This window comes from Argiope bruennichi, chromosome 11, assembly GCF_947563725.1.
Source record: "Argiope bruennichi chromosome 11, qqArgBrue1.1, whole genome shotgun sequence".
NCBI lineage: Eukaryota > Metazoa > Arthropoda > Arachnida > Araneae > Araneidae > Argiope > Argiope bruennichi.
Window position 1 is genome coordinate 40,364,031 of NC_079161.1, and position 54,897 is coordinate 40,418,927.

The 54,897-nt window shown below is 28.2% G+C and overlaps 2 protein-coding genes across 2 annotated transcripts; one reads left to right on the top strand and one right to left on the bottom strand.

Moving 5' to 3' along the window:
* The first annotated feature begins 6,585 nt into the window (after window positions 1-6,585).
* On the top strand, window positions 6,586-19,751 carry LOC129957676 (crustacean hyperglycemic hormone-like). The gene is made up of 3 exons (XM_056070125.1): window positions 6,586-6,642; window positions 11,236-11,423; window positions 19,517-19,751. The coding sequence occupies exons 1-3, from the start codon at window positions 6,640-6,642 to the stop codon at window positions 19,629-19,631; spliced, it is 306 nt and encodes a 101-aa protein (XP_055926100.1). The 5' UTR covers window positions 6,586-6,639; the 3' UTR covers window positions 19,632-19,751.
* Window positions 19,752-27,137: 7,386 nt separating this feature from the next.
* Window positions 27,138-54,437, bottom strand: LOC129957444 (protein adenylyltransferase SelO, mitochondrial-like). Its single transcript, XM_056069762.1, has 14 exons — window positions 53,916-54,437; window positions 51,323-51,461; window positions 49,271-49,416; window positions 43,597-43,720; window positions 43,383-43,495; window positions 42,077-42,180; window positions 39,436-39,605; window positions 37,759-37,793; window positions 35,160-35,360; window positions 32,037-32,157; window positions 31,604-31,764; window positions 31,149-31,309; window positions 29,336-29,517; window positions 27,138-27,319 (listed from the first exon to the last, which is right to left on the bottom strand). The coding sequence occupies exons 1-13, from the start codon at window positions 54,326-54,328 to the stop codon at window positions 29,414-29,416; spliced, it is 1,992 nt and encodes a 663-aa protein (XP_055925737.1). The 5' UTR covers window positions 54,329-54,437; the 3' UTR covers window positions 27,138-27,319; window positions 29,336-29,413.
* Between the last annotated feature and the right edge of the window lie 460 nt (window positions 54,438-54,897).

A 54,897-nucleotide genomic window follows, 5' to 3' on the forward strand; every position in this document is an offset into this window, starting at 1 on the left:
CTTCAATACATCAAATTTGGTATGGGATTTTGTGACTACGAGTTCAGTTTTGGGTCAAATTTTGGTTTTAATCAGTTGAGAAAAACATGCATAAAACCTAAATTTGATTTTTAGATATTATTAACCGGTTGCCAGGGATTAATCGCCAAATAACTCGCCAAGGACGACACGATAGATTTAATGAAAATATTAAATTCACGCCAAAAGTTAACAAAAAAACCCAAAAGTTAAAAAAGTTAACAAAAGTTAACTATTGTACGCCAATGCCATGTAAGGCGTTCTCTGGCATGGCCTTTGTAGGCAGACTTAAAATGATTATAATTAAATTTCTTAGTTAAACCTTTGTTAAATTTCCGAGGTTTCATTTGACCAGTTTGTGTAAAACTGGGCCATCCGAAACCATCAGTGTAATGATGTTAAAGAAAAGTGAATGAATATAAATTAAGCAAATATTTATGAAAAAAGTTAACCAGTTTGAATGTCTAAGCATCCAATATGTATTTTAATGACTCATCAAATTATTATTTTGTCCTTGAGCTTTAAATCTTTATTTTTACAATGAGAAGATCTTAAAATTCTGGTATTTACCCCATTAACAAAACGCAATTTTCAGACCATTGCATGATTAAGCTGATTTGAGTTATTTCTTCTGTTGCCACTCAAACTATTATTGCGAAGAAACTAAAACATTTTAATGAAGTTTCTTATTTCTCTTTCGTTCAACAGTACAATTCCAAAAACAATTGCCAACTTAAATATTATAATGAGTGCTTAACAATTTCGTATTCCATTTCTCATAATAAACTTGGGATCACTATCATAGCTTATAATTCCATTTTAATCGCCGAATCACGAATCTTCGTGAGGATTCCATCTGCGCACAAGAAAACACAATTTTAGGCCCCAAAAATGCATTTGTATGCAAATTTTCGCGAACGAAACTCATTGACTTGTTCGTGAAACGCGCATTCTTCCGTGATAAGGTATAGAAGGCTATAGTAATTAAAAGTTTTCGGATAGCGCCACGACCTTATATGCTATGTTCAGTTAATCTTCGGTATCAAGATGTTCAAGCGTGTAAGGCTTCCTAGCGTGCGAAGAAGAGGTTTCGACATGTTAAATAAATTAAAAGGGTGTTTCCCTGCTTTTAAACATACTTGTATGTATTTATGGGTAGTCACACAATTTTGTAGTTTGTCATACTTTTGACGAAGATTAGATTGGTATTAATAAAATTTTTATACTAGGTCCAGTTCCAAGGATGCAAAGTGTTAAAAGATTCAGATTTTTAAAACCAGAGGGAGTGGTATCTCAGAAATTTTCTCATATATTCTTTAATAAATTAGCGGAAGTGGTCTCCCAAAAACTTTCTCGCATACTCTCTAATATATTTGCCATGCCATAGAACGCCTTACATGGCATCGCTTACTGGTGTACAATAGTTAAGAAATATTAACTTTTAACACGAATTTAAAAAGTTTACTGAATTTATTTGGCGATTATTACTATTTGGCGATTATTACTATTTGGCGATTAATCCTTGGCATCCCATTAATAGTAACCGAAAATCAAAACTGCACTTGAAGTCAATCTCATACCAAATTTGATATATTTAAGTCACTGAGTTTTCGCGATTATATGCTTCTGAAAGTGGAGACCGACAGACGGTCAACCCTTTGCTGGATTTGGCCGAATTTTGAAAGATGTCTACCATATAGATGTTAAAGCTATGTGCCGAATTTTATTTATCTAGCTCTCATCTTTTTAAAGTTATGTGTTAATTTATAATAAACTGACCGATTTGCTCAAAATTTGATAGGAACCTGCAAATTTGTTATAAAACCGTTTGCCAAATTTCATCTGTCTAGTACAAAGCGGTTTTGAGTTCCCTTTGTCACAGACAGACAGATGGACATTTTCCAGAAATGTGTTTTTCGAACTCAGTGAGATCTAAAACATGGAGATTCGTCAAAATCTTGAGTTCTAATTTTTTGATGATTATTAATATTTCTCTATACTACGCATACGAGAAAGTAACAAGTTTCTCCTTCCCGTTTTATAAAAAGTTGGACTTTGTGCAAGACAGTGACGTCACGAATGCTCAAATTTTTATTTTCAGAATCCTGTGGATAAAATTCACATACTTCGTAATACAGTAATGATAGTTTGGTTTAGTTACATTAACGACCCGTTGTAAAGCAACACTAGGGCTATTTTGGGACGGACCTCGTCATTTTGAACCGCGGTCAGATGACGAGGACGACACCTGAGCTGGCACCCCCCTCTCCACACCACACCAGCGGGAGGACGTTTGACATGACGGATTTAACGTGCAACAGACCCCTTTACACGACGGTTCTTCGGGGGAATCGGGTCTCGAACCTAAAACCCTACGCCTCACGAGCCGAGACTTTACCACCATGCCATCGCGGCCCTACGTAATTCAGTAAAGAAAACTGGTGCTTATGTATTATTAACTACATGTCATTTACGAAAATTAGTTACGAAATAGCCTATTATTGTGTTGTCTTTGGAGATTATTTTGTGATTAATCCCTGGGGTGCGTTTTATACACAAGCATCAAAAAATCGAATATGTATTTTAGATATCATTCTTTAAATATAAAATGTGAAACATAATAATTGTATAAAATTTGACACATGACTATAGTTGTAGTCACAAGATCACATGCAAAATTTTATTAATGTCATCGCATGTTTGAGTTTTCGTGTTTACTTACGAATGAACATACAGACCGACAGAAGATCAATCTTTTGACGTGTTTGATTCAAAATTTAATGAAGACATCATTTTAGATTATAAAACTGTGCATCAAATTTCAACTATTCAAGCTGTTGCACTGCTGATTTATTGCATTCGTGCTCGTGCAAAAATGCAGACCAATATTCAACCAATTTCTTGTTGGATTTCGTTCAAAATTTGATACGAATTTTATTCATATTGCTTTTTCCATTTGGTAATTGACATTTTAATTTATATTCGGTCAGCCGGATAGACAGAATTGCTTTGAATACATTTGGTATAAAATTTGAAAAAAATGTACACAATTGGTGCGTTGTGACTCATGGCACTTTACAAGCCCGCTGACAATTATGAGTCAATGATTTAATCCGGATGAGCGTCTCTTATTTATTCAGTAGCGCTCACTAAAGCCAAGAGTACGACTTAGCTACTTCATGCGTCACATTCGCTGGCACAACCCCTTTTTACAGGAGGCCACATTCACACACCTCATAGATAGAACACAAAAGAGGAGCAACCATGCCCGAACCGGAACGCCCAGAGAACGGGGAAGACGCGCTACCCATATACCAGAACGCCGGTACAGATTTGGTGTAAAGACCTTATATCAAATTTCATCCTTTTAATTGAAAATATTTGTGAATAATCCTGTTCGCAGACAGATATAATTCCAGATTATTTATAATTATTTTTTCTTATTCAGGGAGACCTGAAAAGTGGAGTTTCACCAGAATCTCTGGTCGAATTTTTTAACAACACCAATACTTTCTCCTTATGTGCAGAAAAAGGGGAAATGCGCAATTTTAATATAACCAAAAATTGAATACAGTATAAAAAGTAAATAATAACAATAATTAATTAATAAAAGAGATTCGCACATTCAATCTGACACATTTTAAAATTGTTGTTATGACTGATGGTACTTTATAAGCCCACTGACAGTTATCTGTCAGCAATTTAAGCCGAGTGAACGTCTCTTGTTTTTTTTTTTTTTTTTTTTTTTTTCAGTAGCGCCAACTAGGGCCAATAGTACTTAGCTACTTCATGCGTCACATACGCTTTTTACAAGGGGGCACATTCGCACAGTTAGACAACAGAAGAACAACCGTGCTCGAACCGGGACGCCCTGACCATGGAGAGGACGCGGGCACATTTTAAAATAATAATGTTTTAGGCTTGATTCGTCTATCTTCAGTTCTAAAATTTGTTATTAACTATATAGCAGTGATAACGTGTACACACACACATACACGCACGCACGCTCGCGCGCACACACACACACACGCACACACACAAACGTATTTAATATCAGCATGCATGAGGATATATCTAGTAACGAAATAATGAAAAGTTTTATTGTAAAATATAATTATAAATATTTTTTTAAAAAAATTTTAATTAAAGAAAAAAGCAAGGGAGTAAAATTGATATCATTGAAAAGCTCCTTTTGTATTATTTTAAAATGGAGCAAAATTTCTGAAAAATTAGCAAAATATTAAAATTCCGACGATCAATCTTTAAATTAAAAAATCTTATTAAAACTTTATTTGTTAGTGATCACCTAACTGGTAAAGTAACTACGTACCAAATTTGGTCCATCTGGTTTCAACACTCTGTTGATATTCTCACCTTTAAAATCGTAAACGTAAACATAATTTATTTTCTAATCGCACATTGGGCAGTAAATTCATTTTCTTATTCCCCAAATACATATCACATGTAATAACAAGAATCGTTATTCTTTAGTTTTCAATGATGGAAAAAATCACACGATTAAATATTTGATGAAATAGTGCAAACGATTAAAATATCTTCCACAATAATCTCTACTAATAATAAAGAAGAAAGTATGGAGGTTTTTTTTTTTTAAACTTTCGCAAGAATATTTTAAATTAAAAATTAAGCTGGATTTTTTAGCTTTTCCACTATAACATCTGAAAAAATTATTGCATAAATATAAATTTTACATTATTTCGAAATTTTAGAAATTGTTTTGTAATGATATCAATTAAATAATTGAACAAGTTTTTTTCTTAATTTTGACAATTTTATAAAAAGTTTTTTCCCTAATTTCCAGAAATTAATTACATTGCTGCCCTTAAATCCAAATCGTTTCCATTGATCCATCAAATATTTAACCATGTGATTTTATTCTATTGTCGTAAGCTAAAGAAGAAAGATTCTGTTTAATATCTGCGTAGTTTATAAGACAGATAAAAAGGGAAGTTACGATACAGCAAATTTTGAAGATAGTTGAATCGCATCTTTATATTTTAAACATTACTATTTAATAGTATAGAAATAGTATCCATTAGAAAGGTTCATGTGTACAATGAACAGAATATTTATATGGCAATTAAAAAATACAGCTTTAATGCCTCAGGATTTGACGGTATCATGAGTTTTGTTATGAATGTTGCAATTGTGTTATATCCAAACGATTTAACTTGAAATATACGTAACGAATGTCTTTGGTGGACTAGTTGATCTCCATTTGTGACTAATAATGAATAAAATTGTAAATTATTATTATTATTTTGAAAATTGATAAATTTTTTTTGAAAAAAATAGAGGACAACTAAATTTATATTGGCAAAATAAATAAATAAATAAAATAAAAAATAAAAATAACGTTTATTTGTATTTTTATTTTAATGATGTGATAATCATTTTTGTGTAATAATTTCCGAACTTCTCAGAGATGCACAAAATCTTGATCAATTTAAGCTAATTGAATTTGAAAGCAAAATACCACCGAGGTGCACATTCAAATCCTCCAAAGTATATTTGTGCCAAATTTTACAGTTCTGCGTCATAAGGTCTACCTTGTAGAATGGCTACAAGAGAAAAGGCACTCATACCCTCTTTTATTATTAATACATATTTTAAAAAGTTATACCGATAATTATTAAACAATTTAATTTTAATTGTTTATTATATTTAATAAAATAAACTTATAGTAAAATAATTTTTAAATAATAAAAATAATAAATTAATTTATTAATCAATTAATTTTTAAATAATAAAAATAATAAATTAATTTATTAATCAATTAATTTTTAACATGTTGTAAATAAATTAACTTATTTATTTATATTTTAAGGGAAAAAAAAAAAAACGCAAATTCTTTGGCTGTTGATGAATTAAGAAAATATCCCTTCCATTAATGTCCACAAAAGAAACGTTCCAACCTTGTGTTATTTACAGCAGTTATTGAAAGAGCTATTTTCAAAATACCACTGATTCAATTCTTTGAATGCAATTAAATGAAGGCCTTAACAAAATTTAAAATTACTGACGTCAAATAATTTACCCTCGTCTTTTCATCTTTTCTCAACCTCCATACCCCAAAATATTCCAAATTGAATGCTTCATCATTATATCTCAGTATTTTTACCACCTAAAACGCTTTCGTGTCAACAATGTTCCAGACATACCAATAAAATCACAACATTAAATAAAATCTTATCAATAAATATATTTGCGCAAATTGAATTTTAAAATGGCAACTTACATCAGCAAACTTTTGAATTCCATCTGGCTGTATGAGGACTGTCGGTTCACACGTGTGGACCAGAAACTAATAACGGATTTTTGTCGTCTATGAAGCGGAGCGTATTAGTTCTGCCCCATTAGAACTCGTTAGATCTTCTATTCAGAGTCCCCCTCTGATCGAATAAATACAAGGCCATCGAATGTTCTTGTTGAATATTTTGACAGAAATGTGATTTTTTTTTCTCTAAAACCACCCAATCACTGGCTGTACGTGGGGGGTTTCTATCATATAAAGATGGGTATCCACTAAGAATTTTCACTCTGCAGAAGATCTCCAATCTACCAGTCAAAATCACCTCTTCCTATTCTTCAAGCTAGAAGATGGTAAGAAATCTCAATTTTAAATATTATTAGTTAAGTATTAAATATTATTAGTATTACTTTTAATTTATCAAAAATTAAAAGAAAACTTAGAATTTTTCCGCGATAATTTCTGCAAATATTAGAACATTAGAAGCGATTTTTATTTTACTTTAATTATTTCACTTTAATGATATCAATTTAGTTACCCTGTTATATTTTCGCCGAATTTCAACATTTTTTAAAAATATATCGTTTGCAAAATTTTCAACAATGCATTTCATTGTTGCAATGAGATTCAAATAGTTTTCATTGTTTCTTTAAACAATTTACCGCGAGGTTTGATTGAGAAATTAAGAAATTAATTGAGAAATTAAGAAAGTGAAGTTATATTACCGCAAAAGTAATTTTTATCTCACTTTAATTATTTCACATTACTTTCCTCTTTATTGATATCAGTTTAATTGCCCTGTAATATTTTCGCTGAATTTCAACACTTTTTAAAAAAAATATATCGTTTGCAAAATTTTCAACAATGCATTTTATTGTTGCAATGAGATTCAAATAGTTTTTATTGTTTAATTAAACAATTTATCGCGAGGAAGAAGAGTTATACTACCCATTTAATTGAGAAATTTAGAAAGTGCAGTTACATTACCGCAAAAACCACTATAAATGAACCGGACAGTTCAGTATTTGATGACATCATGATGCCATGGGATTTGATTCTATTAGGAAGATTCTTTAACTTAATAAACAAAATCGATGTAAAAGTATTGATAGAACACAACTTTAAATTCTATCACAATTTGAAGTTTAAAAATATTTTCTAGAAGGAATGAACCGTGATTATCAAGTTATGCATATTCAAGTTGCTTATTAATATCATGTTGTACATTATCAAATTATGTATATAAATATTGGTGCGTTAAATTTCTATCAAATTACATATGATAGAAATATAGCACACCAATATTTTGAGATAACCAACTGCTCAGTATATTATTCTAAAAACATTAAAAATAAACTTTGAAAACCTTTCCCAAGTACTTCGAGGTAAAAAAAAAAAAAAAAAAAAAAATATCTGGGCAAATTGAGAGTACTAGTTCCTTTTTGGCGACAAAATCCGAAAACAGAAACTGAAGTTCCCTGATAATTATTTTATTCTGCGGATCTAAGCAGCATACAACTTAACAATCCAATAGCCTAATGAACGCGTACTGTTAATGAATCTCACAAATGTGCTCTTTTTCCAGTCACTCGTTTAATACTTTTTCAAAATATTTAAATATCTTTTTTTTATTATATTACTAGATGATTTTGACAAGGGCTAATTCACCGAGAATTTCGTTTGAGTTTAATTTCAATTAAATCTCGTATCCATAACTTGATATAACTAATTCACTCAACAAGGTATTTTTAAACATGAAATTATGATAGATTTTAAAGGCGCACTATTTTAATAAACTTACACTTATTCTGTTTATTGTATACATACATTTTCCCAGTAGAAGGAAGTCCATAGTATTAAAGGGCCATTAAAAATGTAAACTATCCAATTTATCTATCTTTTTAAATAGTAGTACCCAATTTAGATTTAATAAGTTCCCAAGTTATTTAAGATATAGGATCATGATAAGTCCGTTTAAATAGTAAATTTAATATACTGGATATTTTCTCATTAGAAGATCGCCTTCTTGTGGTCCTTAAGCTAAAGCTCGTGAAGTTAATATGCAAATTCGGAAATAACGTTGATTTCACTGCTTTTATTTCTCAAATAAACTGCGACTCTAAATAGAATATTATTATATAATATCTATATAATAAATAAATGGGGCATAATTCTTTTAATAATCAACAATGGAAGAAAATTGAATGATTAAATATCTGATGAAACAAGGATTTTAATTACATTGCAAAAATAAAAAGTATTGTTGAAAATTGTTCGAAACGAAAGATGGTTTTTAATTTTAATTATAAGATTATATGCTAGTTTTCCTCTATTTACGTTGAAATTACATATCGATTTTTTTTTCGTTTAAATTGTTTCGTTTTTTAGTTAACGCATTCATAGTCATATACATAGGCTAATTTCAGAAATGAGTTTTTCGGTTTCAGAAAGGTATAAAATTCATATTCATTATAAGAATAAGATTCATATTCATTCTTAGAGATACATAAAAATCTTGCGTTCGAGTTTTTTTTTTAAAGATTTCTGTACCTTATCATTGCTTAAGAGAAAGTATGAAGGGCAGAGTAATATTTAAGTACTCACCAAATAAATACTCAAAAGAACTTTTAATAATGAAACGCCGTTGATGTATCTTAATGGAACAGACTATTAACAGTAATTTATATTTTACTAGCTACTTTGGCCACCAATAACCGGAATTAATGATTGCTAAAAATTTAAATCCAGTATTTTGTAATCCAGTTTGTCTCTTAATAATTTCCATCATGAAACATTTTTAAAGTTCAAATTCTGATAGACATATAACTTATACCATTTTAGAAGGTTTATGCTGCTTAGTTCATTGGGTTATACATTTCTCCGATTTTTTTGTCTACGTCTTTATACACACAATTACATCACAGGAAAGAGCAATATTTTTTTTAAAAAAACTGGGCGCACTTTATAAAAATTTTTCGCCATTGCTTGAATCTAAAGGTAAACCATAACTGCAAGTTCAGTAAAATTTCAAAATTTTTATTAAATGTATGTTTTATACTAATACCTACTCAACAATTTGCATATATTGATTATCAAAACAGAAAAAATTCCAGAGGTGAAATATTAGTAGATAGAAAAAATTCTAGAGGAGAAATGTTAGTAGCAACAATGAAAACGATTTGAATTTTATTTCTGCGATTAAATATAATGTAGTAGAATACGTTTAAAATGTTTTTTTTAACTGATTAAAAAGAAAGAAGAAGAAAAAAAAATATATGTGGCAAAAAATGGTTTTTAAATGGTTCATTGAAATCAAGAATGTTTTCATACAAACATATCAACAATAAAGTATAAAGCTTTCAAATATGCTAAATATATATTTTTTAAATAGAAAAAAAAAATTATGAGGCAAAAAAATCAGATATCATTAGAAAGGTATTTTTTCAATATTTTAAGCTGGTGTGAAACTCATTTTTGTATTTTAATACACTCGGAAATTTATAGCAGGAATGTGCCATTACGCTTAATTTTTAATTACTTAAAATTCTAATTAAAATTTCAAAGGAAATTGATGGGAAGTGCGTATTCATGGCGCATAAATACTCCAAAGTATGTATACGCCAAATTTGGTAACTATAGATCAAACAATATGAGTTTGTAGAATGCTAAAATTTTCAGGCATACACACATACACATTCTAATTTATTAATAACTAGTTGCCTATGGCGACCAACTGATATGCCGGATATACTGGTTATATTGAATTTCAATTAAATTTTTCAGATATAACTTAATATCCATGATTCCGTCAAATTGTCAGTTCCGTCAAGAAAATCAATTGTTAACGTTAATTCCGTCGTAATTAACGTTAATTTAATTCCGTTTAGTTGTCTTGTGTACGCTCTGTTCATAGTGTTTATAAATCTTTCTAAGGGAGGTTAATCCCATGACATTATAGAGCTATTAAATATTTAAATGTCAAATTCATCTATCTTCTAGCTTTCACGATAGTGTAACTTCATTTTTTAAATTTCGTCTTATAAACTATTAATAGAATTATTATTAAATAGAATTAATTATTAATTAAATAGAAACTTTCTTCTTGAACTTTTAACAATGGAAGAAAATCACGTGATTAAATATTTGAAACAATGAAAACGGTTTGAATCGCACAGCAACAATGCCTTCTATCATTAGAAATTAGGTAAAAAAAAATATTGAAAAATAGTCAAAATTCATAAAAAAGTTACAAATATAAAATTTGTATAACTGAAAATATACACTTTTAAATTTTATCATTATGTAAAAAACATTTTTTGCTGCAGTATTTTTGGCATTTACGATGGAAAAAAAATCTCAAAATTTCGTTTAATTTTTAATTATTTAAAATTCTGATTAAAATTCCAAAATAAAATCTCTTCTAGATGCACATTTTAATCCTCCAAAAGTATATATGTGAAAAATTTGTTGGCTCTATGTCTTACAGAGCTTCCAACACGTACATTGACACACACACACACACACACACACACACACACACACACACACACACACACACACACACACACACACACACACACACACACACACACACACACACACACACACACACACACTCACACACACACACACACACAAATTCATCTTTATTATTTATAGAGAAAACGATAGTGAGAAAATAATTTTTATGCAATAATATTATCTGAAATTTATTGCAGAAACATTCCATAATAACGTTTATATGAGCTAATTTTTAATTAATCTAAGGTTGCAATTAAAATTTTTTAGAAAATCTTTCCGTAGTGCACATTTCCATCCGTTATAGTTGTTAAGTTTGATAGCTCTAAGTTAGACGGTCTGGTCTGTAAAATGCCAACAGACATACATACGCACCCATTAATCTTTATTATTAGCAAAGATTTATTTATTTATTTCAAATTTTACAGTCACTTCTTCGAGCCATCCTGGTTTTCGTCATGGTGTTTCAGATAGCGAGCTGCGACATATGGGAAGACACCTTCAATAGAGTCGGTTGCAAAGGCCAGTACGACAAGTACAAGATGGCGCACTTGGAGCGAATCTGTGACGAGTGCTACGAACTCTACAAAGAGCAGGACATACATCTCGACTGCAGGTGAGAACTGTTTACTTCCAAACTTCAGGTTTTATTTCTAAACACTTTATCGTGCGCTATCAGATAAATATCACATCCCTTCTCTCTCCACATAAAATTGCAGATATTTGTTGGCGAACATTAGTTATGAAATAGAGATGTTTAACATGAATGTAGGATTTTTATTGAATACTTGAATACTAGCTTTTACCCACGACTTCGTACGCGTGGAAATAGATTGGAATTTATGACATCAATGGCTTTATCTTTTGTTACTTCTGCGCATGCGTGTTTCTTCAACGCTAATTGGGCAACACAAATGTATGAATTTTCTACGCCAGTTGGGGTAACGCAATGCAGATTATAAATTTTTAATTTCCTTTATTCTGTTTTATTTTAATTCAAAAGTACTTCAGAATGAATCCGAAAGATCGATTAATTAACAAAGTTTTATTTTAAATGTGTCGAACACTAAGAAAATAAACAGAATCGTTTGAAATAATAGTCAAAATCATGTTAAGCCTAATCTCATTGGCGTGGGGAACAAGAAAAACCCTGAAGCGTTACTCATTTGGCGATTTTTGGCGGGGAGGCTAGTTTTTAATTAATAAATAATTAACCACTCAATTAAACGGAATAAATAGTAGCCTATGTCCTATTCCAGACTATAATGTATCTCTCAGCTAAATTTCATCCAATTCTGTTCAGCCGTTCTGGCGTGATTGACTAACAAACATCCATCCATCCAAACTTTCACATTTATAATAGTAGTATAGATATTGAGAGAACATGTATTTTGGACGCCTTCTTTCCGGCCTATTGAAATCAAAATTTCACCCGAAATTATTGTTGCAGACATGAGATGGCATACCGAGTTTAGTTTAGTTATATTAATGTCCCTTTTCAAAGTAACACTAGGGCTATATTGGGACAATTCTCGTACTTTTGAACCGCAGTCAGATGACGAAGACGACACTTGAGCTGGTATCCTACTCACCAAACTTCCATACCACACCAGCGGGAGGACGTTCGGTCCCAACGGATTTAGCGTGCACCAAATGCGCTTAAACGGCGGTTTTTCAGTGGAATCGGGTCTCGAGCCTGAAACCGCCTGGTTCCGAAGTCGAGACCTTACCACCAGGCTACCGCCGTCCCAATGGCATACTGAATATGATTGATTGAAGTCTTTTCGTTTATGCATTATTGACTTTGCATGCATGCAAAAGTACCACAGTCAACCTCTTGAGGAATATGATGCCAAAATTTGATAAGAATGTATATGTTAAATGTAGGCTTTTTTTTAAATCAAATTTTGGTATTTGATACGAATTTTATATACATAGATCCTTATGTTTAGTAAATTTCGTGCTATTTGTATTCGTAACCGGATAGACAGATTTCATTTGAATGGATTTCCTTCAACATTTGGCAGAAAATTATAAATTTGATCAGAAGTCGGAAACCCATAGTTCAAAATCCATCCATCTAGCTGAAAGCGTTTTTACTTTCTCGCATATGAAATAGGCCGCGGTGGCCTGGTAGTAAGGTCTCGGCTTGTGAGCTGTAGGGTTTCAGGTTCGAGACCCGATTCCAACGAAGAGCCGTCGTGTAAGGGGGTCTGTTACACGTTAAGTCCGTCATGTCAAACGTCCTCACGCTGGTGTGGTGTGATGTGGTGTGGAGAGGGGGGTGCCAGCTCAGGTGACGTCCTCGTCATCTGACCGCGGTTCGAAATGACGAGGTCCGTCCCAAAATGGCCCTAGTGTTGCTTTACAACGGGATGTTAATATAACTAAACTAAACTAAACTCGCATATGAAGTAAAAAAATCGATGAAGTATAGATCTGAAGTATTGTAATCGCCTAAAAATCGTGCAACCTCGGGATTTTGACGAATTTTTACGTTTCAGACCTTCCTGAGTTCGAAAAACACATTTTTGGAACATGTCTGTTTACCTGTCAATGAGACAAATATGACTGAAAAACGCTTTTAGCTAGACGGATGAAATTCTGTATACGGTCTTTACACCAAATATGAAGATTTTCTATCAATTTGTGAGTAAAATCTGTTCAGAGGAAATCTATCTGTTTGGCAGTTACAATATAACACGATAATTAAAAAACGAAGAAAGCTAGATATATAAAATTCGGTACACAGATTTCACATCTATAATGTAGACATCTGCGAAATTTTGAGCCAAATCCAATCAGAAGCTGCTCGTATGTCAATCTGTAATTTTAGAAATATTTAAACGCAATGAATTAAATATACGAAATTTGATAAGGGATTTTGTGACTTCAAGTGGCGTTGTGTCAAATTTTTATTTCAGTTGGCTAGGAAAAACACAAATTTCTATTGTGTTGTTGTTTCTTATGGCACTTGCCATGGACAAGCCCAAGCCCGCTGTTACTAACCGATTTTAAGCCGGTGTTGGAGCGTCTCTTATTTTTATATTAGCGCCATCTAGGGCTAAGTGACCGACTTAGCTACACATACGTCACAACCCTTTTTACGGGGCGGACTTCACTCACGCATCTACAGATCGTAATTTAGACCTGAATCAGAGAACGATCATTTCTGATCCAGTACTCCCGGTGATAATTACTCTCGACATGGAGGACTTTGTGACCACGACAGCTTTATACGTGCGCCAGTCACCAGACACACGGAGAGTCTTCGGTCGACTGGGTTCGAACTCACAACTTAAGTAATGCACGTCCAACGCCCTACCAACTATATATATATATATATATATATATATATATATATATATATATATATATATATATATATATATATATATATATATATATATATATATATATATATATATATATATAAGAAGGCTATACCAACCAGGCCACACACACTCACACATGTGGGGTTCGAACTCGCAATCTAATGGACGCGAATCCAACTCTCTGCCAACCAAGCTATCGCGGCCGCACACAATTTTCTTTATTCGAGTACTATTAGCAGCTTGCCAGTGATTAATTGCCAAAAAAAATTCACCAAGGAGCACATCATTCAGAAGCAATGTGAAATTCATGCCAAATATTAATATGTCAAAACTATTGTACGCCAAGGCTATGAAGGTGTAATTTAATATAACATTTTTATTAGAGTGAATGGGAGAAAGTTTTGGGAAGACTGCTTCCGCTGGAAACTGAGGGATGTGGAGTTTGAATTTTTTTTTACAATTACGAATACTTTCTCTATACTTCAGATTAAAGAAAGAAAATAAAATTTTAAAATTTGCTTCTTGTACATATCTTTCAAGAGTTTATTGATTCGCAGCGCCCAATCAAACTCTATAGGAACCGTTAGGGCGTGCATGTTTCAGAATTCCTTTCCTATCTTCAGCTTCCAAAATTAGATTCTTATTCTCTCGTATACAAAACATACAAATAAAAAGCATGGTAAATGTCTAAAAATTCGAACTCGAAATTTTGAAAAATCTCTACGTTGCAGGTCTCCTTAAGTTCAAAACACACGTTTTTTATCATGTGAGAACATGATGTTGTTTTGGTTAGGGGGTTTTGAAGCTCGAAATCGCGTAGGCAATGAATATTGAAGCTAGAGAAGTCAAGTTCAAACCGGTTTAAACTGGTTAATGACTTAAATTAATTAAGACAAATAATGACTAAAAAAATAATAATGTTCTCACATGATGACTTGAAACTTACGATCGTAGATTTCATTTTAATTTTTCTCCTATTTTTTTAATTATATCTTCCAGTGAATATAATAATTCAAAATTGCTTTAAACTAAATGGATTAAATCTGGTATATAGTTATTTAATAATCCAATCTTTTTAAAGCATTTCATGTACTGTCGTAGTTGGGTCAAAAACGGAATAGCTACTTTATTTTACCTTGAAATATAATTGTATACACATTTTTATAAAATTTCGTAATCATACAAAATTGTTATGCTTATAATATCTATAACATCAAAATGTTTTGAAATTGAAAAAATCATTCTTTTAAATAATTAGCAATATTTAATGACAATTACAGACTTTTTATTGTATGAATCTTCCTAAGTAATCGTATATAGATATTTTTAAATTTCACTTTTTTCTTGATTTTTTTTATTTCAGTACATATAATAATATATAATTTTATAACTGACTATATTGTCGCCTTTGGAGACTAGCTGGTTCACTGGATATATCGGTCTTATCCAGTGATAAGAATTAATTAAATGTTTCCTGCTCCTGTTTAATGTTTCCTGTTATTTAATTTAATATTTTTTACATGTTTCCTGCTCATGATCCCCTCAACAAAGTATTTTTAAGCATCAAATGTTTGTTGAGATTAAAGGAAGCAGAAACTATTGACAGACATCAAACATTTTTTAATAGCCTTACATATGCATTATTTATCATATGAACGAACCTTTCTAATCGAATCTCATGAAATCACAAGGCCATTAAACATATCTTAGAAAGTAATATGTCTTCTAATTACACGCTGTCTTTTGAAATATTGTAACTACATTTTCTTATATCATTTAAAGGCGTAGATAATAAATAGAAATTTTTTTTCCTTAATTTCTAATGATAGGAAAAAAATCATGTAACTAAATATTTAGTGAAACAATAAAAACTATTTTAATTTTATTGTTACAATAGAAAGTGTCCTTAAAAATGGCACTGAAAAGTATTTTCAACAATTATTAAATTTCAGAAGAAAAAAAAAAATTGGGTTACTAAAATAGTATCATTAAAAACGTCTCCATCATTTGTGTACGATAAAATACTTCTTGGCTAATAATATTCTAGTTGAAATATGACAAAGTAGCATTAATTTTTAATTAACAGGAATTTTAATTAAGATTTTAAACAAACTATTTTTAATACTACATATTCCTACAGTAAATCAATCAAAATAGATTTAGGGCAAAATTCGCAGCTCTAAGTAAAAAGTTAATCCTATGTTAATAGAACTCATGAAATCACAGACATTGGTGCCAACACATAACATATTTTTCTTTATTATTAGTTAATTACTTTATTTTTTTATAATTAGTTTTATTATTAATTAAAGGGAGAATTTAGCCATTTCTATTTGAACTCAAGAATAATAATTGGTGATTTGAAAGGGCAGTGTAAATATAATTATAAAAGTTTTGATTAACAGTGTAATAGATAGAAATAAATCAGAATCAAGGACAAGCGACATAGTAGACAGTTTTTTAATACTACGTAATCATTTTCAATGCATATAAAACATCAGATAATATAACTTTTGATTATGAATATAGTAAGCAATGCATTTACTGAAAATTTCAAAATTAACATATCGGGCATTTTTGTAAATCACTTGCAAGTATCATTGTTCCAGCTTCATATATGTTGTCTTTGTGGTGGAATTCCGACCAACAAAAATCATTCTTTTGGGTTATGGCATAGCAAGGTAATCATATTAAGTCATCCGGTTTCTCATTCGGCGATTCGCAAAGCTTTAAATCCTGGTCTCTTACCGCTATCACGGAAAAAATTTCTTAATGCTTAGTACTTAATCTCTATTTCACGGAAAAGATCGAACCTCGAAAAATAAAAAATCTTTTTCGCTCTCACAAAGCGAAGTGTTGTAAATTTTTAACTGTATATTGACAAATTACACGATGAGGGAACAAAGATGAGAAACTATCATCAGAATATCTAGCAAAAAAGTAGTAATAGATTATGGAAATATTGATGTCAAAAGCATCAGTAAGTGGACAACATGAAGATAAAATATTTGATGTTTATAAAGACAAATATAATAAAATATAGGAAAGAAAGAGCCAGAAGTATTACCCCTCTAACCTTTCACTTATATTTACATCATTTTCTTTTGTTTTATTTGTAGTGCAATGTTTAAATGATAGAAATTTAATTACAGTTACTTAATTCATAATTTTCATTGAATACTAACTGATACACCGAAGGTTTGTTATGGAGTAAAATAATTACAAATTAAATATTTTTAATATAAAAATTTCTTTTGTATAAAATTTAATAATGAAAAAAATTCTTTTATCGTCTGAAACATTTTTAAATTAAAATTACAATATCTTTGAACCAAACGATTTTTATAAGCTGTCATTAGCTAATTTCTTCCATAAATTATTAATATTTATTATAGAAGTATTTCTCTAATAAATATTTAAGCTAACTAGTTTACAAATACTAAAGTTAAGAAAGGTTCTAATGAAAATTTTATGACAGTAAAATATTCAATTTTTCATTAATAAAAAGTATGAAAAATCAAATAAAATCAATATTTGTTCCTGATATTACCTGCTTTTTAGCTTTTCTTTTAGAGTTCTTCCAAATTTCTGATAATATGTTCTGGCAACATCTCTTTTTTCATATTCTTGTTCGACAATAAAAAAATATTGCTACACATCGTGCATGAATAAATTTGGAAAAAATATTCTAAAACTAGTGAAATAAATTGCATGGAAATGAAATTTATGTCACTGAAAAAAAATCGATTCATTTAATCGTGTAAAAAGGGTTTTTGTGCTATAATATTTTAGGAAGATATCGGAAAGAGGGGATGCCAGAATCTTGATTGATTTTTAATTAATTTAAGCTTTAAGATGATAGAAGATTTCAACAGTTATAATTTTTAATCTAATTAAATAAACTTAAAAATTTATTTAAAACTAATTTTATTATATTTAAAATAATAAAATTTAATAATTAATTATGATTTGCTTTGTTTTATTTAAAACTTATAAAAAAGTTGCCAAAATATTAAAAAAATAAATAATAAAAATCAAGAAATAAAGGTAGAGTAATCTAAAATCTCATCACTGCCTTTCAATGGAATATCACTAAATTTCCTTTTTGAAAATACATAAATTGGTTTGATACAAATTGTATTAGATAAATTTTGAAAGGTTTGTTAAAATTAGAGGAAAAAAAAATTATGTCGGAATGAAATTATCATTAAAAAATATTCTATATTTTTTAAGATGGTGTTAAATTAATTTTTAAGGAAACAATATTTTTGAAGTTATTAGCGAAAATAAAAAAATAAAAAATGTTTAAATTTCTTTATTTATTTAAATATTTCAAGAATTAACTAATTTTGGAAGTGTTAAATATTACAGTCGCACTAGAATGTCAGACAAGTATCGGAGATCATCATTCGAGGTTTAGGAAAATTTCTATTATGTATTATGCCGCGTTTAAACTAGGCCAGTTTTAATATGGGCAGAAGGGAGCGCATGCGCAGAAAGGAACTGATTTATGTTTGCCACACTTTCCTAAGATAAATTCAGGCATTCCATAATTGGCTATAAATTGCCATTTTGGAGTCTCTGAATTGTTCTTTTTTCACTGCGCATCGCGTTAAAATGATAGATATTAAAAAGACCCACAAAGAAGCATGGTAAAATAAAAATAAAAAAAAGGTCAACATACTTACATTTGGAAAACGATGGAAAAAAAAAATTGCAAATAAAATGGGGGAAAAAAAACCATCGCATGCGGAAGAACAAAGAGCAAAAAATGTCGGAATTAATTTATAAGAGATAAAATTTTTCAAGCCAAATAAACCACCAATTTCCATGAACACATGCACAGTAAGAATAAAGTACAATACAGCGGTATGTTCTCATCCCATCGGGACAAATACTTGTCATCGATCGAACAGCAGTTTTTAGCCTTACTACAAATGCGCTGCTTACTGGCTGAGTGTAAACGAGACATTAAACTGGTTTGATACAAATTGTATTGAAATAAATTTTGAAGGATTTGTTAAAATTAGAGAAAAAATTATACCTAAATGAAATTATTATCATTAAAATTATTATTATTATTATTCTTTACGATGGTGTTAAAATAATTTTTGTGGAAAAAATATTTTTGAAGTTATTAGCGAAAATGGCAAAAATTATTTTCATTTTCATCATTTATTTAAATATCTCGAGAAATAATTAATTTTGAAAGTAGAAAATAGAACAGTCGCTCTGAAATGCACTCTAGAATGCTCGATAAATTCCGCAGCACTACAGTTTATCGTTTAGAAATATTCCTTGTTTATATTACTTTATATTATTGTTGTTATGAAAACTAGAATAATAAAAACGTTGTTTCATTTCCTTCTTATAGGAGTCACTGTTTTGGAAGCGGGACCTTTTTCAAGTGCTTGGAAATGGTTGCATTGAGTGAACTACGAAAACAGCAGGTGATGCACTCATGGGACATTCTCCGACGAGTGAATTAAAGCAAAGTTGCAGACCAAAGTATTCCACGGATATTGTAATCTCTAATCTAATGAAACTTAAAAAAAAAAATCCTCCTTTAAAAAAAATAGAAGGAGCTCCTATCTATAACATGATTGAATAAACTGAATGAAGCAAAATGCACTTTTTGGAGTCTTGACTTTAAAAATTTAATAACATCTGTTAACATATTAGATACTTTCAGAGACATGCTATTTACATTAATATCATTGTCTAATACAACTTTAGATATACCGATAGATTCTAAAATGTCTGGAGTATATTTAAACACATATAGAAAGGATAAAAACAAGTACATTTTTTAATAAAAAGTGTGAATGAAAACTGTATTACAAAAGGATAAAGGATGATAACGACTTATCATCCTCTTATCTCGGACTGGATCCAAAATTAGTGCTTGCCAGGTGGCAACAAGGGATCCCATTCATTCATACACACACACTCATAATAATATATATGTATGTGTGTGGGTAATTAATATCTATAAATTAACATAATTTATTCCAAAATAAAAAAAAACGTGTTAGATGTATTACTAATTACAGTTTGCAAATATTATACATATTTAAGGAATTAAGGAATATCAAATAAAATTGCAAATTACTATTGAATTTTAAATTAGCTTTTGGTTTAGTTTAGTTACATTAACGTCTTATTGTAAAGCAATACTAGGGCTATTTTGGGACGGACCTCGTCATTTTGAACCGCGGTCACATGACGAGGACGACACCTGAGCTGGCACCCCCCCTCTCCACACCACACCAGCGTGAGAACGTTTGGTCAGGACAAATTTAACGTGCAACAGACACCTTTACACGACAGTTCTTCGGTGGAATCGCGTCTCGAACTTGAAACCCTCCGGTTCCGAAGCCGAGACCTTACCACCAGGCCACCGCGGCCCTTGAATTAGCTTTTGATATGTGTATAGTGGATTGACATTTTGGAACTATATTGATATTTTGAGAATTTTTTTAAATCCGAACTTAAAATAAAGTGTAAGCTGTCTAGCAGTTTCAGTACTTTTAAAGAATACTTTTTATTGTATTATATATTTTTAAAGAAGAAATATACTACATTGAGGTCACTACTTTAAGGAGAAATCAACAAATATTTTTAGCTCTCTAAATGATTGTGCAAATCCATCAGTTATTATTTCTACATCTAAATCAATTAATATTTGCCTTTCATTTGAAATGAATAGCTAGAATCAGTGGTGTAACTAGGACAAACCGGACATGTGCCCTGGGTGTAGTTGCCAGGGGGTGCGAAATTAAGAACCAGTTCGTTGTATTTTTTAAATAATTATTTTTCTAATACGCTCTTATTTCTAAGATTTTTTAAAATTAAAAGCTTTCAAAGGCAAGAGGCTTTCCTTAGTGGAAATAAGGGCTTATAAGAAGCTTATGATTGTTACGTTATTTCTTTGAACTTATAGTTATTTTAAGCTTAAGTTAAGTTTAAATGGAATAAAATATAACAAAATTAATGCTAGTAACTTCGTCTTATTTATTATTTATATTTTGCACGAAAGGCAAGAAGTACAGATTTTAAATCTTTTAGATGTATGTGGAAAAAAAAAAAAAACAGCTTTTTTTTTTTTCTTTCGATTCTCGAAAGCAACGGACATTTGACAACAGCCTAATTAACGATTGTATAAATCTCAAAATCTTTCAGTATCATTTGTGTTTCAGAAAAGAATCATTTTTTCAAATATCCGGAAAATAAAATGAATTATCAGAAACTACGTTCCTGAAAATCGAAGCCTGAATATTAGAAAGTATATTTCTGATATATAAAGGGCATCCCAAAATTCACGCAAAATTTGAATTTGCCACCATTTGTACAGTAAATTGTTGGCAACTCTATTAAAAAAAATATTTGCCAGATGATAGTTTAGGGTTAGTACAAATGGTGCATTACACGATAGAACAATGTGTTAACGAAAGATTTAAATTAAATAAATTAAAAAAAAACACAGTTTCCTTTCTTTAAATCGTTATATTTTTATTGAACCGTAAAGTACACAGGATAGGGTTATGTATGTAATAACATATAGGGCAAATGGCTTCCACGGCATTGCTGGCACGTACGCACTCTTATCAAAATTTTCCATTACCATTTTGCATAAATCTGACTGAATTTCGTTGATGCAGTATTGAATTTCTTTCTTCAAAACATGCGTGCTTGTGGGCATAGACCTTTGACTTCAAATAACCCAATTAAAAGAAATCCAGTGGTGTTGAATCAATGATCTATTGGGCCAATTCTCAAACTTTCGAACTATGGCCGACAGATTTTCATTATTTTTGAAATATTGTTCAACAATGGAAATACTTCTTTCTATCGTGTGAATCTGTTGTTCTTATGGCACTTGCCATGGACAAGCCCGCTGTTACAAAGACAACGATTTTAAGCGGATGGGTTTTTTAGTAGCACCAACTACGGCCAAGAGTACGACTTTGCTACTCAAGCCTCATCATTCGCTTGCACAACCCCTTTTTACAGGGGAACACATTCACACATCTCACAGATAGAACAACGGAAGAACAACAATGCCCACACCGGGACTCGAACCCAGGACTCCCAGATCACGGGGAAGACGCGCTACCCCTATGCCAGGACGCCGACGTCGTTTAAATCTATTCTATCGTGTTTTTACTAACCCTAAACTATCAGCCATCAAATGGATTTTTTTTAACAAGGTTTGTCAACACTTTATTGCACGGAGGTGGCAAATTCAAATCCTTCGCTAATTTTGAGACACCCTTTATAACCGAGAGATATGTCTCAAGTTAAAATAATGAGTGGAAAGTACTCATAAAAAAACTAAATTTCCTAATTCTTCTTATTAGGAGCTTCAATAGAAGGCTGAGAAAAAACACAGCCCAGACTATATATATAAATAAGCCCGAAAGATTAGGTTAATTTTCACTAGTTGAAACCTCTATTAATTAGAAAGGAAGTTCAATAATCTGAATGACTGATCTTTAGCAATTTCGATTAATGCTTTTGAATGCGAACAACCAGAAGTAATATTCATTTAAAGAATCTTTCATGGAAATTATAAGCAACGATATGATTTAAGATGAGGTAAATCGAACTAGCCGAGTTAGAAATTGAAGTAAAAATATCAATCGAATATTTTTACTTCCCACGTATATTCTTAACTTTATGTCCTTACTTTTAAATTATATGTGGAAGCTCTGCTGATATTTTTGGCCAAAACAACTTTAAGTGAAAAGGAAAGATCTCTTTGGTAATTAAAGCTTATTCTTTCATATGTCAGGGCTTCAGTTCAACAATAAAAACTAATTTTTAGTATAAACTAACTTTAACGAAATCATAAACATTTTCGCATCGATAAAAATGTGAAAGACGAATTTATAACCTTTCCAATGCCTACAGCTTTTAAAAATTTTCGAAATTAAGATATACCATTTTCTACATATAAAATAGTCAGTGATCGCGTAAACTGACAGAGACGGGCATGGACTGTCCTTGGCTATAATGCCGAAAAATAAGAAAATTATAACAAAGGGCAACTTTACATGTCAAAGACAAATTAATAATGCGCAAATTTTAATTGAAGAAGATCTTTAAATTTTTGTGTAATTGCCTACTTTTTTACTTCTTCGTATACATAATATAGAGAAAGTATAGTAGGTAATCGTCAAACATTTCGAATTCGAGATTTTGACGAATCTTCACATTTTAGATCTCCGTGAGTTCGAAAAACACATTTTTGAAAAATGCCCGTTTTTCTGTCTGTGGCAAACATAACTCAATAACGCTTTGAGCTGGACGGATGAAATTTGGTATGCGGTCTTTATATCTATCTTTGAATTCTATCAAATTTTGAGCAAAATCTGTGCAGAGAAAATACGTCTGTCAGGCTGTTCGAATATAAGTAAATGCGATAACAACATAATGAAGAGAGTTAGGTGGATAAAATTCGGTATACAGATTTAATATCTATAGCGTAGATATCTATCAAATTTGGAGCCCAATACTGTTCACTGTCTGTCGGTCTGTACTTTCAAAAACCTGTAAACGTGGTAATTTAAAAACGCAACGAATTAAATCTATACTTATATATAAAGCTCAATGTGTGCGTGTGTTGGCGCTCTACAGGCCATACCGTTTGACCTACAGGTATCAAATTTGGTACATGTATACCTTGGAGGTCGGGAATGCGCACCTGGGGTCCCTTTTTTTTAAAAAATTTTTAATTAGAATTTTAATTATTAATTAAAAACTAACTTTCCCTCCAAAAAATCTTTTTCATTTTCCCCACCACCGCCAAATGAGTAAGGCTTCATTTCCCCCCCCCCCACTCTAATGAGGCTCGGCTTAAGATTTTTCGGCCGATTATTTCAAACGATTCTATTTATTTTCTTCATGTTTGATGCATTTAAAATTAAACATTGTTAATTAATCGATCCTTCAGATTCATTCTGAAGTACTTTTGAATTAAAATAACACAGAATAAAGGAAATTAAAAATTTCTAATCTGCATAGCGTTACCCCAACTGGCGTAGAAAAATTCACGCACTTGCGTTACCGTAACTAGCGTTGAAAATTCACGCATGCGCATTGAGTTCTGATTGTTGACGGATGAGGATCTGATTTAAATTATTTTTAGGTTAGTTATATGCTTTTGTAATTAAATTATATTTATGTTAGTTATATATTTTTTGTATATGCTTATAGTTTTAAGTACATCGTTTTTTAAGTATTTTTTTTAAAATCTGTTTCCAACCGTTTATTTTAAACGATTCGTTTTATTTAAGTGTTTGATGAATTTAAAATTAAATATTGTTAATATATCGATCTGCTCATGATGAATCTGAGAAAATTTTGTTGACGAGATATTACATAAATTAAGAAAGATATTCTTTAGTGCCCATAAAGTTTAAACGCTCAGTGACTCTGTTTTCAGTAATTATATTATAAAAAAATGCTTTGTTTCAGTAAAAAAATATTATTATATTAATTGCAGATTAATCCTTTCCACTTTAATTCAAAGCATAAATTCTACGGGAGTTAACAGAGAATTAGAGAAATACATATTACGTTATGACTGAAGGCTTTTATAATATTATGAGTGAATTATATGACTATCAAAATTTGAAGTTTTAAAATATTTTAATGAAGAAGCTATTAAAGTAGGAATTGCATAAAATATTTAATTATTAAAATTTTAACGAACATTAAGATTGGTGAACTGGCTGGTCGCCAAAGGCGGCTAGTATATCATATTTAATACGGGATTTTGTGACTACAAGTGTAATTTGTGTGAAATTTTTGTTTCAATCATTTGGGAGAATTTGTGTTAAAAAACCAACTTCGATTTTTAGGTACCGTTAACGCATGCTAAGAATTAATCGCCAAAGGTGGAATGATAGATTTTGTAAAAATATTAAAAGTTAATATTTTTTAATTTAATCTCTTTTATTTTATTTCTATTTTAATCCCTTCAGCAATGAAAAAGATCTGACCCTAGTGCAGTCTGAAATTGGTAATGATAAAAAAATTTGGTGTGCTGTCTCAACATTAGAAACTGATGATGATAAATTAAATTTCTTTAACATTTTCATCATTCCTAATGCATTCTTATCTGCTAAGGAATGGAAATGTTGCAGTTCATCAGAGAACTCCTCATCTAAATCAGAAGGCTAATGCCTTACCAATTCCTCTGCTTCAGTTTTTTTGAAAGTTTAATTTTGCGTTTATCTACCTTAGTCAATTTAGATTAATTCCGCCCTAGAAAGCCATGGATTTACGAAATATAGATTCCTTTTGTGTTCATACGATATTATTAATGAAGAAGCTAACATAAAACTGAAGGATTTTACACTGTACTGATATTTTGTTTAAAAAAAAGTTCATTAAAGGAGGAAACGTACAATTAACTTTCTATTCTATTTGGGGGATCCCCCCCCTGATGTAAGAGCACAGGGCAATTGCCCCTACCTTAGTCAGGCTCTGACTGAGTCTCATTACTCCATTAAAAAAACGTAACTTTCCAGACGTTCTATTTCAAATAGCACATTGTCACTGATGTGATAATGTCATTTCATTTTCATACTCCTCATAAAACTACGCATATAATTACCTAATGATTTTTCTTCCTTAACTTCCGTAATGGAAGAAAATCGTGCGATTACAAATTTCATGAAATAATGAAAATGGTTTGAATTTTATAATAATAATAATATCTATTGTTGAAAATTATCAGGAATTTTTAATATATTGCTAAAATTCAGACAAAAATTACACAGTAATTAAAACAGAATCATTAAAAAGATAATTTTTCATATTTTAAAATGGTGATGCAGTAAAATTAGTTTTGTGTAATAATATTTTTGACACTTATCACAGAAAAACGACAAAATCTCACAATTTTTAATTAGATAATAATTTGAAAAATCGCCCATGTTTCCTACATTTCCACTCTTGAAAGAATATTTGTGCCAAATTCGGTAGCGTCAGTCTGTGAAATAGTCTGTACTATTCAGCACTGACACATATATTCACTTTTATTATCAGTAGAAAAGTGAGAGGTAAGAATTTTCACTGAGAGAAAAAAAATTCATTTTTGTTGAACTCTTTTCTAGAATTGCACATTAAGAACAAAGTATCCTTAAGCAACAAATTCTGAAAGATATGAATGTTTTATTTCAATAGCTTTACACCTACTTTGTTCATTGTGCACATAAACATTCTTAATAGAGTCAAGTCCCATGACATTATAGTGCTATTATAAACGTAGCTATCCAGATTAGGCATTTTAAACTGCATATTGTCAAACGTTAAGGTAATGTAATTTCATTTTCTGATTCCCTATATAAACTGTGTAAGTAATTAGCAGATGATTTTTCTTCCTTAACTTTTCAACAATGGAAGAAAAATCATGGGAATAAATATTTGATGAAATAATGAAAATGGTTGGAATTTTATTGTAACTAGATCTACTGATGAAAATTATCAATTCTTTTAATTACACAGTTATTATTAAAATCAATTTTTTAAATTGGTGCAAAAATTAATTTTATGCAACAACATTTCTAACGGCTCACACAGAAAAATGTCGAAATGCAGCTTCATTTTTAATAATTTAAATTTCTAAAAATCGTCCGTCCATTCCAATTCTTCAAAGTATATTTTTGCCAAATTTGATATTTCTAAGTCCATTTTTGTTTATTAATAGTACAGAAGAGATGAATAAGGATTTTCATTTTCTTAAATGTATATTTTGTTTGAAAGCTTTTTTTAGAATTGTGCATTCAGAGCATTTTGATCAAAATATTGTTGCTTTCACTGAATTAAGAAGATGTATATTAAAATCAGCAAATGCATGAATGAATCATAACTAAATAAAATACTTTATTCTTTACAAAAAGTAATATAGAAACATTTATTGATAAATTAGAAAAATATCTAACAAAAAATACTAGAATAATATTTATATAGTAACTATATTTACATTAAAAAAAAGAGATAATCACATGTTCGGTTTACAAGCGCATTACAAGCTCTTTATTTTCCTAATAACAAAGAGCCAAATGTTAAGATCTCCATTTCATCAGGCAGGCATTCTTCCATTTCTGGATTTTAAAATGCTACCGTCATATTAGAAATCTATATTCTCTTTGATCACAAATGAAATCTGAAAAAAAAAAGAGAGAAAGAAAGCTTTGAAACATGAAAAAATAGAGCTTGAAAAAAATAATCATGTTTCTTCAATCAATATCATCAAACATAAAAGTAAAAATTGAAATAACATCAATATCAGCAAATATTTCAATTTAAAAATAGAAATAACATGTACTAAAAGGAATTAACAGCTAATAATTTATATTTTCAAAATACAATAGCTGAATAATATCCATAAACTTGTCTAATAAAAATACAAAAGATTTCCACTAAGATTAACTGTGGACTAAGAGTTAGTTTCTAAATTTGTAGAGTTAAGCATACTTTTCACTAGAAAAAATGCTTTAACCAGATAAGTATATTCATATGTATGCACATCAATCAAAATATTCATTTAGGTATCTAATAAAAATGAAATCTTATTTGCTTTATTCTACTTTTTTGCAAAATTTACTATGCAACTATTTGTATTGTGTAAAAGCATCATGGTTTGATTTAAAAATGGGGGGCCTTGTGTAACTTTAAAACTAAATTCTGCAGTTAACCAGTTAAATGATGTAAAAAATTGTATTTTATGTTAATTCTTCTAATAAATGAATTGCTGAAAAAATTACTACATCTAAATTTATATTCAGTGCAACATATCAATTTAATGAAATCTTCTAGATATATTAACATTTAAAACAAATGAAGTTCCACTCTTCTAATACTAAAACTGACTGAGTAATGGAGCTAACTATTTTGGATGATTTCAAACAATTTTAATGGCCACTTAGAGGAATGCTCATCAATAATGGATGGCACTAAATGACTTAAAATATTTTGCTTATTAACTAGATCAGTTTTGGTCACAGGTGAATGAAACTTTTTTTTTTGGTTTGAAATGTTAATACGCCAAGCAGATTAATATGATTAAAAAAACCATATAAAAATGTAAATTTATTTTTTCCCCAGCGATTCATTTATTGATTGAAACAACAGAAAATATGATTCTTTATGTCATTCAGAGCATTTTTTTTTTAAAATTGGAAATATATGCACATTTCTGATAGTTTAGAAGTCAGCTGTTGAAATGTGATTACAGAAGACATCTTTTATGAATTTTTCCAATACAAACCTTATTCAATTTAAGTAATGATAAGAATCTTGCTTGTCTTCATTGGAAGAGGAACGAAAATGTAAATAATATTAATGAGATTCCTATAGTAACTAATGCATATTCATCACAAAATGACACATATTTTTTAAAAATATTTTTTCAATTGGAAAAATATGTGCATCTCTAACAATTAAGAAGTTAGCTTTTGGGATACAATTATAATATATACCTTTTATGAATTTTTCCACCACAAAATTCTTTCAATTTAAATAATAATTAAAAACTTGTTTGCTTTCTTTGGGAGAGGAACAAAAATGTATTAAGAATATTAATAAGATTTCTGTAGTAATTAATGCATTTTCACCACAAAATGAATTTTATTATTGCGACATGACCAAGATGCAAAGTGACTTTTAAGATTTAATTCAGTCAACATTTCATTCATTAATTTCAGTTAATGATAAAAAAGTATGCATTAAGGTAGAAAATCTTTTTTTAAAATTTCAAAAATGTTCAAGACTTAAAATTTGTTTCAACATTCTTTGCTTTTCATCTGTTTTCGCCTCAATGTTTAAAAATCTTGTTAAATCATTCAGTTGCTCTTTATTTTTCATTTTTTTTTCTTCCTTTTTGAAACAGATTGTAGAAATTTCATGAACAATCAATAAACTACAACAAACACTGGTTAGAGACAACAACAAGTTTCAATTCACACAATAATGCATGCCTAGAATAGATTCTTTAATATTTTCTTCTAACATCTGTTTATTTATTTATTATCTTTTTATGATTTAAAATAAACAAAATAATAACAGGGGCATGATTTAAACAAAAGATTGTTCATGATAGACACTGAGTAACAGATATGTTACATTATAAATAAGTTTAGCAAAAATAATATTATGCAGATAAATAAAGAAATAAACCTACACATTCTTAAAGCTCTTGCAATATAAATATATATCAATACATGTCACTGATCATCAAAAATCAGTGACATTATGAAGATCAGGTAACTCTGAGGGAAAACGCTGAGCTCGGAGGCTTATCATAAATATCATGGCATGGTGAATCCTTTGAAACTTCACATGACTCTGTGGTTGAATGAGAATCTAAATGAGAGAATTGTACATTGATCAATCATATTTTGCAATCGAGTGCTAAGCATTTTTCAGAAATATTTTGAAATCTCAAAATGCAGCAATTTTAAAATTTAAAACAGTGGTAAAAAATAATATTTAGGAATATTTAAATAGAGTTCAATTTATTTCTAGTGGCATACATATATATGTAAATTAAAAATCAATATTAATGATGGAAAAAATTGTGAAACTAATAATAAATAATGCATTAATTTGCTCATTAGAGGATAAATCAATGTGAATTGTAAATTAACAAATTAATGGAAATTAATAACAACAAGTTGTCTGTTCAATTCACATGTATTTTATATTTTCTCTCTTCTTTTCATATGTTTAAAAGTATTTTTTTTATTTACTACAGTCTACTTTTGTTTTTTACTTTATTTGCTATTTCTATAGTTGTAATTTTTTGTTATATATACATATATAAGGATATTTTAAATTCTAATTTAATCCAACAATAGATTATTTTGTTGATATAAAATTCAAAGAGTTTTCAACGTTTTATCAAATATTTAATCACGTGATTTTTATCCATTTTTGAAAGCTAATTATGAAGGGTTCTCTTTAATATTTGTGTAATTTATTAGATGAATAAAAAAAGAGAAGTTACAGTACCATAAAAGTTAGGATATAGATGAACCAGGCAATTATGATTTTAATAAAGCTATTTTATTATTTGACTGGTTTTCATTAGCAAAGTTTATGCACAATAAGTAGAGCATATATAAAATATTATAATGATACAGTTTTAATGTCTATGATATTCTGGTGGTTTAAAATAATTGTTGTTGGAAATCAAGGATATGAAGTTATATCTACAAGATTTAATTAAAATTAACTATAACAAAAATCGAAAAAGAACCAAAGGGTTATTATAGGTGAATAGTCAATAATAAATGAAAAAATAAAAGCTTTAGCTATAATAAATAATTTTGAGTATTAAGTCAATAATTTTAATGATGCTGCATAATAATACACAAAATGAAGAAAATGATCCTGAAACATTTGGATTTTAAAATAATATATATTTTGAAAATTTTAAAAATTACACTTTGCTAAAGATGGCTTTGTTATCATACTTAAATAAACTTTATGTTAATGTTTCAACTGTTTTGTGCTGGTCTTTTCTCTAATACATAAAAAAAAGCAACCATATTTATTTCCTTGATTATGCATGCAAAATTTAATTTCCAAAATTTCAAAAAAATGTGTTACTAAGTAAAATGCTGAAATCTGTTATTAAGGTTTAATTCTTATAAATGGAATACCACAATTCAATTCTAAATGGGCCCAAATAATTAGGAAAAATATTAATATCTCTTCTAATATACACTATTTACTACCACAATTTAATTAATTATATGTACAAAATTTAATATTATTGAAAACTTACTTGTCAGAAAGTAAAAATTAAACTAATATTTCATCCCACTGAGCTTTTCAAGAATAAATACTTAACTACTGTATTCTTTGTTATTTAATTGTTTTGCTATTAATACATAAGATGTAAGAAAATTGTAGAGAAAATTGTCGCAGTTATACAAAGGATATGTTTTATCTTTCTATAATTATGTCAGTAAATGATAATTCAAATTTACCTTCTTCAGTTTGCATATTAGCTAAATTTTGCTTTATTGCTTCAGAGTAACATTGATCGTATGGATTTTCTAATATTTTAACCAATCTCCGTACTGAAGAATAATCTCCTTTTTCAGCTTTTTCAATGGCTTCTTGGGCAATGTAATTACGCAAGATAAACCTATATATTCAAAGAAAATGCACATTTAAAATTAGATGCATAGAGATATAAGAAAATATAGAATACACACAGGGATATAAATGAACTTTTAAAAAAATAAGTAAATATTTCTTTTACATTAAATGTTAGGAAAGTAATTATTGACATTAGGAAATATAATTCTGATTAAAGAAAAAAAATCATCAAATTCTGGAAGAGAGAGAGAGAGAGAGAGAGATAAAGTTTAAATACTTTTCATATTATTGATTTTTTTAAAGTATTAAATCAAACCATGGATTAAATAATCAAACATACCTTGGATTGTTATTCTTCATGATATTTAATCTTTCTTTATTGTAACTTAGGGCATCACCAGCATAAGCTTCTTTATCTTTCTCTAATCTTACTCTATAATTATTTAACCACTTATCCCATATACGTTGATCATTTGCAATTTTACTTTCTTCTGTCATGCCCTAATAAAAAAGAAGAATCGTAGAAAAAGATTACAAATATCATAAAAACATAAAAAGAATTTAAAAAAAACAATTTAATCTTTTTTTCCTTCTTTTGTTTGCTGTTATTGATAAAAATAGGACTTTATATTCCGAGAAAGCAAAATTTCTGCCATGCATTAAATTTTAAATCTTAATTTAAAAATTGTAGTAAATTATCTTACATCTGACAGATTAATATAAAATAAATTATTCATTCACAAAACACATAGCAGTTATTTGTCGCAGTTTACCTCTAAATCCTTTGCCTTCTGTAACTGAGACAAAACTCTTTTTATAGCTAGACCTGCTCGACCAAGCTGTGCAATGAATTCTGGATTGCCATTTGCTATAGCTAAGAATGTTTGCAGTTGACTAAAATGAGAAACATTTAACCATGCATTCAAAATGAAAATGAACAACAATAATTTAGCTATTACAGTAGACTCCCGATAATCCGCGGGCGGATTATCCGCGCCTGCCACACTAAGTTTTTTTTTGCTTCCAAGCAAAGAGAAAATGCTTCCAAAACAAGAAGCAAACACAAATGACTGATTTCTTCAAAAAGGTGTAGTTTTACAGTTATACTTTTGTAATTACATAATACATTACAGTATTAAAACAGTACATATGTATTAATTTTTCTGTGTATCCTTGACGCTTCTCGTAAGTACAAAGTACTTTTCTGTTTTCATGAACAAAATGCATTTTAGGTTAGTTTTGAGTGATATACAAAAATATTAAGCGTTAGTTAAACATTTCATGCTGTTTATTTTACGTTTTATTGTACATAAAACGATTTTTCAAAGTTGGAATGACTGTTTTCTCTTTTGCTATTCCCGTTTTTAGCTTTTTCCGAATTATCCGCGATTTTTGTTATCCGCGGCGGCCGCGCCACCCGATTCCGCGGATAATCGGGAGTGTACTGTATATACAGGGTGGTTAAAATTCAAGTTCCACTTTGAAATGATCATAAAATGAAAACTACTGGGCCAAATGTTATCAAACTTGGTAATAGTTTAAGAAAGGTCATGGGTATTACTTTTTCACTAAAAAAAAAAAAAAAGTTTAAAAACTCACCACCGGGGGGGGGGGGCATTCAATATTGTAAAAAAAAAAAAAAAAAAAAAAAGGGACAGGAAGACATCAGTTTACAACATGTTTAATCGTTTCTGAAATGTGTTACAAAGCCTGTTCAATGTGGCGTACACTATTTTATGAAAGCACGTTATATCTTATGCACATATTACTGCATCCTTAATAACTCTTAGAATATCAGGTGGAATGTTACGCACATGTCGGTGTATCGTGTCTTTTCATACAGTGCCATTTTCCACATTGTGGTGAGTTTTTAATTGTCTAATTATTATTTTTTTGGGCGGAAATTCCGTTATTTCCATGATTACCTTTAAACTATTACCAAGTTTGATAACATTTGTTCCAGCAGTTTTCTTTTTATGACCATTTCAAAGTGGAACTTTAATATTTATATATGTATAATTTATTTTTATAGTAAGGAATATACATAATTATGAAACAATTCATTTTTAAGATTTTTTAATATCATAAAAAAAAGCATTTTATAAATATAATAAATCAGAACCCTTGAGAAAGTACTTTAATATACTTGTAGAAAGTTCTGAATGATTAAGATCAATTATAAAGCCAGACATTCACAATAACTTTCATGCCATTGAAGTGGTAACCATCCTAAATTAATGCAGTGATGGTACTCCAAAATCTAATAACAATGAAAAAAAAAAGTCAGAAATGGCATGGCAAGTAGGATATTCAAACTATGCTAATTTTCACTTATGTATGTGCAAATAGTTCAAAAGGCAATTAGGTATGATGGAAAGAGAAATCCATTGAGCCATTTAGATATGGCTCTCAACAAATACAAGTAGGAAGAGAGAAGCTGGCAAAGCAATCAATGCAGGGCTAAGAATAAAGATGGTGCAGAGTTATTGTGGATAACAACCTTAAAATGGATAGGAGAAAAAAATGAAACGAAATGCTATCACTCCATTGGTGTAGTATTAGGAGACAGTTGCTACAGAGAGGCAAATGTATTGCTTAAGACATATCTGCAATTTATTTATTTATTGCATATAATTATTGCATTTGAAATTATTAAGCATTTGAGATATTTTTTTCATTTGCTAAGAGATAGCTTGAGTGCTATTTCTAAAATATAATTTACAATAATCATATCATTTATAAAATGTACAGCAAGCAGACCTTAAAGTATAACATAATTATGGTAGGTTGAAATATAACTAATACATTTTATATTTTATTTAAAATTAGAACTTGTGTTCATTTATTTTTCTCTATACTTGTAGGAATTTCCATAATAACACTTTTCTTCAAATAGTTTTACACAGAATTGAGAAAAGTAAAAATGAGATTCGTTATGGACATTTAATGATAGGAAAATTGGCTCTCAAATCAAGCACAGACAAATCAGATTTAGTAATCCCATAACAGAGTAATTGTGGAAACACAGTTGAGCTGTAAGCTTCTACAATCATGCACAATTATTATGATTTGATGCTATAGTGAAACTGAACTATGCATAACAGCAAAAGCATCTGAAGTATGCAAAATGATAAGACATATTTGTTCTAACAGCATAACAATCCTAAGCTGAATATTGCTCAGCCTTTAAGAAAATGTAATAATCAAGAATTTGTTATGTTACACCCATCAATTACATTCAACCAAATACTGCTAATTTGTAATACCATTTACTTCAATGTTCATGTACATATATTAATAAAACAACACCTGGGTTCTAAAGAAAACATTAAAAAACCATTATTAAATTGTGAAAAAAAATTGTATATTTTTTAAGCATAAAATCCATTTAAAATCTGAAAAATAGCTAATGATTTAACTTGCAAAGGAACATTCATTAAATATAAAAAAATTATTATAAAAAAATATGGTTTATGTATTTGCTAAAAAGAACTCACAATGCCCTAATGCATAAAAAGTATTATATTGTAAATGTTTGTTTGAAAACAAAATGAATGTTCTTTTACCAACTAAATATTTTATTAATTTTAAATCAGAAAATGACAAAAAAAAAGTTAATCTCCCCCAAAAAATTAATATTAATTTTTCTGTTTAAATTACACAAATTTTATTTATAATGAAATACCTTTATATATATAAGAAAAATATTTTGCACTAGCAAATAAAAATCTTAATTCCAGTGTTTCAACTTTTATCATTTTTGCATTTCTCATGCAATAACAATACACATATTGTATCTCTGAATTGGAAATTATTAAACTAAAAACTCAAGAAAACTAAACTCAATACATAAGCAGTTCAGAAGGACAAAAAAATGAGTAAATTTATATACGTACGCTGGATTTAAATTAGGTTGGCATGTAGATAACAGAACTTCAAGTGGATAACAGTTTTCAATAATTTTCTGTTTGACAAGATCAAAAGAGTTTGAAAGTCTGTTAGCATCAGATGAGTCAACAAGTAAGAGGCTTAGAAAGGTGTTTGTAAAATCTGCACCTGAATTTTCCATTCCATTAAACAATTCCTGGATAAGTTTCCTGAATAAACCACAAGAACAAACACTTCAGATTAAAAGTTTTCAAACACAGCTAAATTAAATTTATAAATGAAATCAATAACAAATTTACTGAAATGAATTTAAATGTAATACAAAATAAAGAATTATTAATAAAATGTGTGGATTTTATATATTCTGAAGTATTTTTAACGAGTAGAGAAAAAAAAATGAATTTTAGTTTCTCATTCACAATAAAATCTTACAATATAAATAACACATTAAAATTAAAAATTTCAATCCACTATCATAACATAATCATCATGGCATCAATTCTAAGTGTTGTATTGAACTAATTCAAACTAAAAAGACACAATACAGTGGTTTTATTGATTTAGCACAATAAAATCTGTTAAGTTCAAAATGTCTTCCTACTGGTGTGACACAAAAGTTTTAGGAAGCAGGGATGACAGCTCATATGTTGTTCTAACCATCTAACTATGATTCAAAATTACAATGTCAAAATAGCCATCAAGAAGTTTTAAAGTGGAATATAAAAATAACCAACAAAAATTAATGAACACAAAAACAGATATTATCAAATGATTATAATCTGTGCTGATTATTTGGAAAATGCAGCAAAAACAATGAACTTTAATCCCACACCGGAGGAGGTTCCATGGCAATTAAAATTAAAAGGTCATTCATTTTTTATTTTATTTTTTTGCATTTTAAAAATTATTTAGCACATCCTTATTTAGTGGTACTTCAAAAATTTTACTGCTGAGCCCATAGTACAAATTCCAGTTTGGTAAAGGAATAATATTACAGTGAGAGCATGCAACAAAAATGCAACCGTAAAACTCCTAACAACTTTCACACATGGTCAATCTGACTGACCCTGATGACTCATTTCTATGATGAGTGGCAAAGTTCTATGGCACTTCCTTCACATATTTGAAAACTATTATGCTGAATTATTGACCCATTACATAGGTGGAAAGAATGTTTAAAGCTAAATAGTTTGAAAAAGAAATTGATATATCTTTCACTAACCCTTATGTTTGATAGCTTTAAAAGAAATAAATCGTTAAAGCTTTTCTTATTGTGATGCTACACAACAGAAACACTTTAAAATTAAATACCCTGATCTATAAAAGTCACCCAATATGAAATAAGCATATTTAATATGTACATTTTTTATCAAATGTGTTTAATGTTTTTTTTTTATCTTTTTATTTTGAAAAAATATTTTAGCCCTCTCAAAGAATTTTTGCACCCAAGTACCCTTTAATGGAAATGGTCAGTCCAGATAGTAATATTCATAGTATCGCAATAGATGCTAATAACATTTCATAATGACTTTCATGAAATATCTTAATTTTTTAAAGACAAAAAAAAGCCATTCAAGGTTATAACAGAGACTTGAAATAAGTCTAATTAAAGCCCATTTATGAACATAAATATTCTGCTGTTATAAATGATAATAATGTAATTAATCTTTCTATTAAAGCAATTTAAAACATTCTAATTAAAAAGATAAACTAATTACCATTAGATATTACAACTCCATTTTGACACCTAACTAGTTTGTATTCAACAATGGTTGTTTTTAACTTTTGCTAAACTTCTTACATGTAATTTTGATGTTTATATTTCCCTAAAAAATGTTTTTAATCATCAAACTGTGATATATATTACAACTGTATTATTTTAATAATTTTAAATTTGATATATGCATTTTATATATGAATTAACCTAATGGAGTTCTCATGAGATATTCTTAAAATGCAATCTATTGTCTAACTGCACTGTCTTTTGTGACATTGCAATATAAGGCTGCAGGGATAATAAATTTTTTTTTTCAGCTTTCAACAATGAAAGAAAATCCCTTAATGAAATATTTAATGAAGTAGTGAAATAGTTATAATTTCATTGCAATAATAAAATGTGGTTTTGAATGCTATGCAAATATGCATAAATATATTCAAGTTTAAAATTCTGAAAAAAATTGCATGAAGAATAAGTTGTTTCATTAAAAAGATAAATTTTTCAATTTTAAAACATTGCTAAAATTATTTTTAAAAAATAATATTTCCAAAAAAAAAAAAAAAAAAACTGTGTAAAAATGTATATTTTTTGATTAATTAAAATTTTAATCAAATTTAAAAAACAAAACTTTTGAGTTGAAAATCTTCATAAATTTGTACTAAGTTTGTTCAAATGCTCTGTCTTGTACAGTGCCAAAACATACACAAATAATAGTAATATAAAAAAATCTTTACATGCAAGCAACAAATAATACATATCAAATAAAAATGTCTTTTTAAAATAAATACATTATTACTAAAAACAACAAAATTAATGACCTTGTTATGAAAAATAAAATTTATTCTCAAAGAAGTGGAGAATATATTCTATAACAACAACAAAATACTCACTCATCTTCAGGATCAGCAGTTGCAATTAAACCAAGCTGTAAAAATAAAGGAAATGTTTTTAATTATAAGTAAATGTATTTTAGCATCTTATTATATGATATTAGTTATGTTTATATAAAAAAATGGGAAAACTTATTATAAGGATAATTTATTTGGAGAATTTAATTTGAAAATAAAAAAAAAACTCATAGAATTAAATTGGGATAATTTATTTCCTTTCTAATATGCTACTTAAATATCTCAAAAATCCACAGGAAGTTTCCTTATCTCAGAAAGAAAATTCACTTCATTATTTTTGACATTTACATGACATTCAAATATAAATATATTCTGGAAAGATAATTTTAAGAAATGGCCTCATTTACATGTAAGTAGTTGGGTAACAAAACAATATGAATGTCTAAAAAAACCTCAATTTTTGATAGATATTCACATTATTGTGTACCTAAAAATTAAATACATGTAAATGAAATCACTTTTTACAATAAAATTTGGAACGCTTTTCGATGAAATTACAGAGATGGAAATAAACTTTTTCAACTTGGAAGCGATATAGTATCATTCCTTAAAATAAACTATTATTGTTCCAGAAAACATCTACAACACATAGCTATCTCTGAAATCCTTATAACTAAAACAGATGGAAACAAATTCCAAAAGACCATTTTAAGCAAGAAAGAAATTTATAAAATGTTTGTGACAGCCAATAATTCTGCCTGGCAATATTAGTGATGCTAAGCCTAAAGTTTGGTTCTTATAGCAAATATAACAAATCATGTAGTCTGGTAAACAGCAGCTTGTATTATTTCTGTCAACTGCGAAGTAACTATTCCAACATCTGGAGTAAACTAATCTGAAGTATGGAATGTAAATTAAATGACAATCATTATGACAACAATGATTTGGGAACAATGGTTGAGTCTTAATGGCCCTGGTATAACTTCTCCCATAGGAGCAATACTGTATCATCAGAGTACAAGTAACTTAACTTCATACCATTACTTTAAACAATAGGGAAAAAGCACATTACTTTAAACAATAGAGAAACTACCATACCACAAGTTTCTCTTCACCATTTTGAGATGCTTTTAGCAAGGGATATTTTAAACAAGCTTCTCATTTACATTTCAAATACTAATAAATAAATACGATTACAAAAAATAATTAATGCGTTATAAAAAAATATGAAAATTGAAAAGGAAACAATATTAGTCGTAAAATACATATTTATAGCTATCAAATATATATTACAAAAATTTCAAAACCCTTTTAATTGCATCTCAATAATGCCCATCAAAAGAAAATACATTCATACAAAATCAACCTAAAAAAATGGTCATATTTTAATTTTTGAATTGTAAATAATAATTTCATAACAAACTATCTTAAATCGGAGAATACATACTCAGACAATAATATTTTTTAAAAAAGATATTTCTAGCCTTTATAATATTGGCATAATCATAATAAAATAATGATTTAAAATTTTATTGATGGTCAATGGTTGCTGTTTTATGAAATGTTTCAGAACAGTTTTCATACCATAAAAACTTTTAACCATTTAAAAATATCTGTAATAAAGATTTTATCATTTGTAATTTAAAATTTCTATTCAGAGATATAAATATTGTGGTAGAAACATAATCAGAATTCAAACGACAAAAAATGCATGCTTACTTTGGACCTCATTTTAGTTAAATAGGTTTTTTGAAATTCATCTTCATAAAGTTCCAATATTGGGGCAGACACATCCAATGGTAAAGCATGCTGAATTGCTTCTGCAAATTTCTGAAGATTCCATAGACATATTTCAGGTTGCTTAATAAATGAATAACGACCTCCATCATCTAAAATTAACAAATATTTCTTTGCTAATAAACAACTATAATAAATATAACAAACATTTTAAAAGATACTATATTTCAAAAAAATAAATAAAGATTCATACAGCCCAGTATCTATAAAAAGAACTAAATTTCACAATAACTTAATTATGTCAGTTAGAAAGATTGGAAATACTGATTATTCTAAAACAGTGAGTGTTAAAAATTATTATTATTGCCAATCTTTTAAAATGAAACAAAGAACTGTTATAAATATTTTTTTTACCTTACAAAATTTAATTCTCAATTTTTTTTACTATAAATAATTCATTCTCTAAACATTTTGTGTCAGTTAGCAACAACAAGGTCAAGTATATCTATAACTAATCCTAAATAAAAGAAAAGAAAGAATAATTCAATCTTAAAATGGCTACTCACAGTTTAAACAGATAAAACAATCAGCAGAAATTTGTTATTTATCTTAATCTCCCCCTATACTTCCTTTTCTAATATATAATGAAGATTTAAACTATTCTTTTTAGTGTTAATCTCACAATTACAAAAAATAAAAATTAATAGTTTATTTTAATAATAATTATTATCAAATTAATTACCCTATTCCTATCTTTAATATATATATATATATATATATATATATATATATATATATATGCCTGTTTGTTGGTACTCAATAAACCATTGGCATTACCAAATTTGGTACTAATATATTTCGAAGAAAAGAACTGTGCATCATGGTTCTTTTAAAAAAAAATTTTTAAATATTAAAAATGAAATAAAACTCTGGCAGTTCTCCACATGTCTCTCAAAAATATCACTGCGTGAAAATTAATACTACACCAACTTAGAATTTAAAATTTACCTTTTCAATTTTTAAAAAAAAAACTTTTTTTGCTTACTTTCATCTATTTTTTATAATTTTTTTTAAAATATTGAACACAACAATATTTTTTGCTGTTGAAATGAAATCATATTTCCATTATTTCATCAAAATTTTAATTATGCAATTTTTTTTTATTTTTAAAATTTGAAAAAAAAAAAGAATTTATTCTATTGATATCTTAAATTCAAAAATGCTTTTCTCCCTTCCACTCTCTTTCTCATTACAGCTCCATTTTACATAAAAGCAAATAAGACAAACAATTTTCTGTCAGTGTTTTTCTCCAATGAACATAAATTGTTTTGACTGAGTGATTTGGACATGATTTAGACATGTTTTGTGCTTATTTTTAAATTTAAAAATCATCATAAAATATACATTACAAAAATACAATCTGAATAATTTTGAATAGTAAATATTGGATGGCTCATATTCTACTTTATAAAATTTAAATGAGGCAATTCTCTGTGAATTTAAAAAGATTCTTATTCCTTTATTCTTTCTACTGAATGGGAATAACAATTGTTTTAGAAGCAGCAGATAATAATTTTTTTATTTGCCTATTTTTTAAATGCTTCTGCCTATTCCTGTCAAATTACTTTATGCATGTATAAATATATCACCACTCAGTTAGTTTTAAGTTTTGCTTTCATACTTTGTACTATCTACATGCTGTCAACTTTTCAAAGTGCAAAATTTAATTAAACACTCAATTACTAAGAAATTAATCAAAAATTTGCTGCTTTCCTGTAGTAACTTCAAAGTAATTAATCCTACAAGGAATATTTTATACTATTTTGTATTTAAATGCCATTTCAATTCAAAATTTTAATTTTCCAATTATGCTTAGTTTCCTTAATGTGCAATTTTAATTTTCATTAATTTTTGAAAATAGCATGAATAATTCAATAGAAATACGATTTTGAAATGTGAAAATTTATAAATACTCCAAATGTATCCAATGGTACCAATTTGAAATATTCTATGTCTATTTTTCTTATATTTCTGATTTAAATATTTTTGGCAACATTTTTTATTGGTTTCAAAAGAATTCATTAATTTATTTATTAAAAATAAAATGGCAAATGATAAAAAAAAAACTTTGTACACACTATAATATTTTAAATACAACAAACTTTTGATTTAAAAATTCATTACTTAAAAAGTGTTTGTTTTTATAGACATTTTGGAATTCCATGGAGGTGCTAATATTAAACAGACTCTTATTTTTCTGTACACAAGGCATAATTAAAATTTTGCACATACTACAACTAGAGCCTACCATTAATGAATAAATTGAAGGCTTCAAATGAAATTTTGTGATAGTCAATTAAACCATATGAACTTCATTTATAAAAAGCATAAAAATTTCATTGTAAGAAATACTGTATTTTTCACCAAATAAGTACTAAATGCAATAAAAAAAAAGAACTATAATGATGAATAATGAACAATAAATCCCTTTCAAAATAGTTTTAAAACAATACTATTTATTCATACTGTGTTGTACTGTGCAAATTGTTAAATGAGAACAACGTATGTAAGAAAATAGATAACTTTTAGATAATCTTTCAATGACAATACATATAAATCTTACCAGAAGCATTACAGATATGATTAGGATCATACATGTCTAAGAATCCAAAAGGACCATAATCAATTGTCAAACCAAGAATACTCATATTATCGGTATTCAACACTCTAAAAGAAAATTGGAACATTTTTTAAAATAAATTCAAATACTATTTTATATGTTTTAAATACTATTTTATAACATTATTAATTACAATAAATTAGTTTACAGTCATCTCCAAGTTACATAATACTTATATTAAATACATACTTATATAAATTATTCAATATTTACTATAAATTTACAGATATTTAAAACAATTTACAAATGCTGAGAGTTACAAAAGGCAAGTACTCAAAAACCTTTTTCTGATTCAAATACTACATTTAAAATCCAAAGCCCTGTTCTGAATTAAAGGATTATTTTTTAAAAAAGATTTTGCGAACTAATTACTCTAAGAAAGTAAATAAGAAATATAGTACAAAAAAGAAAACCTAATATGAAAAGCATTAAAGAGTTAACATTAATGTAATGTTAATGCGTCAACATATTTAATTTTTCATCAGACAACTGGATTTACCCATATTATTTGAAATATTCAATAGAATTAATTTAATATCCTACAGATATTCTTACCATGATTTTATAGATAGTTGATTTGTTTGATTTACATCAACAAATTTGAATAACATAAAAGGAAATTTACATAAAAATTTATAGGTTGCCTTATTTATATAGCTTGGGGAATGACTGCATAGCTAATTATAACCTATAAAATATTCAATTTATGACATAATATAAAAAAGGTTTTTTTAAAACTAAAATAAACAAAAATTTTAAAAATATTTTTTGAACATTTCCATATTCAACTATTTTTCTTAAGATAAAATTATATGTAATATCAATAATAATGAATTTAGATCATGCATGAATGTGTTTGCACATGGGTAAATGCATATATGCCAGTATATGAGACATTAATCTCTTAACTAAAAAACTTCATCAAATTTCCCATGAAAAGAAGTTTTTTTTTAAGCATTATTTGAGAATAAATAACATCTTTTGTTTAAAGACACACACACTATATTAATTTGATAAAAGGTTAAATTTGGTAACAGGTTAAATAAATAAATGGACAGTTGATTCATAACATATTTACAGAATAAAATAATCATAATTTTATTAAAAGATGTTATTAATAAATGATTTTGTAGAACACTTTTTATATCCAAAACATATATTGAACATATGCAATTGAAATCACAATTAAATATTCTGTAAATAATTCAGCAAAATTTTAATTAAAAATTAAACAACTATAATATCATACCCATGGCAAAATCCAACGGATTGCCACAATGCAACAAGTCGAGCAGTACGAAGGACAACTTCTTTGAAAAAATCAGAATATTTTTGTATTGCATCACTTGAATTTTGATGGATCTATAAAATATAATACTTAAAATAAATGATTTTTTTTAAGAATCTAATGGTATTTTTTTATTGTTGTTGTTAAAAACAAATATGCAATTGAATAAACAAACCCCAGGATAAAATGTTTCAATAACATAATCAAGCAGAGAATATAAAATTTCATATCTTCCTACACTTGGACCAACTTTTCCTGTAATTGGATCCACAGTTTTGAAAATTTCAAACGAACCAAATCTGAAATGTAGAAAAGATCTTAATAATAAATTTTAATGTGTTTTAGATCAATCAATTTGAATAAAAGCATAATTTCAATAATGATATCCATAATTACAACATTAACTATACAATAAAACAATCATTTTTTAAAGAGATAGATCTAGTGATAATTTAAATGCTTTCACTTAATAAGAAACTAACACTATATTTTTTATAATAAAAAAATTAATTTTGAGATTTAGAATAAGCAATTTTTTTTATTCAAATTTTTCAGATTAGAGAAACTACAATATATATAACCAGGGTCGCCGCGTGGGTATTAGGCGCTCTTGTTCAAATTGAAATTTGGCGCCCCTTTATGGGGTTCTGTTACACTCTTATAAAGTGTGACAAATTATATGTGAAATACTCTTTTAAAGTATTCAAAATTTGACTTTCAAACTGAAAAGCTTTAAAATTATAATATTAAAACACATATGTCTTATTGTTTTTTTTATTATTATTTTATAAATTTTAAAAACAAAAACGATGATAAAACATTTTTTAAGTAAAATATAAAAATTAGAAAATATATTCAAATATTGATTTTACTAGCTTTAGCAGCTACAAACGCTCGTATCAATTCCTTTATATTTAATTTATCCAAAATTTCGCTCTCTATGGATATAATTGACAAGTCCGATAATCTCTCCTGCACCATGGTAGATCGCATGTAGTTTCTTTTTTATAATTTTAAGTTTTGAAAAACTTTGTTCTGCAGTAGCCACCGAAACTGGGAGGGTTAAAGAAATCCGTAAAGCTATTGCAACATTTAGAAATGTATCGGTAAGATTGTTTTCATAAATATAATTTAAAACATCGAAGAGATTTTATTTCTTCGAACAAATTTAATCCATCAATGTCCTTTTCATTAACATTTTTAGTATCCGTTAATTTTTGTTCTAATTCTTTACAATATTTTAAAATTTCATTATCACTCCAGTTTTTTAAATTAGGTATATAGTGTACTACCTTGAAGTAATTGTACTGTTCTTTTTTCATTGACTGAATCTTTCAGTAATTGAAGAAATAGCAGTGTCTAATATTATATTGTAAAATTCAACTTTACATTTTTGTCATGGATTGTTGATTGGTTCTTCGGTTTGTTTATCTTGAAATAGTTTCTTTTTAAACCTGTTTCGACTTAGTGGAAAATCAGTATCCACCTCCAAATCATCAGCAACGATACTTGCATTGGCAATTACATGTTCATACGCTTCGTCTGATCTACGATTATTTAGTTCTGATATAAGATTTTGTAAATTGTCAGTCACGATTTGTAAATCACATTTAGAATTTTGCATTATTTTATTTACCACATTTACTAAATTTAAAATATCGTGCCAGATGTTGATGGAACAAATGAATTTAAATGAGGAAACCTTCTGAATCAAATTTTTTGCTTGAGTTCTTGATTCCATGTCTCTTGTTTGATATTCTTGAATATTTATTAACGCTCTCAAAATTCCCTTCAAATCGTTTTTCAACAGTCTTAAAGCTTGAATTCTATTTTCCCGTCTGCTGTTGGAGAGTGGCTTTAAAGTTAGATTTTCAACATATTGTTGCAAAATAGACCAACGTTTAACGGATGAAGAAAAGTAGTTGTAAAGCTCCTGCATTACTTTCAAAGAAATTAACTATTTCGAAGGAAATTTTAGCTTCATCATTTACAACTAAATTTAGAGAAAGGACAGAGCAGGGGATATAGAGTGTCCTCGAATTATTTTCAATATATATATATATTTTTGCAATCCTTTGTGCTTTCCTCTCATATTACCACCATTATCGTAAGATTGGCCTCATGAATCTGATAAATTTAGTTGTAACAATTTTAAATGTCCATTTCTGAATTCAAACAGACCCTGTCCAGTAGTGTCGTCGACAGATTGAAATCCTAAAAAATGTTTTTCAGTTTGAGCTTTATTGGTTATCGAATTACAACAGTGAACTGTTCGGTATGACTGACATCAGATGTAGTATCCAGAATTAGTGAGTAATATTGTGACGATTTAATCATATGTAATAAATGCTTTTTAATTCCTTCTGAAATAATGCTTATAATTTCATTTTGAATTTGATCCCCTAAGTAACGAGCAGTGTTCTTCTTTTGAGATGTTTGAATTTTGTGGAGATGTTCAGCGATTATTGGATCTAATTTCAACCAACTTCAAAAAATTTCCATTATCACTATGATACAACTCTTTCGAAGAAGCTCTAAATGCAAAACATTGCCGGTCTAAATATTGAATTAAATAAATAAGCCATTCAATAACCTATTGCCAGTAAATCTTTTCTGCATAATAAATTCTTTGTTGAGCTGCATCCATGGTACATAAATTAAGCAAAGATATTTTCAGTTCACTGCATTTTGAACTATGTTTAAGGTGAGGTGCACTGCTTTCATGTGTTTTGAAAATGTGTGTTAAATGTGCCCAATCATTACATCCATCCTTAATAAGCTGTGAATGTTTCTCACTGAATTGTTTACATGGGAAGCAAAAAACTGCGTTTTGGGAATTTGAATATACTAAATAATTTCTAAATACTTTTTCTCCATTCAGTAATATTCTATAATAGAACGATTCTGAAAACTTTCTGCCAGAATTATCTCTCTGAAAATGTTTGATTATCAAGCGGAGAGGGCCATTTTTAATTAAATAATCTCCAATTTTTATGGAAATTGTATCAGGTCAGGTAGCTGGATCGTTTAATTCAAAGTCAAAAATCTTCGTTTTGAGATATTATGTTATTACCAGGCGAATTTTCTACATCAACATCTAAGTTTTCTATTGGTACAATCGTGGTTTCTTCTTGATCATATTCTGATGAGTTTACATTTTGAGATAAATTTTCATTATGAAATTCCAAATCAGATGTTGATGGTCCTGGTTCAATTGCTCATCCGTCTAATTTTATTGTGCGTCTGAGATATTTATTTAGAGATCCCGTCAGTTTCTGATCAGCTTTCTTCCGTTGCAATTTCCTTTTTCTATTTTGTGTTCCAGACTTCTTTTTTTGAGAACATGTTTCTAAAAAAATATTTATTGCACTAAATAAAAAAAAATTTAATTTTCATTCCATTTACAAAATGCCTCGTATGATTTTCTCTCAATATATTATTGGAAAGTCGAAACCCCATTTATGTCATTTGCTACTAAATAAAGATTCAGATAAAGAAACTAATTTGACTGAAAATTTAGATTTTTTTTTTTCGGAAAATTTATTTCTGAGAATTTAGTATGAAATTGTTTCTTCTTTCTGCTGATTCAAAATAGTTAAGTAAATTAAACCAATATTAATACAAATTATTAAAAAGCATTTGTTATAAGTAATTGAAATGTTGAAAACATCTCAGGTACATAATAATTCTAAACTTTTAATGAAAAAGAGCTATAATCATTAGTAATTTTTTTTAGTATTTTTTTCGATTATTTGGAAATTGTAATTGTATATCAGAAATAGATAAATCAAATTCTGCCCAATTAAGGGTAAGATTTATCTGGGTTTTATAGAGATAAATAAAAAGTTGCTCTTTGAATTATTTTGTTAATTTGAAAGATAAAAGTTTTTCTTAATGAGTTGTTTCTTTTTATGAATCTTTACTGCTATGAAAATAATACTAATGATATATTTAGATTGTTCACTTATCTTTAAATAATAATCATGTTTTTCGGAGCAATTATAAACAAAGAAGGATTTGAGAACAATTAATCACAGTACTTTGCTTGTGAAGCTATTCGCAAAGTGTACACACTGTATAAGCAGCGACTACGTATATGATTAGAAATAAGGCTTTTCCCTGTTAATTCAAGGGCACACATGCACAATGGCGCCGCCACCATCTTTCCAAAAAAAAAAAAAAGCTAACTAAACAACGATGTTGAGCTGCAACAGCTTCACAGCACATAAAGAATAAATATATGCCGATACAAAACATTCCCAATTCCTGTTGTTACATGTTAAAAATTCTTAGATTTTTAACACGTTCCGTGTGGTTGCGCGAACTCCACAAGGAACGTGTTTTTATTGTTCGTATCGGCAATCAAATTTTGTTTTACACAAACGGAAACAAAAGAAAAATAAAATATCCTTTTATTGTCTAGAAAACATAAAACGCGCAAAATTGCAAGTGTATAACTAACAACTTTTTTTTAAGTAACATTAAATTAAAAAACTATAAGTAATATAAATTTTGGCACCCCCCCTGGCCCAGTCGCCCTTGTGCAGTGAACAATTTTGCCACCCCCACGCGGCGGCCCTGCATATAACATGTCACTTTTATTGTATACTGGGTGACGCCATACGAAGCATTGGCAATCTACAGTTAAATCTTCGGAATTAAAAAAATATGTGTATTGTAAACTAATATACAATGTTCTCAGTAGTAAAAATATGGGTGTGGATTTCAATATCATATATATTTAAAACTTTTCAGTTGTACACATTCTTGGATATTCTTCAAAATTCAAAAAAAATCCACAATAAGCAATAATGGAAATAAAACATATATTTTTCTTTAACTTAATGTTTCTAACACTTCCCTTTCTAACACTGCCTATTTCCTTTTTTCCAACTTAATACACACTTTCAGAAACTTTGAAAAACAAGATTTTAAAAGATCCATATACAATTGTCCAAATTTTATTCAACAAAACTAACAATGCTGACTCTGGTCTTTACTTACAGCTACTGAGAAGGCTAATCAATCAAGAAAATGTTTATATCAGAAGACATTTCAGACATATAACATCATGAAAACATTTTTTATATATATTTTTTAGTATATATCACTTTTTTAATAAAGTGCAAGACAAAATCTGCACACCTAAGTTAGTTTTAAACAATTATATTCCATGATGTTCACCTAATCTTGTGAACTGTTCATTCAAAAATTATTAGATATTAGTATGACATATAGTGAATTCTTTGTTGTAACTTAATTTTTTGCAAGGAAAAGTTGATTTACATCCAAATAAATTAATGATATATATATATATATATATATGAAACAGAGATTAAGTTCTTTTCCCCCACCACATCTTAAGCATGTAATACACTGTTTGAAATATACTGTAAAAATAATTTGCAAATTTTTGCATTACGTTTTATAGTAAGTGCTGAAGCACTGTGTCAACAATACAAATAAGAATCATCCTTCCATAATTCTATAAGTCCATTAAAGTTAATTAATATCAACAGAAAATCTGACTACATTTAGATTTCATTCTACAGGCATAAAGTTCAATCAAATTCAAAGAGGGGAAGAAAAAAGAAAAGAAAAAGGCTTAATTTTTAATTTATTTGTATGGAATTAACATGGACATATGGAGTTAAATTTTCACTGTTCTCCTCTAATATATCCATTATCAAGTCAATATACATATACTTGAAAATTATAATCAACTACAATAGTAATAAAAATCACGAATAATAATGAAGTACAAGGAATTTGAAGTTGTAAAAGTATCATTGTAATCTTAATACAATGAAAATATGCACTCAAATGAATTTAATAAATGAAATAAATACCTAATAAAAGAAGGAGCAATGCGCAAAACTATAGTACAAAATTCTTCTTTCGGATGGTTATCATAAAATATGTCCCTTATTACTTTAGAATCCGAAGTGATGCATGTTCCAGCTCTAGTTGTTGGTATGCCCAAGAAATGCATAGCCTAATAGGATAAAAAATTTCACACTGAAAATTAATTTGTTTGATTTTAGAAAGAAATCAAAATAGTATTATTATTCTGTAAGACAATATATATATATATAATTTTTGTGTAAGAGGAAAATATAAATTTGTACAAAAGTAGAACAGTTAAATTAACTCAAAAATAATTAATCAATTTCTATTTTGTTCTGAATATAGCATTCTAACATAATCAGAACAATTATATCCACAAGAATTAAAATGAAGATTTTAAAATACTTTTTCAGTAAATGATTGGTATAGACAAAAATAAAGAAAAAAATTTTTTTGACAATCACTAAATATATAAAGATAACCAAAATTTCTATATATATATATATACTCTACACTTTCATGGTATATGAAACAAGTGGGGCATGATAAATAGATGCTACAATAAAAATTTCTATGCTAGTTATAAAAAAAAAAAAAAAAAAAACCCTAAATTTTGTCAAAATTATGTCCAATAAATAAAGAAAAAATTATTTTATTTTAAATTTTATTTGAAAACTTTGTATATTACAAAATAGATAAAAACTGGACACAATAATGTTTTTTAACTCACAAAAGTATTGCCTGTTTGAAAAAAAATAATTATAGCATACCAGCCTATGAGGATAAAATAATTATATAAAAACTGGTCCAAAACTTAAAAATTATTTACACATCTATTTTTGCACCTCTCTCACTCAAACAGGAGTTTCTAACCTTAGGTAAAACATACTCCTGGGGAGACACAGCAGAATGTAATGTTGATAACAGCAAAAAATGATAAACATAAAGGATTAAAATAAAACAAAAAAATATCACAGAATTTTTTCCCCAGATTTGTACTAAGAGTAGAAGTTATGCAAATTGTAAGAAAAATTACTTGGTGGCATTGGAAAAAAGAACTCAAAATTAAAACAATTATTTAACATTTTTCAAAAAAAATTATCGATAGAACATATTAATGCTATAATATTTTTATTATAATGTATAATAACAAATATTGCAGTACACTTGACACAGACTTGTGCATTTGTCTTTATATGAATCTAATTTTATAAAACTCAGATCCAGGAAACACACTCAAGGATTATATTGAAACTACCTTTGACCTAAATGCTGAATTATTGCCATGAATAAATGTCAGCATCCATCAGAGGTTAATGTTAATCATTTTAATGCTCCTTTTTTCATATATTAGAATATAGAAAATAAACACAAAACATAGAACAAAATAAGAACTAGAAAATAAATTCTACTAATGTTGTAAAGTTAATTTGAGTTGCTTAACCTTTATATAAGTTCTCAATATTATTAATAAAAATTTATAAACACAAATGGATGGTGTTGGGAGAGAGGGTGCTCAATAATCAAAGAACATGGGATGATATAAAGGTTAGAATTATTCCTCTGATGGAAAAGTTGACTGCCTATGCTAATCCAATGCTAAAATTTTATCAAAAATTATTTTATCAAATAGTAATTGTTCAATTTACTATCAAAATAAATGAAAACGGAGATCAAATCTCTATTATAAATATTGATAACTAGGCCTTATTTTAAAATATGTCAGAGGAAATTTCAAAAACTTAAAACTAAATAGAGAATTTTATTAGTGGCATAGATAATAAAATATGATGCAATCCATTTGTTTTAGTACTCTTAAAATATTTAAAAAATTAATAATCAACCATGTTGTACATGGCAGATTTACAACCTGTTATATCCTATGGCAGCATCACATTACAAACACATATCATTTAAAAAATGATTTTTAAATATTAGGCAAATCCAATAAATATAAGATATAAAGGGTACAAGAAATATAATCACATATTTTAACATGCTGAAAAGCAAGTTAATATTTTCTTAAATAACAGGTCACAGTTTCAAATTATTACCTCACTGCATAAAAATTCTCGAATACTAGATCTCAGTACTTTCCTGCCATCAGCAGTTCTAGAATATGGAGTTAAACCAGCACCTTTTAATTGAATTTCCCATCTTTCATTCTTTTTATTAATTATTTCACCAAGATATCTAAAGAAAAATTATCAAAAATTAAAATGTATGCTGAATATATTTTGAATAATGACATCTATCTAATGATATCATCATGCTTAAAATAAGGTAACTCCATACTAAAAATTAATTCCACTTTTAGTCCTATTCTGAATAATTATTATTTCAATCCCAATATTAAAAAACAGAAAACAATAATTATGATTTGAAACATTTATGCATCCAAATAATTTCAGGGAATTTCCATACTAGTTATAAATTTGAATTATTTTTTAATACGGAATTGTAAATTTGAAAAGCAAAAATTCTATAATTCAATTCATGAATCAGATATTTCACAATATGAAAGACATTAACTTCATCAGTTGCATGATCAATTTTCAATGTATATATTTAAGTATAAAAAATATTAAATATATTTTAATTATTGATTTATAATATTAAATATATATGAATAACAATTAAATATGGTTTAATTGTTGATTTAAGTAGCATAAATAATCATTAATAACAAATTGAAAGCTATTTGTGTATTATTTTATTTTAGAACCAAAGCAACAATTAACAAGGATTTATGAATGAGTTGTGCCATAAAAATTAATCTTCATAACTATCTTAAGAGCATATTGTTTTCAACAGGTTGCCATGTTCATGTTTTTCATGCCCAGATAATCAGATTTAAAAATCTTAAAGGTACGTAGAATTAAAAAAAAAAAAAAAAGATAAACAAAAGTACATATAACTAAACAAATTTTAATTTATTTTACAACCTTTGGGTAAATAAAGCCTGATTCGTTCATCTATTTTAATATCTTTTGATATATTTTACTTCTTTTCTTCTTTTTTTTTTTTGCTAATATATCACCCAATTTATCTCATCTTTTTATTTGAAAATCTACTATTTAAATTCCAAGATATTAAAAAATCAAGGAATAGTGAAAAAACTACTCTAAGAAAGTAAATTTCCAATTTTAAAACCATTCTATTAACATGTTATTATAGAACATAAGAACAGTTTGTTTCTTTTTATGACTTAATTCAAAGTATAAAATTAAAAGGCATCCAGAAATAAATTTTCATAAATACTACTGTGTGTATTCATATATTATCAGGAGTCATTGCTTGTTCCGTGGGCTTGAAGTGTTACAGAATACCTGACATTTATTTATTAAGATTTCAATGGAGTTATGTAATTATAGATAGAAAGTATTCATTAAATGCAGTCTCAAAGTAAAATTTCTTTGAAATCTACATATTCTTCAAAATCTCAATTAAGTCAAAAGACAGAACTGTTTAAACTCCATCTCAAAATAGTTAAAAAATCATTTAGTGCATTCAATGAACAAATAGAGAAAAATATCTAAATAATCAAACAGAGAGAATCATTGGTTTATACATCTGAATCAAGGATTATAAAACTTGACAAAGTATCCATAACAATGATGTTTTCCTTTATCTATCATCATAAAATGTTTCTTCTAACTTCATTTTTAAAAATTATTTCATTTTAAAATTCATGTAAAGAAAACAGTTTCAAATGCATTATTTAAATATCTATTTATTTCTTTTATTATAAATTATTGTTTCGTGAGACAAGTAGTTGTTTTTCAGACTAATTACCAATTCTATAATAAAGTTGATTAGATCCACATTAATTTACCCTTTTTTAGAAATTAAAATGTAGAGATTTTTAGCTAATTTCCAACAGAGAAAATAAAAATTGCATTTATTGGAAGATAAAACTTTAATAATTTGTAGTTCAGATTACTTCTGATTTGATAAACCAGCACTAAAATCAATAGTTGTAACTTACTACATATCATTAGATAAATTAATTTACAGTAGTTGCATATGAGTTGGATTAACACTGAGTCATAATTGATGCAACTCATGATGAATTAATGCATGACTCTCTTATTGTGTAAAGATATTAATTTTTTAACATCATTAACTGCAAGCCATTTGCAAACTTTTAGCTTAGCCACATGCCATTGCCAAACACAGATTAACGTATCTTTGGCAATTATTTAATCCTGTAATTGCAAAGGACATGAAATTTTGGGTGATTTTTTATAGCAAATAATTAGTGGCATGGTGTATACAAATACCAATTATTTAGATGCCATTCATCCTGCACAAATTTTCTCATGGGTTATGCACATCACAAGTAGAATTTTTTGAAATTGTATTTTTTATTAACTTTAATGCAGTTTTCTTATTGGAAATATATTTCTGATATCAATGAAATTCAAATAAAAAAACATTTTTATTTAACGAGCAATAACGTTAGCACAAAATTAAAGATAATTTTATTGATTATTGCAACTTTTTCTCACAAAGAAACAAATGGAAGGAATATAAAAAATTACAGAATAGAAAAATCAATAAAACTATTATAAAGAAATAGTTATATAAAATTTATTATTTTTAAAATATATAAGAATCGACCAAAAAATTACAGAATTAACGCACATTGCTGCACCATCACCCAATTGACCAGCAAAGTATCCAAACTGGTGTCCGCAATAACAATGAGCAGCAGGTTCAGATCCAGGTAGAATTTTATTCCCTGAAAAGTATTCTACTAATTCTTCGAGTTCTGATTCATTCGCAGTTATATCCAAAAGAGATAAAGCCGAAGATGAATATGCAACTAGTTTTGGGTTTTTTACTGGTGTTGGATTTACTTTAGAAAAACATGCACCATTGACTGTTCTAACATAATTTCTATCAATTGGATCTATCGGTAATTTTCGTAAAGCCAGGTTATCAAATTTTAATGCATCAAAATTCGACATTGTATCATTAGAAGTATGTTTATGTACAAAATGTAAAGAATATTTCTTCAGATATCTTTCAATTTCAAAAAAAATCGATCTCCTCATCACATAGAAAGAGATAAAAGGACTAAATGCATGTAAACAATGGTTAAGTAATCACTTCCCACCTCCCCTGTAGGTCATATTTTAAACATGCTCGTTTGTTTTATTTGCAGAGACTCGTTAACCGGAGGACGCTTGAACCCCCCATTTGAAGTTGAAAGGGGGGGAGAAGTGGGGGAAGCAGCACTGGAGGACGGATTTCATTCCGGTAGTGATGGAAATGGGGGATTCGATGTATGGTTGCTTACGGAAAAGCTTTTTTCGCCAAAATTTGAAAATTTATTTACCCGCCAAGAATGTAGCCCATTTTTGGAATGTATAGGGTGGAGTGTGGACGAATGTCGGTTGGATCCATGATGAAGGCAGACCTTATTTATGCACGATCTTTTTTAATAAAAGAATAATACCGTGTTATAATATATTTATTTTTGCTCATAATTAAGTTTTATGAATCTAATTTTTGACTAGAAATTAATGTTGACTGTGGCTGGGAACTTGGGAAAGCTGAATTTTCTACAGGCGCCTTCTATTTATAATTAATTAAATGGCAAGAAACTAATATGTTAACTCAT

Excerpts from the sequence above, each read along its gene's own strand:
- LOC129957444 (XM_056069762.1), bottom strand. The coding sequence starts at position 54,328 with ATGAGGAGATCGATTTTTTTTGAAATTGAAAGATATCTGAAGAAATAT. Across the intron at positions 51,462-53,915 it reads TTGGGTGATGGTGCAGCAAT|ATATCTTGGTGAAATAATTA; the intron begins GTGCGTTAATTC and ends ATTTTTCTTTAG. Across the intron at positions 42,181-43,382 it reads TCCGTTGGATTTTGCCATGG|AGTGTTGAATACCGATAATA; the intron begins GTATGATATTAT and ends ATTTTCTTTTAG.
- LOC129957676 (XM_056070125.1), top strand. Across the intron at positions 11,424-19,516 it reads GACATACATCTCGACTGCAG|GAGTCACTGTTTTGGAAGCG; the intron begins GTGAGAACTGTT and ends TCCTTCTTATAG.